The sequence below is a fragment of the Juglans regia genome, chromosome 15 (assembly GCF_001411555.2).
Source record: "Juglans regia cultivar Chandler chromosome 15, Walnut 2.0, whole genome shotgun sequence".
NCBI classification, from domain to species: Eukaryota; Viridiplantae; Streptophyta; class Magnoliopsida; order Fagales; family Juglandaceae; genus Juglans; species Juglans regia.
The window spans coordinates 18,912,762-18,984,283 of record NC_049915.1 but is presented as its reverse complement, the minus strand read 5'-3'; the positions used below and the strand labels follow the sequence as shown (position 1 = coordinate 18,984,283).

The 71,522-nt window shown below is 33.7% G+C and overlaps 6 protein-coding genes and 1 pseudogene across 10 annotated transcripts; 4 read left to right on the top strand and 3 right to left on the bottom strand.

Moving 5' to 3' along the window:
• The first annotated feature begins 18,327 nt into the window (after positions 1-18,327).
• Positions 18,328-21,707, top strand: LOC108993078 (annotated as a pseudogene).
• Positions 21,708-24,370: 2,663 nt separating this feature from the next.
• LOC108993205 lies at positions 24,371-28,960 on the top strand. Of its 3 annotated transcripts, XR_004798424.1 has the most exons (4): positions 24,371-24,976; positions 26,230-27,669; positions 27,813-28,783; positions 28,851-28,960. XR_004798424.1 is itself a non-coding variant. In XM_018968033.2 (3 exons), the coding sequence occupies exons 2-3, from the start codon at positions 26,296-26,298 to the stop codon at positions 27,834-27,836; spliced, it is 1,398 nt and encodes a 465-aa protein (XP_018823578.1). In that variant the 5' UTR covers positions 24,371-24,976; positions 26,230-26,295; the 3' UTR covers positions 27,837-28,960. The 3 variants fall into 3 exon arrangements, 2 of the variants coding, with proteins under 2 accessions (XP_018823578.1, XP_035541547.1); XM_018968033.2 differs by having other exon boundaries at positions 27,813-28,960; XM_035685654.1 differs by lacking the exons at positions 27,813-28,783; positions 28,851-28,960 and having other exon boundaries at positions 26,230-27,805.
• Positions 28,961-29,110: 150 nt separating this feature from the next.
• Positions 29,111-33,325, bottom strand: LOC108993204 (pentatricopeptide repeat-containing protein At4g30825, chloroplastic). The gene is made up of 2 exons (XM_018968031.2): positions 30,211-33,325; positions 29,111-29,543 (listed from the first exon to the last, which is right to left on the bottom strand). Exon 1 carries the CDS (start codon positions 33,085-33,087, stop codon positions 30,325-30,327), a length of 2,763 nt encoding a protein of 920 aa, XP_018823576.1. The 5' UTR covers positions 33,088-33,325; the 3' UTR covers positions 29,111-29,543; positions 30,211-30,324.
• A 919-nt stretch (positions 33,326-34,244) lies between these two features.
• LOC108993247 lies at positions 34,245-39,148 on the bottom strand. 2 transcript variants are annotated; one of them, XM_018968097.2, is made up of 6 exons: positions 39,054-39,148; positions 38,702-38,809; positions 36,762-36,835; positions 36,580-36,683; positions 36,300-36,365; positions 34,245-34,639 (listed from the first exon to the last, which is right to left on the bottom strand). In XM_018968097.2, exons 2-6 carry the CDS (start codon positions 38,764-38,766, stop codon positions 34,370-34,372), a joined length of 579 nt encoding a protein of 192 aa, XP_018823642.1. In that variant the 5' UTR covers positions 38,767-38,809; positions 39,054-39,148; the 3' UTR covers positions 34,245-34,369. The 2 variants fall into 2 exon arrangements, with proteins under 2 accessions (XP_018823642.1, XP_018823644.1); XM_018968099.2 differs by lacking the exon at positions 36,762-36,835 and having other exon boundaries at positions 36,580-36,703.
• A 13,889-nt stretch (positions 39,149-53,037) lies between these two features.
• Positions 53,038-61,069, top strand: LOC108993181 (autophagy-related protein 11-like). Its single transcript, XM_018967984.2, has 5 exons — positions 53,038-54,978; positions 57,149-58,823; positions 59,338-59,558; positions 59,969-60,182; positions 60,440-61,069. Exons 1-5 carry the CDS (start codon positions 54,035-54,037, stop codon positions 60,854-60,856), a joined length of 3,471 nt encoding a protein of 1,156 aa, XP_018823529.1. The 5' UTR covers positions 53,038-54,034; the 3' UTR covers positions 60,857-61,069.
• A 1,145-nt stretch (positions 61,070-62,214) lies between these two features.
• On the top strand, positions 62,215-64,341 carry LOC108993119. The gene is made up of 2 exons (XM_018967884.2): positions 62,215-63,697; positions 64,116-64,341. The coding sequence occupies exons 1-2, from the start codon at positions 62,308-62,310 to the stop codon at positions 64,160-64,162; spliced, it is 1,437 nt and encodes a 478-aa protein (XP_018823429.1). The 5' UTR covers positions 62,215-62,307; the 3' UTR covers positions 64,163-64,341.
• A 737-nt stretch (positions 64,342-65,078) lies between these two features.
• On the bottom strand, positions 65,079-70,061 carry LOC108993219. Of its 2 annotated transcripts, none has more exons than XM_018968054.2 (6): positions 69,604-70,061; positions 68,280-68,564; positions 67,972-68,145; positions 67,729-67,835; positions 66,542-66,876; positions 65,079-65,719 (listed from the first exon to the last, which is right to left on the bottom strand). In XM_018968054.2, exons 1-6 carry the CDS (start codon positions 69,769-69,771, stop codon positions 65,130-65,132), a joined length of 1,659 nt encoding a protein of 552 aa, XP_018823599.1. In that variant the 5' UTR covers positions 69,772-70,061; the 3' UTR covers positions 65,079-65,129. The 2 variants fall into 2 exon arrangements, with proteins under 2 accessions (XP_018823599.1, XP_018823598.1); XM_018968053.2 differs by having other exon boundaries at positions 65,079-65,743; positions 69,604-69,951.
• Positions 70,062-71,522: the final 1,461 nt, after the last annotated feature.

Sequence of the window (71,522 nt, the reverse complement as noted above, 5' to 3'; positions counted from 1 at the left end):
ATTATACAATTTTTTTTTTAAAAAGTTAATAAATATAAATCTACATAAAAAAAATTAAATTCTATTCTTTTTATTATTAGAAAAATTATTTTCTCATTTGGGATTTAGATTTAACCAATTTTTTTAAAAAAGAATGCACAAAATTTACACGTGACAAGACTGTAAATATTATTTCTCTAATAAAAAATATACACCATATAATATATACACAGTCCCACAATTATATGCATTCATCACTCTCATATATTCCTAACTTCCTTAAACAACCCCAACCCCCTAACAGCCGGAGAGAAGGGATTTGCCATAAAAACTGCCAAAAATTTATCTAGTCTTTTATTTTATTTTATTTTTTGAAACATATCTAGTGATCTTTTATGAAGTTAAGAATTAAAAAGGAATTATAATTTTAGTTAGAGATGCAAATTGGCCTTTACAACAATCTTTTGAATCAAACCATTGGCTTACACAACCGTTAGTTATGTTAGTTATGTTAGTTATGTATGTATGTATATAACATCCCATGTTTATTTATGTTCATGATTAGGATGATCTTTCTTCTCCAGTCTCACAAAACTGTTCTTTCTCACGTTTGATTGAGTAATGCTAAAGACAATATTGAGTCGTAGAAATATCGCACACTCATTTTAAAAAAAGTGAGATCTATTATTTTCTCCAAATTATGTTAGTTTTTTTTTTTTTAAAGTCACTAAGAAAATAGATCTATTAAGAAAGTCATGTTTTTTCATCTTAATTATAACATGAGTAATGTTACATATAGTCGTAAAATATACAAGTATTATACAGTCACTTTGAAAAAGAGTAGATTTCACTATTAAAAAATTAATTTTTTTTATATAAATATCTTATTTATTTATTTTTTTAAAAATAATTAAGTGACAATTTATACATTCGCAACTGAAATTTTCATTTCTCTATAACATTTTGCCGATACCTGCCAGCTTGTGAATGACATAGTACTTCAGAATATTCGGTAAGAGACTCCATAACTTATCTTTATGAACTTTGGCATTACCATCTGTCACCATCATTACATGAAAATTCTCTTCTCTAGCTAGCTAGCACCAATGATCTCTTTGTCTTGTCTAGCTGGCACTTTTTACGCTTTCAACTAATTTGAACAACTTCATTTTAATCCTCAATAGTTTTTCTTTTTATTTTTTGGATTTAACCATTAATATATAGTTACCTACCACTTCACGTATCTATAGACAAAAGGAAGATATAAAAAAATGGGATGAAAAAAAATGGCATCATTGTACAAACTCTTAAACACAAGAGAGTAAAGTTTACAAATAAGAAATATTGAGATAAAATGTCCATTGACTTCATGATCTCTCTCTCAATTCATTGAAAGAACATGTAAATTAGAATAAGGTACCGTTTGAATAATGAGTTAATATGAGATGAAATTTTAAAATTGAATAAAATATTATTAGAATATTAATTTTTAATATTATTATTGTTTTAGATTTAAAAAATTAAAGTTGAATTGTTTATTATATTTTGTGTAGAAATTTAAAAAAATTAAAATAATGAGATGAGATTAAATGAGATTAAATACTTTCACTATCCATACGGAGCCTAAGTCTAGCTATTTGCAAATTTCTTTTGTATAGCAACAACAATATTACTGATGTAGAAGCTTGCCACATTAGTTTATTTAAAAAGAATATTGGTATTTAGATTTTTTTTTTCTAAATATAATAGATTTCACAGTGTTTAGTGTGTTCTACACCAATTTTTTATAATTAGCATAACTCACAATTATACGTGGCATTCAGAATTTGGAATCTTACCATAATTGCATGTTTTGAGGAATGGTAGGTGAATTTGAGGAGAGACCCATAGGTAGAGGTTTGGGGTCTAATAGATCAATCGATGTCATCTACATAGGTTCGCCAAATAGATAGATATCAAACTTCTATATCTCAAATGATATTGTGAAATCATCACTTGTCTCAAAAGTTTAAACTAATGGGAAGATATAGATTTTATTATTTATTTTATATCTTAATACTTTTCCTCACGTGTGAGCTAGACTCTTCCTCAATGTGTGACCCAACACGTGAAATATTTAATTAAATGGGATAGAGTGATGATTTCACATGATATCAGAGTCAGTTTAACCTATGACTGATGATGGATTCCTGTGACCTACCCACGATGAATGTATTGGAAATACCAGCCCACACATAAGGGGACGTATCGAGAAGTCTCACATGGCTTAGGAATAAACTCATCATGGACTTTATAAGGAATTATCACACTCTTCATATTAGGTCTTTTATGGGGAGAAATGTGTCTTTATAAGGTATCAGAGCAGATTAACCTATGATCGATGATGAGCTCCTGCGACCTACCCACGATGATGGTACCGGAAATACCAACCCACACGTGAGGGGACGTGTTGAGAAGTCTCACACGGCGAACAAACTCATTCTGGTCTTTATAAGGAGTTATCACACTCCTCCTATTAGGCCTTTTATGGGGAGAAATGAGTAATTCTACAGATATATATCTGTCTATCTCTCTTATTTATATCAACTACATCTCAATATATAAGACATGTAGTACTAATATTCATTACAAGAAAAATAAGTATTTATGATAAGTTAATTGCGACGAGAATGACTATTTTTTATGATAATTGATTCATTTTGATAGGAAATAGTCATTTTGACAGGAAATAATTAATGACAACTAAACAATTTTCTTGTAGTGGACTATCATATTTCAAAACTTTGATCAACAAACCTTTAATGATATTATAAATACCAATATTCATACTTCCCCTATGCCTTGGCATGTTCTTTTTTCTATAGATCATAATAATGGGAAGTATCCCTCAATTATATAATATGAATAATTTTTCTTATTAGTCACTATTTACTATCTCACATCTGCATTTTATAAAAAAAAAAAAAAATTGTTAAGTGTGGGATGTAAGGATGAATAGTGACTACTGTATAGCAAAACCTATATAATATATATATAACTATAGTTGACCCCAAAGAAAAAAAAAATATTTTGTGGTGTGCTCATGAAGTTGAATTGGCCACTTCGTTCTAATCCAATATTATTATTCTAAATAATAAAATTATAAAACTTGATAGCTATAGGACGAATAGAAAATAGATCGAGGAAAATAAAATATTTATAATAATGTTTCCATTAATTATTTTGCAAGCTAAAGTGGTATCGACTTGTTGAACATTCATCATGTACTATTGGCATATATGGAACATTCTGAACCACATTTTTTTCTTATTTATTTTAAATAGAATTTCCTCAATCCAATTCATACGCAATGCCCCTAGGTTGACCCGATTAATTATGACAGCCAATAGCAGTTAGGCTAGCTTTATCCTTGTGCTTTTGAAATTGTCAAAGCTAGCTAGCTAGTTTTATGTTTTGTTTTGAGCCTCTTCAGATTTAATATGTCACACACGCATCCGGAATATTAATTAACATTAATAATATAAATAAGGTATTTAGACTTTGACTTATATTAATATATTTGATGGATTTAAATAGAAAATTACTTTTAACTCTGTAGCTTATACTATGCAATTTTGATTTGTTAAGATATATAAATTAAATAATAAAATTCACTTCTTTTCGTCACATTAATTATATGGAACGAGTAGTGGTTTCACAATACAGTATCAAAACAGAAGTTTGGTCTGAATTCAAATTCTGATTCTACATTTTACGTCATTTACGATCCGATTATGTTATTTGAAATATCAATCAAATATATAATTTCTTATTAATCAACATGCATATAATGGTTTTTCCACTTGATCAGTACTGCATGATGAAAATCTCCAACACTTTCGATTCAACCGATAAAGAACGAGCTGTCAATTAAGAGTTGGATGCTTTTTTATCATTTTCGATTCTTACCAAAACTAGGAAAAAAGAAGTTGTACGTGTTAATTGAGCTGGCCTTTGCTAATACCTCCAATATTATTAAACATTTCCAATCACCAAATTAAAGTCATGACTATTTTTTTTAACTGGCCGGGTTTAAACTTTTTAACCTAATTTATGGTAATTATTATAGCTAGCTAGCTCATCATCAAAAGAGGCAAATGATCAACAACTCATACACCCTTTTTTTTACACAAATATATATAAGTACTTATTTCGGAAAGGATAATGATATCTTTACATTTCATTTATTACTATTTTATTATCAATTTTTTTTTCTTTTGCTCTTGAATCTGGATTAATTGAGTCAATTTTTATAAAATTGAATTTATTTTGAATTAATTTACATGAATACGTTGGTTGATTGAATTTATTTTCTTCTAGATTATACAAGAACGTCATATTATGAGATTTTTAATCTAAATTCAAATAGCAAAATAAAAAAAAACAACTGAATAGTAAAACAATAGTAAATGAAGTAATGTAAGGTAATAGGTATCGTTACCTTTCGGAAGAACTGGTCCAATGAGAGGAGAAGATCATTTAGGGTTTGAGCTGCCGATCGAAGATCGAGGTTTGAGAAAAGAAAATATATTCATAATTGCTTTTAAGTACCCTTTTAGCCGAAAGGTGGAAGCTAGTCCCATTTTACAGCTACTGAATGATCAACATAATAAGCGATGGAAAGTGAAGTTTTGGGTCCACAAGAGATTATAACAGAAGCGCGAAGTTTGAAACCTAGCGCAGGCAAAATGCAAAGGGATCACCAACCCAGGAAACATGTTTATAATTATATGTACATGAGGATATTCAGTTTCCTAGTGGCAATTAGCAACTGTTTTGATGAGTATATACTGATGTAACTGAAAGAAGATCATGTGATGATCAGTTGGAAGCTTGGACATGTCTCCCTGATCTGCAGGTTTGTTGCCATATTTAGCAAAATAAATAACTAATTAAACATGCATGCATGAGTTCTCTTTCTATATACGAATTAGTATGTGAAAAAAATTAAATTAATTAATTATTTAATTTATATGCTAACACCATTTTTTAGTAGTCAATATATATATATATGATGCGAGAAATTTGTTTATATGTGGCAAGTTTCTGCTAAAACGAGTCTATTCTAATCACAAACAGTCATTTTTATCGAAAATAATTCGTATTAAATACTCATTTTTCTTGTATAATGAGCTAGCTGATATTGTTTAAGCTAGCATTACAGTCGGCCGCCTTGTGCTGATCTTGCTCATGTGAAGCATCCATCATAGCTACCCAAATTTGAACATATTAATTTCTTCTTGATTGGTAATTTTCACCAACTAAATAACCCACATGAGTATCAAAGATCATGACTTATAAAAATGCTCCTAGCTGTTTTTGTCCAAGTAGTACTATTGTTTTCCTTTCATTTTTATCATAATAACATATATACGAAAGGTAGAGATCAAACAATAGAACATATTTGTGATCTATCGATCTCTAGTAAAACCTGTAAGATCATGAGGTAAAACCCCACATCATGAGCTAGCTGGCTGGGAGCTGGTTTTGTTCATTTAATTCTTCACATAAATTAACCAGTACCCCCCCAGCTTTCTAGAACTGACATTTGGATAAGATCAAACTGACCTAGAATAATAAATCCATCTAGAATCACTACAAGAAAACTGTTTATTTGTCGCCGATTAATTCTAGCGAAATGACTATTTACAGCTAAAATGAATCTATTTTGATCACAAATAGTCTTTTCATCGCAATTAAATGGTCACAAAAGTCCATTTTTCTTGTAGTGAATATTCAAGAGTTTATATATCCAATTATAACTTTCTAATTAATATATAAAACATGTAAATATCCCGATCGAGTATGTAAAAGTAATGGTGAATAGGATTAGACACTGCTTGGAATGGCCGGGAGAAGTTCTTGCCACCTTTATAATAATGTCAAGCAACTGATCTAATTATCATATCGGTTTTTCCATTAGTTAGAATATATATAGATCCAAATGTGCTTTGAGTCTTCCTTAAATCGCTACGTACGTAGTAACAACTGATTGAAACACTAGCCGGATAAGTTTCTAGTATTAAAAAAAAAAACATGATATATATATATATACATATATATATAAGTTCATGAAAAGTTTAGCTTAGAGCTATATATGAGAAAGGGCCAACAATAATATTGGTGCGATGTATTCAAATTAAGAAGATGTTTCCAATATTGGTCGACGGAGTTGTCTTAGCTGCTTGCCGCCACATGCAATGATTCGGACGTATCACGTATGGTATGTCATGTAACTCTCATCGATCACAAGTACAAACGTTGTGGGCCTTTTTTCCTGTCTTATACGATCAGTGTGTTCAATTTCCCTTTCCCTTCTCTCACGCCAAGCATTTCTAGCTAGTTGCATTGGATAGTATCTCGGCCTCCAACTAGATTCAATTTATTCTTTGAAAAATGTCAAGCAAACGGCCTAACTTCGCGCATATGGAATTACAGAGTTTTTCTATTTATATATAAGTCAGTATACCAACATGATCTTTTAGTTTATTTTTTTAGTTTTATGTCAAGTGATATAACATACTTTCAATATTAGCGTGTTGATAAATATGCTTGTAAACGAAATTTTTCATTACAAAAGCTATGTCTCATTGGAATGAGTAGTGGAGAGAAACTCATTATAATTGATAAGCTAGAATTGAAAAAAGCATTATTAGTAGTTGCAGATGCAAGAGTTTGGCTAGAACTAGGTGATTAAGTTGATAAGTTTGGATAGGATTATGTAATTAAGATGATAAAGTTTATCCTATCATTAATTTTGTATTTTGGATGAATGTAAATTATCTTGACTTTATCTATAACAATATTGAGTTTATCTAGGTAGTATTAGAGGTTATTTAGATAAGTCATAAATGTGAAAATCGAGTCCCGAGGAATCTGCTCTTATCCAGAAAAAAAGTTGAACTAGTTTCAGTTTCTATAGAGAATTTATCGCGAGTATCAGCATTCCGTCAGGAGAATTCTTCATGACAGTTTCGCTCCGTCAGCAAAGTCTTACTAAAACTAAAACTTTTTTCATATTAGTTATTTAAATTAAGGATCCTATTGGTTATGATTGGTAGAAATTTAGTTCTGGATATTTTTTAGAGCACTTTCCAATGCATATTTTGATGAGAAAATTTCTTAGAGAATTTTCATATTGTTTCTCTCAAAAAGTGTGATCATACTCCATGTTGGAGATTGAGTGATTGTGATTCAACCACTGGAGTTCCAAGAGGGAAGTCAATAGTTTGAAAATCGCCAGAGGTTCTGGTTGCAACTGCGCTAGAAGACAAATGAGTCATTTGTCTTGTTAAATAAGAGAGTCAAGTTATAAATGTTTTGTAATTGATTTTCAAATAATAAGATTGACTTTCTTAAGTTTGGCTGTCTCATAGGGTTTTACCTTTGAGGAGTTCTTCAAAGGGTTACCATTCGTAACCAAAATTAGTGTTACACACTTTATTTATTATATGTTATTGCTTAATTATTAAACTAATTGCATGTTTGAAAACTAACCAATTTGTTGAGTGAATTGGTAGACATTTTCGTTACGATACAGGGGTATATGGATAATTTCAATTTGTTACGTGGTTCACTCATTCAAGTGTGATCCGTATCTCCCTGTAGATCATGTTATTGTTATATGTCCCACCGCATTTTGATGCGGAAAACTATGCATATTAGAAAGTTCGTATGAGGGCTCTCTTCAAGTCGTTGGATGAGTGTGTGTGGTATGCAATTGAGCAATGATGGACTAAACCCGAGACAACTATTGATGCTTGGACAAAAGATGAGATCACCAATTGCAATTGGAATAGCAAAGGACTTAACGCTATTTTCATGGCTGTATCTCCCGTTGAATTTAAAAGAATCTCAATGTGTGAGATTGCTAAAGAAGTGTGAGATATCTTGGAGGTTACACAAGAAGGGATAATGATTGTAAAAAATTCAAAATTGCAGTTACTAACCTCAAAATTTGAAAAGATTAAGATGCTAGAAGGTGAAAGTTTTAAGGATTTCTATGCTAAACTTAACGATGTTGTGAATTCCAGTTTAATCTCGGCGAGAAGGTGAAGGATTCAAGAGTCGTGAGAAAGATTTTTAGGTCGTTGCCTAAAAGATTTCGCCCAAAAGTTACATCCATTGAAGAAAACAAGGATTTGAATGCTACTAAAGTTGAAGAATTGGTCGGCTCCTTACAAACATATGAGTCATCTCTTCCTCAAACAAGAAAAGGTAAGTCCATTGCTTTAAAAATTGTGAAAGAAGATCGAAATGATTTTTCTGATGAAGAAAATCTGAACGATGAGGATATAGATCTCATTGCAAGGAAATTCAGAAAATTCTTGTTTAACAACAAGAGAACAAATTGAAATCAAAAGAGAGGTAAGGAATTTCCTGCTAAAAATAGTGATTCTGAAAAATAGAACAAAAATAAATCTGAGCGAAAATATAAAATTAAGTGCAATGAATGCTCTGGTTATGGTCACATAAGAATTGAGTGTCCAAACTTTAAAAGAACTAAAGGAAAAGCTCTTAACGTTACACTAGTGATTGTTCTAATTCTGAAAATTTCAGTTCATCATTTGAGGATAAAACTTCATTTATGTCCTTTTCTGTTGTTGTTAGTGAATTTTCTGATGTTAATCTAACCAAATCTGAAAGTGATGATGATAGTGATTCGGAGGTTGCTCTAGTTGTGGTTGATCATGAGCTAAGTTTATAAGAAGCCTACAATGATCTATGTGAGGAAGTAGCCAAATTGAAGAAATTAAATAAAAAGTTATATAAAAAGCTCACAGCTATGGAAAATGAGAAGAGTAACCTGTCCGAGGCACTAAAGATATATGAAATTGAAGTATCAAGGTTACATGCTCAACGAGGAGTACTTGAGAAGGAGTTGAAAAAGATTCAAGAATGCAAAGAAAAAAATGCTACTAAAAAACTTGACAAAATTTTGAGTTTTCAAAAATCTAGTTGTGATTGCACAGGTTTTGGGTACAAGACTTCTCAAGATATGGAACTTAAAGCCACATAATTCGCTGCCACTTCATCAAAAGATATCATTTTTGTTAAAGGAAGTCAAGATGAGGAAACTCCAAAGAAGGTCGTGCCTAAAACTCATGTTCCAAGAGCCTCACACGATAGATCAATGACAAAGAAGCCCAATCAAGGTAAGTCTGAAGGTAAGTTTACTTCTACTTGTCATTTTTGTGGTATGCTAGGTCATATAAGACCACACTGCTTTAATTTAAGAAAAGTAAAGGAAAACGAAGGAAAAAGAAAATATGCAAAGAAGAAAAAGAATTTAGGAAATAAGATTGAAGAGTTAAGTCATCAAATAACCTCCATAAGCCTTAAGCTTGGTGAATTAGCAGAATTTTGTCTTCTCAACAAAGGAAAAAGTGTGCAAAGTGATATGGATAAGTCAAAACTTAAAGCAAAATAGGTGGTAAAAAAAAAATAGTGAGTGGACCTTGCCAAGAAAGAAAGTCATTGGTGTGTGTGATATCAAGTGAGAGGCACCTTATATTATTGCATTAGTTTAGGACATGCATTTTTGTTTTATGTTTTTGTTTTTCAGTTTAAAATACATTATTTTTTTCTGGTTTGTTTTAAGGTTATTTTTTAAGGAAAGTGCATAGTTAGTGTGTCAAGGTTAGAGCACTTGAGCTCTCACATAGTAAATTTTTGAACTTATGCATCTCTCTATTTTGTGCAGTCAACTTTGAGCTTACTAACCTTATGGGTCATCTTGACAAAGTTCATTTTCAAGCATTGTGAGGAACTTGTAGTTATGTTTATTATAATTATGTTCCGTATTTATTATTGAGATGCTCATCATAGAAGGAGTCCATGCCTTGAATTGACTAATACTAGTTGAACCTAGTACAACAATAAAGAGATCTCTCATTGCCAAACACAAATGGTTGATCCATATAGAAAAATTCGGTGTTGAATCATTGCAAAAAAAGACAAACACCTTGCACGAATCTATCCCTTAAGTCCTTATAGAAAAAATCGTTGCTCTAATCATTGTGGAAAAAGATGAGCAATAAAAATGGACATATCAAAGGGTTGTGCAAACTTGTGTTTGGAGGAGATAGCCTTTCAAGTATATAGGCCATAATATTAAATTTGACTTTTAAGGTGAGAGACAATCTTATGGGAGTATCTATGGAAAGAAAGAAAAAAAAAACAAAAAAGAGAAATGGAAAATATATATAGATGATTCCTTAAAGTAAATATTCTCACTCACACACTCATATAGGAGTGGGCAGCGGGGCCCCGCCCCGCATAGATGGGCCCTAGGGGGGCGGGATGACCCCAGCGGGGCCCCGCCCCTGCTCCACATATAAAAAATAATTTTATTTATATATATATATAAATAAATATATTGTATATAGATATATACAATTTATTAAAGACTTAAAATTATATTCAAGTCATTGGATTGCCTTGACCTCCTAAGCCAACCTTTATATAGGAGGTCAAGACAATACAATAGTCATCCTTAAGCAATGTGAGACTTAGTAATGGGACTTACTACTAAGTCTCACATTGCTTAAGGATGACTATTGTATTGCATTGACCTCCTATATAAAGGTTGGTCTAGGAGGCCAAATCAATTCAAAATCTAACTCTAATGAGTTTAAGTTTTTTTTTATATTTATAAATTTTAATTTATTATTTAAATTATATTATAATTTGGGTCTAAAAAAATATTTTTAGACCAAATTTTTATTTTTAAACACAATGTGGTGGGCTAGGCGGGGGGCGGGGCGGATGGAATTTTTTCCCCCGCCCCCCGGCACCTGGGCGGGGGAGAAATCCTCAACCCCCGCATGGTGCGGGATGGGGTGCAGGGGAGGGTACCCCCACCCCGCATCATGCGGGTATCACCCCTACACTCATATGAACTTTGATATTGATGATCTAATGAAGTGTGAACAACCATTGTTATTGTTACAAATATGAGAGTGTATTTTATTTTATTTTTCTGTGTGAGTGGCACTATGCTTGAACTGAGATGCATTTAAGTATGTTCATTGCCTAATTTAAAAAAAATGGAAAAGGTTTTTTTTTTTAAAAAAAAAGAAAGGAAAAATATAAAATATAAAATATATTCTTTTTATGGTTTTATTTTTGCTGGTCTTACACATTTTTGAATAGTTTAGTATTTGGTGCATGAGTCTAGGAGTAATTGTTTCTGTCTAAGTCCATGTGAGTCAACCCGTTCAAGGCACTAGTCACTTAAGTGACTTAAGTCCCCCACTAGGTTTCACGCCCAGACCCCCCTTTCCCAATATACTCTCTCACCCACACATGACACTCACATTTCAAGAGTCCTAGCCGCAGCGCCATTTCGTCTTACCTCTTTCGATTTTTTTTGTGATAAAACAATAGTTTTGATTATCTTGATCCACTGGCCTATATCACTTTAAGATTACTTCATTCAAATCCATCTCTTTCTCAAGTTCTAGAGTTTGGCGCACATATAAATAGAGATTGCGATTTTGGTTTTTGATGTGTGAAGATGGGGCTTGGATATTTGTTTATTTGAGCATGCATTTATACATTTGTTCCCATGGATTTATATTATTGATGTATAAAGGCTCGATGTTGGTGAGGTATGTGATTACTCATTTATGTTTTAATCTAGTGCCCACTAATTGTTTGTGTTTATACCTCAACCAAACCATGATACTTATTTACTCATAATTTTTGGCGGTTCTCTTATCTATACATTTAGAACATAAGAGTGGTTGGTTTTTATGGAGAGTTGAGACACTTCCTACTTCCGAGTGGTTCATCTTGTCATGTACTTCATCGTCCCTGGATTCCTCTAATTCTAATCATTTTTATTTTCATTCTGACCTTGTTGGTGTGGTCATCCAGATGAGGTTCAAAGAGAGAGCAAAGAAGAATAAATATACTGCTACAATCACTGACCTTTCACATATTAGATTTACATATGACAACTATAATTGGAAATACAGAAAGTGTTGGATATTATGATTGAAAATATAGTGATTCTTGTCAGATTAGTGACAAAAAGGGGGAGTGGAGAGAAGAGCTTTTATTTTTTTGTATTGGAAAATTTAGTGGGAGTTGGAGTAAGTGTGTTGCTGAGAGAGAGTTTAATTTTTTTTTTCCTATTTAAGATAGTTTAATATTGAGGGGGAGAACTAAATTCTGGTTTGAAAAAAGAACTTTAGAAACTTTTACTTGATGGTTGATTTCATTTAAATTTATTTTTCTGGACATAATTTTGGACTAGAACATGCTTAGATTTTGAATTAGATTTTAAATCTTATGAATTTTGATAGTACTAATGTGATACCCCATATGATATAGATAAGGACATGTGGTGTATGAGATCCCACATTGCTTGGGAAGGAGAAGCTCTTGCTCTTTATAAGGTCCCAATGGGGCTCCAATTGTATCATTGACTAGTCCTTTTGGAGTATAGGCCATGTGGTTTGAGCCTTCTATTAGGGCGTTACAAATGGTATCAGAGCCTATCTCAACAAAAAATGTGAGACTTGAGTCATGCCACCTATAATGGACAGGCCTGACGAGGACGTCGGAAATTTAAGAGGGGTAGATTGTGATACCCCATATGATATGGATAATGGTAGGTGGTGTATGAGATCCCACATTGCTTGGGAATGAGAAGTTCTTGCTCTTTATAAGATTCCAATGGGGCTCCAATTGTATCATTGACTAGTCTTTTTGGAGTATAGGCCATGTGGTTTAGGCTTTCCATTGGGGCGTTACAACTAATCTTAGTCACTGTTCTCTATCATTATTTTTTATTATTGATTATTGTTTTGGAATTTCTACTCGGTTTATTCGTCTGATGTTTGTGTTTTGATAGATCTATATTACATTCAACAAAGTTGATTTTGTCACCAATCTGCCAAATGGGGAGATTTTAGATGCAAGAGTTTGTCACCGATCCGCTAAAGGAGGAGATTGTAGATGTAAGAGTTTGTTTAGGACTAGGTGACTAAGTTGATAAGTTTGGATATGACTAGGTAACTAAGATGATAGAGTTTATCTTATCATCATTAATTTTATATTTTAGATGAATGTAAATTATCTTGATTTTATCTATAACAATATTGAGTTTATCTAGGTAGTATTAGATGTTGTTTAGATAAATCATAAGTGTGAAAATCGAGTCCAAAGAAATATATATGCTCTTATCCAGAAAAGAAGTTGAATTGGGTTCAGTTTCTGTAAAAAGAACTTATCGGGGGTGTCAGCATTATGTCAGGAGAATTCTTCATGATAGATTCGCTCCGTTAGCAGAGTCCGACTAAAACTAAAACTTCTTTCAGATTGTTTATTTAAAGGATCTTGTTGGTTAGGATCAGTAGAGATTCAGTTCTTAATATTTTTTAGAGCACTTTCCAGTGCATATTTTGGTGAGAAAATTCATTGGACAATTTTCATATTGTTTTTCTAAAAAAGTGTGATCGTGCTCCATGTTAGAGATTGAATGACCGTGATTCAGCCACTGGAGTTCCAAGAGGGAAGTCAATAGTTTAAATATCACCAGAGGTTCTGGCTGCTATTGCGGTAGAAGACAAACAAGTCGTTTGTCTGGTCAAGTAAGAGAGTTAAGTTACAAAAGTTTTATAATTGAGAATTACTTGTAATTGATTTTTAAATAATAAGATTGATTTTCCTGGATTTAGCTGTCTCGTAAGGTTTAACCTTTGAAAAGTTCTTCAAAGGGTTTCCATTCGTAAGCAAAATTGGTGTTTTATGCACTTTATTTATTCTATTTATTGCTTAATTATTAAATTAATTATATGCTTGACGACTAACTAATTTGTTGGGTGAATTGGTTATTTCCGTTACAATATAGATGTACGAGGGTAATTTCAGTAGTTTTCACTTAGAGAAAATGACAGATTTTTTTTTTTTTTTTTACATGTATATTTTAAATGAGAGATATTTTTATTAAAAACTTATAAAAAACACCATCATTTTATTTAAATGTTCTCATATTAAAACGTGATTGTATAATGAATTATAAAAGAAGAGTTAGAAGTTTGCTTTTGCGTACGTTAATTCACATTGTGAAATTTTCTAGCTAGCTAGCTTAAGAGACAAAAGAAAAAGAGAATTAATGATCAAAACATGAAAAAATAAAAAATTAAATGGTAACCGAGAAGGCAACTCCACGACCAGATGATGGACAGTCATGTGCCGAAAGATACAACACAATTATGGTGATCGAAGCCCATGCAGTATGCATATGCCATGAACTTTGCATGTTCCCATTTCTTCTCCAACATGTCCTTTTTCATTAGCTAATTTCAAGCCTTTTTGCCCCCATTTTTTTAAGAGTAATGATAGGAATAAATTTTACATGCACAAACTTTTGTAAAAAGTGAATTCTATTAAGAAAAAAATAAAATTTTTACACTTTTTTATACTGAAATTCCCTTTTTTTTTTAAATAAAATAAATAAAATATTTGCATGAGATTTATACTTATGCATTTCACGACCACAACTCGATAGCCATCCAAAAATTGGTTAAATCAATCAATTTGACACTCAATTATTAGACAGTACTGCTGATACAACATCATGTCACATGTAAAAATAATTAAAAAAAATTATATAAAGTTCAAAAACAATATGAAAAGATAAAACAATAATAATGCTCGCATTCTTAAACCAAAAAAAAAAATGTTAGATATATTTTTAAGATGTACAAATTCTACACATTTCCTTTAAAACAAATAAGGTTTAAAAACCAATTTTTTAAGACTGTAACAGGCCCAAAGAGCCATATTGATTAGGTGTAACTGTTCTTTATCAATTTGTCTCCCGCTTAGCACATTCGGCAATATTAAGGATCCAATCCCATATTTAGGACATATTTAATTTGTTTTTTATTTTCAAATATGGGAATGAAATCCATCGGGTCTGACCAAATAGTCTTATCGATCATCATGGCATCGATGATTCAACTTCAAGAGTGGGATTGATCATTTGGTGCAAGATCATAGACACTTTCTCAGTCAGACTGCTCGTGACTCCAAACCCACCTAGCCATATTTAATGTGGTTTGGTTCGCATTCGTATTTTGACGCTCTCGCTTCTCCAATACATCCCAGGTGACACTCTTCTTCTCTCTAACTATGTTGGCTTGTTACCTTGATTGTGGGTTTTAGTAGTTGTCGTGATTGTTGATACTGGAGGTGCGGGATGGTTGGGGATGGAGGTGCCTGAGCTCGAGCTCGCCAATGAAACCCCTAATCACTCTGTTGTCCAATTTTTTCCTTTGTGAACCCCCCAAAACACCTATATAAAAAAGTTAAGGTTTTTAAGGCTGTTGTGCCATGGCAACCAAAGTGTTTTGGTGTTGAAAATATATTGAAAAGGGGGAATGTTTGAGTTCGGTTCTGTGAGTTTACCATCGCATTAGATTATGGGCAATGAGACAACAGTATTGCCAATTGCGCAGAGATGATATCTGGCAGGGTGCGTATAAGGAAAAGGCGTTTTTTTTTAAGATTTCAAACATCTTAGAACAACCGAGAAAGAAGTCGTAAATTAGGATTTTGAGGACTATTTATGTCAGATTATGACAGTCAGTTGGTAATTAAGAAGAAGGCTAAGAGCAAACTTCTAAATAAAATGTGTGAACAAACTTAACGCATTTTGACATATATAAAATCTACGTAACGAATTCATATATTTGGGATTTCTTATATGTTCATTGCGAAGAATGGGATCCCTTATGCATAGCTAATTTTGTTATATAATTAGCATCAAGACCTTGGCCTAGATGGCGTAGAAAACCAATATACTTACACATACATATATATATATATGCATAAACATGCGCGCGCACAAGCATCTTGACGTTGAGAATCATTTGATCCATGAATCGCATGACCCTTTTGCGATGTGATCTTTATGATAACCTATAAAGTTCTTGTTTTTATAAAGCACAAAGAGGTGCGATCCGAGTACACTAGAAGTATACAAGATAAGGCACCCAATTGGGTTGAGAGGAGAAACAAGAACGTGAAAATTTCTAATTAAGAATGAAGAAAAACGATAGACAGTGTGAGCCATTGATCAGTACACTGGAGTGATTTGGGCAAATTAGTTTCTAACTCTCCCAAACTTTTCTTCACACCATTATTGTATTTTCATGAATTGGCGGTAACTTTATTTTAACTTGACTCAAATTATTTTTGTTGAATTATAGAGTATCTTACTATCTTATTTGTTATAAAGAAAGTATACTCCTAAAAAGAAATCATTACAGAGAAAGTCTATTACGGTGAGACAATTATTCAAAAATTATTTTTTAGCATTTTCAAAGTTTTAGTTTATTATTTTTTGAAAAGAAATCAATGTAGACTTTTTCTGACTTGCACCAGACGCGTTCTACAGGTGTGCCTCATCATCAGAAAGAAGCAATGAAAGTGGGATTTAGAGCTTTATTTAGAGCACAGTCAATATGATTAATTGACTGTCCTGTAATGGTTATGGTCAGAGCTAACTACTGATCCATACATATTAGCGGTAATTCGAATGTATGGAGCAGGCAATTGCTTGATGTAATTTTTCCATTTATCATATTTTTCTACGACTGTTACTCTTATGTTACATTAATTCATTCTTTTATCAGTAAAAAAAGGATTTTATTGATGATATAATTAGACATGTTACATTGATTGAATCCCATTGTTCAAGAAATAATTATCATAAATCTATTTTATATTTAACATTGTAGTTGTCTGAAACCCTCCCTCTTACTTTGCTCTATCTCTCATTTTTATGCATCTCTTGTGTGCTACCGATTGGACCTGAGTTAAGCTGTATGTGTTTTGACTTTCCTTCCCTGGTTGGCTTCCAAATGATAATGAGTTTGAGGAGGTGAACATTGTACAGTCAAACGGCGTCTACCAAACTCATGATGGAGATGGTGGCAATTAGTAACAAGAATTTGATGGATTTTGATAAGAGTTTGTAGGAAAATGCATGGAGTGAGGGCCTGTACTGTAGCCAAGAACACATTCTAGGTCTAATTTTGTTGTTAATATCTACTAGCCATTCAATATATTTGCCAAACCTATGGGGCTCCCTTGTTGATTACAATAAGCTAGGTCATGTTGGACAACAGAATTAAACATATACAACAACAAGCCCTGTTTGAAAAAGGGAAAATTACACTACTTCTAATGATTATCACTCATTTTGCAATACGTTAAGCAAACTAAGAAGTTACACATCAATACCTCATAAAAAAAGGCCTCATCTTTTAATCAAGAGATGACCATAGCTATTGAATTCGACGAAAGATTGACATAGAATCCACGAGAATATTTGTAGTCATAGATTGAAATAATCTAATTTTGCCCGATCGGCCACCTCTTCTCTTCTGCTAGAGGTGGCCGATCATTGGCTCAAGTCATCACAATGTTGACTTGATGACCAGAGGTCTCCTTTGTTTGTAATTTATTTTTTTACTTTTTTTAAAAACTTTTAATTTTAATAATTTATTACTTATAAAAAAAATTTAATAAATTATTATAAATTCATACCATTTATAAATCAATTTTACTACAGGTAATCGGGGGTGAGAACCCCCGGGGAATCACACGTCAACCGAGATATTAAAAAAATAAAAAAATGAAAGAAATCCACTTAAAAAATGGCAAAAAATTTTGTGGAAGGCGTCTTCGTCCATTGATTTCTTTCTTTTTGCATCTTGTACAGGGTTTGGATAATATATGTGTTTAGTACTTGTGGGAGCTCAGGATGTTGCAAGTTTTTGTTCGGGGTCATTGTCGGAGTATTGTCTCATGTGTAAGAGCTTGCATGTTAGATCAGTGTGGGTTATTCTTGGACAGGTACTTCCTTTTTCTACCCCTTCTTTTCTCTTTGGGAAATGTAAATTTATTTGAGATAGAATGGAAACAACACCTCTTCTTCACAAATTTGTAGTCTTGAGGGTTTTACTCCTGATCTGAAGTCTGGTTTTGCGAAAAACTCAAAAATCAGGTCATAAAGAAATCATCAAGGTGCCTGAAATTTTACCCTAACCAGAGTTTGGTGCCGAGAAAGCTTAGAAGGAACAACTAAGGCACGTGGGGGGCTGAGATTGTGTTTCTTTCTCAGTTTAAAATAAAAGCGATGATGAGATTTAATTCTCACCCGTCTATTATTGTTTGTAACATATGTATTTAACAACTTCAAGGACAGGGAGGGAAAGTTTGGTAAGAACTGGGTCTACATATTAACGGATTGATGAGTTTTATTTGAAGCCTCACAACTAAGTGTAGATGGAGAAGACATACTCGATGAAGCTGGAAACTTTTGTAAGCAACTTCTGAATGCGTGGCTAAGACATCTTGGCGTGAAGACGACGGTAGGGAGACAGAGTGCTAAAGGGGTAGAATAGAAATGGAGGCTGGAGTGCAGGGGTTGGAGATGAATGGAGGGTGACGAGGTTTGAGACCAAAACGCCGCATTTTATTTTTCACGAGGGCAACGATTCCCCACGGTTCCTCCTCCTGATTGTATATGATATTTTTCTTTATAAATTATATTTTTAATATATCCCACCACTTTTTTCTTAGAAAAAATCTACACAACCTTCCAATCTCCACACATCACATATTTTTTAACTTTTATTATTTTTTTCTTTCATCAAATTTTTAATATATGAATAATAAATAGAAAAATAAAATTATTTTAAAAAGAATAAACTCAAAAAAAAATTTAAAACAATATTAAAAAATATAAAAATTTTAAAATAAATAATATGTGTAGGTTAAAAAAGTTGTGTAGCATTACTCTTTTTTTTATAATCCTTCTAAAACAAATTTCACTCGAACAGAATTTGAAAACTCCCCACCTAAAAACGTCACTCAAGCTTAGGCTTACGCCAACACAAGAACCAACTACGCGCTTTTTACACACGCTCCAACGACCAACGGCTTCACCGAGGTAGTTTCAGAGACGTGGTCACGTTGTATCTCCCAATTTCGTCATCTTTTTCTAACGTCATCGGGCTTTCCACAGCTCCGATTAGACCCCTCATAAACACCGGATCTGCTTACTGTCCGGAATCTTCACTTTGAACACCCTGGGCAACACATCGTCAATGCTCACGCAGTACGACATCGAGGAGGTCCAGGAACACTGCAGCCACACGCATATGTTTTACGCATTGATTTGCAGTCTTTTTTATGGGGGTGCGGCTACTCTGCCGCCCCATCTTGACCGCTGGGCTTACCGCCCAGCGTAAAGTAATTTTTTTTTTTTTCTCCTTTCCTTTCATATTTTTTTAATATATTTAAATATATTTAAAAAATAAAAAAATACATCAATATATTTAAAATTACTTTCTTAATCATTAAGTAAAAAAAATAATAAAAAAAAAAATAAAAGAAGACAAACGGTCAAATAGAAGTATCAAATAGAGTGGACATAATAGTATTTTCTTTTTGGAAAATGTTATTTCTACAGAAGTTTTCCACCGAAAACTTCTACCGAAATTGTATTTTATTTTTTTTTATTTTTTTATTTTTACTTAGTGATTAAGGAATGTTTTTAAATGAATTTATGATTTTTTTATATTTTTTAAAAATATTTAAAGTGTTTAAAAAAATGATTGAAAAAAAAGAAAAAAAAAAAATAACTTTTACCTTTCGGTAGAAGTTTTCGGTGTAGGAATAGCAGTGACTTGCATGTTTTATTGATGGCGAAGTTGGAAAATGATCGAGACATCAATTTTCACAACATATTACATAATTATCTTTTAAAGTGAATGATAATTTAGTAAAATATTTTATAAAACTAACATCACTTTATAAAAATATCCTCACTTTAAAATATGTATTGTGAAATATATTGAAATGTGTTGTGTGGATATCATTGTTCGGCGAAGTTTAGATTTTTTTTTTTTTTTTAATGTCAGGAACCTTTTCAAGGTAAGGTTCTTCAGACCCACTCTACAGAATAAACTTCGATTCCGTGTATAACACCCTCGAAAATTTTTTTACACAAAATTGGTTAAATTGTTATTTTTTAACTAGGAGCGTGACTTTAGAGATTATTTACGCCGAAGAGAATTTGTAGTTGGGATTCTAATCCGTTGATTTGGTTTTGATGCATAGTTTCGCAGCAGGAAATAGTGTCACTGTACCAAAGGTTCTGTCAGCTCGATCGAAGTAGCGGTGGTTTCATATCTTCCGAGGAGTTCATGTCCATTCCTGAATTCGCCGTCAACCCTCTCTCCCAGGTCCTACTTTTTTCTCTATGCTTGTTTACATTTATATCCATAAATATATTTTACGCTTATAAACATGTATGAAACTATTTATTTGGGTTCAATTCGTTTACGCATGTATGCGTGTCTTCTTTTGTGCAACATGTATCTTCCTGAGATTGTTGAGGATGTATTGAACTTTAAGGAATTCGTGGCATTCTTGTCCGCATTCAATACCCTTGCGACTTTACAACAGAAAATTGAGTGTAATGACTCTTTTGTTTTTGTGATGTCATGTTTCTAGAAATTGTATCTTCTCTGAAATTTCACCAATTGGGGTGGTGAAGTCTCTTTGTTTCCTAGTTATTTGTCTCGTTTAGATGGAGAAATTATTTCATCTTATCATTATAATTTTCTTAAATTTTTACATAAAATATAATAAATAATTCAATTTTTTAAAATCTCAAAATAAAAATAAAATTTAAAAAATAAAATTCTAATAATATTTTATTTAACTTTTAATTTTTATCTAAAATTATTTCATCTCGTCTCATCTCATTGTTAAAAAATATATATATGAGTTGCAATGAATGACATGCTCGAAGTTTTGCGGGACTTGACAGGACAATATATATATCTGAAGAACAGAGAGAGGTTAGTTATTAATTACAAAATGCTTGAAGAATGAATCTTATGATTAGTGGCCTTATTTGAAGGTTTGGGGCTATGCAATTCATATGCGTTTAAAAAAATACAAAAAAAAAAAAATTCATATGCGTTTTCTTTTTAATTAGTAATACAGTTTAAAGGTCTTTTTCCCTTTACAAGTAAGAAATCTTTATTAATAATAAGCAAAAGGTGCAACGCAAACAGTTTAAAAGGCTACATACATGAAACTTAATTGTGTTGGTTATCGTTAGTGGCTTCTTTTAATGAGAAAATATATTTGCAATCGTGAATTATGCAATCGTCGCGTAATCGTTTTGAAAAAAATGAATAAAATAAGAGATTCACACGAAAAAAAATTAATTTTTTAATAATGTATTCCAGTCTTTTTCAAAGCGATTACGCTGCGTTTACGCACTTCACAGTTATATATATATTTTTTTTTGTTAAGGGGAGGAAGTTCCCATTTGAGCTAGATCTCATTAGACTAATAAAATATCACTTGATCTGTAAATCTATTAGGGTGAGAAATAAGGTTTAAAATTTCTTATGGAAATTGAATAAAATCAACTTTATTTACATATGGTTGATTTGCTCAAATGTACTCAGAACTTGAAAGAGAGCATATTGATTACTGCTTAGATATGCGTGGTTATTATATATGCTGCTGAATATCTTGTTTTGCATGTGTGGTTTTGTTGATGTCTGGTACAACAAGTTCTGACCCAAGTCCTTGAGGAAGCAGGCTACACAATGAATGGATTCTTTGTTAGTTTTTTCTGACTTCATGAAGGTATTGTGTAGCTTTATTTTGAATAAAATCCTTTCTATGTGAACATTCATCATTATCTTTCTCCAAATACTTTGCTTTAATTTGAAGAAATACCATCCACGTGATTAGACTCTGAAAAAACAAATACATATAGTTGTCTTTCTGCTCCATTATTTATGCATGTTAAATAAGGTTAAATCGAATTATCTCAAGGAGTGAAATTTTTATAAAGTCGGATCTTTACTCGTCTTACAGTCTACGTCACTTTATTATTTGCACTTCTGCATCATCGCTTAGGAAGCTACTAGAGCCTCCTAGAAAATTTCACGTTTCACGTTTTAAAATCAAGAAATCTAGATGGTTTATCTAAGAAAATGAAGAGAGAGGAGAATTTTTATCTTTTTACGAGACTTTTTTACACCCCACATTTAATGTAACAAAAATAAGTGCTTTTCAACAACTCTGTAGTTTGCTCTCATGTTCTCCCTTTGGTGGTCCATAGGCATTTGTCACAGTTCAATTTCCACCATTCTGCTAATGGAGCCATGGTAAGGTGATGGTTGTAATGTGTTTAATTAAATCTTTTTTTATAAGAAATAAAACTGAGTTAAACAATGCAAAAGTTGCATATGTATTTAATTAATAAACTTTCAACCTCTGAGTTGTATTGTCCTCAGCAGTGCATTAGGCATTCCTTTTCTTTTTTTATTTTATTTTATTGATGGCTGTATTTATGGTGGCAGCCACTCTGCGGATGCTGTCCCTTACAAAGTTGCTCATTAGTGTTTGTTTTTCTCGAAATTGGGATTAGAGGTATAATAAATCCAATTTTAGATCGAATTGGTATGTACCGATTTTATATTATCAAAAATCGATTACGTATTAATTAACCTCTTAAATATATACCTCCGATTTTATCAGTTTCGATCCGGTTCGGTCCGATTTTTCGATTTTAATAAAATGTAAATTTGTTTGGCCATAAAATGTTATTAATATATATATATTATGTTTAAAATATATAATCAAATAAATTTTCATGTTTAAAATTAAAATTTTATGTTATAAATTATAATTATATATAATATTAAAAATATTATATATAATATTAAAAAAATTAATTTAAAATATATAAAATAGTGAATCGGTCCGGTCCAGTCTAGTCCTAAAATACATAGAATCAAAACTGGACCGGTATCAGTCGATTTCGAAACTAAAGGAACGGATCCAGGGACCGACCCAAAACCGAACCGATTTCATCGATTTGGGCCGGTCCGGTCCGATTTTCTAGTTAAATTTTACACCCATAATTGGAAACAATACAACTCTTCATTCTAAATCCTATCATCCCCAGATATACATGGTAATGAGTCATATTTCAAGTAACTTCTTCTATCAATTATTTAAATGACGTCCCTTTGAAATCTACCACATCACCAAGTATGATTGAGGATAACAAAGATTAGCATGAATTAAGAGTATTACTCATTGGAGTAAAAACACCGTTGTTCCTCAGCCGATCATCACAAAGAGGGATATGACAAACTTGACAGCATTGGAAAGGAAAGACGAAGGGGATGGACCAGGATTGTCTCCATTGGCAAAATCTCCTCTACTTTAGAATTTTAGTCGACTTAATTCTATTTCTGAGAATTTCTTAATAAAAAATAAAGTAACGTTATATATCACACTTTCGTCTCACTACTCAAGAAGTAAGACATTTTATCATTATTAGATAATAAATAATCATCTAATAAAAAATTATATAATAATAATAAATATGTCACATCTTACATAATGAGATAGTAGTGTGATATATAGAGCTTTTTTAAAAATATATATTCAAATTTGTGAAAATTTACCACGCATAAAAAAATGTGTTTTAATAAGCATATGAATGTAAAGATATTACCACAATAACCAACTGTTTTCACCTAGATATCTCGTCATTTACAAATATATATATATATAAATATATATATATATGTATATAAATAATTCTATTTAAAAACTTTTACATCCTGTAATAAAAACATCTGATATATGTGAGCTTGATGCCAAGGATAAACGTAAAAAAATAAAATGAAAGTAAAAGGACATTCAGAGAAGTGAAAATCGTAAAAAAATAAAAAAAAACTTAAAAGTAAAGCAGTTGAAATAATTTTTATAATAAAATATTATTTTTAAAGATAAACAATACATCTTTAAATTTAAAAATATACTTAAAATTATTATAATTCATAGTTCAAACTTTTACTTTTTGAAAAAGTCAATATAGACTATTTTACCTATATTTTTTCAAATTTTAAATATACATTTAGTTTTGAAGAAAGCAATACCTGTGCTTACTAGATGATGGAAGTTGACCAAAGGCAATGAATAATATATTCAGAGAAAATGGTCGGCAAAGGCTGGGCCCCACGGCCACGGCCACGGCCCCACACATAAGCCCGCGGGGCCTCGTTTCTAGCCGTTGTATTCTCCACTACCTACCCTTTTAAAAAGAAAAAACACCTCATTCGCCATTGGACCCACAAAGCGATGATAATGAAAATATCAAAGCAGTCTTGGATTATCACAGCAGAGAATTATATGGAAGTGACAGGATTAGAGCCATTTTACCTGCTAAACACATTCAAACGACCTCGTTTTGATTCTTTTTACCAACAACACAAGAGCCTTTGGAAGCATATTTGTCTTATTTTTCACTTCTTGGTTGGTAATTAAAATCTGATGAGCATTTTCTGACTTTGTGATCAGTTACTTCCTTCTCCCGATATCTACTAAACCGAAACTTCTTTTGCAAGGGAAAAAAAGAAAGCAAAGCCGTTGTGTTGGAGAAGCCAAAGCAATTCTAATTTGCAGCGTTTGGTGTAATTTCTTGCAAATCTGTAGCCTTTTGTTGCATCCCCAAAGGACCCTCTAAGGCAAGAGTCTGAAATCTTCGGTGGGAGAGAGAATTTGCATTTATGGGCATGCTATTTTCTATCAACTTGGCACTTGGGTCTGATTTGGATGTTGGATTTTATTACTCTCTTTCCATATTAGAATTTGCGTGAAATAAGTTTCACGTGTCTTCCTCGAGACCACAGCATTTGAGTTAATGCTTTTCTGGGTTGTGAAGCTTATATATATGGTTGGTGTTTGGGTTCTGACTTGTTCGTGAATACGTTGGTTGTCTTGTTTGACTGTGGACAGTTCTCAAGAAAGAGTCAGAGAGGATTCTTCTTATCTATCGGGTCTTGCTCTGAGGATTAAATTTTGATCGGCCTGTAACAACCAGGTAAAGTCACCTTCCTTTCTCCGTTTCCTGCTCTCTTTTATCTGTTTGTTTTTTTTTTTTTTTTTTTAATTTTTGTTGGATGATGTTTGGATAGCTATTGCGATTTATCCAATTTATGGGAAAACTGGCCCTGTTTGATGAAACACTTTGAAATAATTACCGGTTGTTTCGTTTTTCCATATAAGAAACATAGAACTGGAGCAGAAAGCACCATTTTCAAGTTATCAAAGGACAGCCTGCTTTTCAAATTCCCTTTCGATTAACCTTTTTCTGGAATATATTTGATCGTGCCAATCTTTGGAAAAAGAATTTCTGGAAGTATTTTTGGTTCAACATAGTCTGGAAACTTAAGGTGCCCCTTCTGTTTCTCACCAACGATGTGTATGTGCATGCATGGCCAAACAAGAAATCCAAGAACCTTACATTGTATACAAGTTTGGAGGAAGAGGTTAGAAGAGTATTATGTTGGATTTCAAAGAAATCCCTTCAACTGAGATCCCATGTCAAACCATTGAACAAAATAATGATGGAAGTGTATCTGCAGTCGTGGATGATGTAGAGAACGGTTGCTTGTCTTTCACGTCCAAAACCCTATACTTGTTTGTTTCTTATCTTACACAGTGATGTTATTTGTGTGAGTAAACTACTTAGGGATGGAGTGGAGACCTCAGCCATGCATATACTTGTAACCCAAAGTTCCATCTCATCATAACAATTGGAGTTGAAACAGGTCTTTAATGCCATGTTTGGATAGTGAAAGTGTTTCATCTTATCTCATCTTATCATTACAATTTTCCTAAATTCACACATAAAATATAATAAACAATTCAATTTTTTTAAATTCTAAAACAAATATAATATTAAAAAATAATATTCTAACAATATTTTATTCAACTTTCAACTTTTATTATCAACTCATCTCATCTCATCTCAACTCACTATCCAAACCGCACCAACTAGTCTAATGCATAAGTTATGATTAAAATTATTTGCTTATAGAGATGTGTCAATAGCCTGGTCATATTACTGCATTGGTCACACTTAATGGGTCTTACTGCATCTAAAGGATAATAATATAAAATTTGTAGTCCCAGTAACAGAAATTTCTAACTGATTAATGCTTAAAACTATTGTGTGTTCACCAGCAGACATCATATGTGCTATGTTGAAAATTGATCTCATTTTTTGTTAAGAGTGATAATGGTTAATATGCCACCGATGCTGATAGGAAACTACTATCCTTTTGTGCTCAGAACTAAATTTGTTCACTTCTACAAACAATCAAGTGTGCCATTGCTGAAAGTGGCAAGTGTTCTGCAATGTCTGAAACTGATATTACAGCCATAAAAGATACTCTTCAAGCTCAACAACAACTCCTGCAAAAACTGTACATTGATTTGGATGAGGAAAGAGAAGCCTCATCTACTGCAGCTAGTGAAGCTCTATCCATGATACTACGTTTGCAAGGGGAGAAGGCTGCTGTACAGATGGAAGCAAGTCAATATAAGAGACTCGCGGAGGAAAGGATGTCTTACGTCGAGAACACTCTTTCAGTATTTGAAGATGTTATCAATCAGAAAGAAATGGAAATTGCATCTCTTGAGTTTCAAGTTCAGGCTCACAGGTGGAAACTTCTTAGCATGGGTTGTGGTGAATCGGGTGCCTATGAAAGTAGATTTCCAGAGCATCCATTTTTGCAAAGAAATGATTTATGCAAGTTGGAAATAGGTGCTAATACCATTGTACGAAGACTGAACTCTCTGCCTTCAATTCAACTCAAAGATTCCTACCAGAAACAAAGTAATTTGGAAAGAGAAATATCTGGAATCCCCCTGTCAGATTTGATTCCAAAGATAGTGAAACTAAAAGCAGACCAGGAATTTAATGTTCAAAACTTGGATTTAGAGAAGAAAGCAGGAAACTATGCTAGTGGAACCTTTGATTCATACTGGGAGCAGATCAGAAAGTTAGATGAACGAGTAAAAGAGGTATCTGATTGTAAAGGTTCTGGTAGAGATAATTCTGCAAGCTTGAAGAGTGAGTTCATACCTTGTTCTTTACTTCCACAACTAAGCATTGACAAATTATGTGACCAAACAAGTGTAGAAAGTATTACTAATCTGGACCAAGTTAAACTTCACGAACATAGACAGGAAAGGGAGGCACTTGTTAATTATCCTTGCTCCTCAAGTGTCCAGGATATTCTTGAAGTCCCCCAAAATAATGAGAAACGTAAAGTGCATGACTACCAGGAAGAACGGAGTAAGTTGATATTGGAAGGTGAGAACAGGCTAGGAAAGCCAGATTTGGTCTCTGAGGATCCCTGTGCATTGAATATTAAAGATGAAATAGAATGGACAGAGAAAATGTTGCATTGCGAAAACCATGATAATAAATTAATTAAAGCAAGAAATAGAGCAAGTGATGACTGCAATGTGTCTTGTTTTCCCCCAAGAATGGGTGTTTCTGAATCTCAAGCCAATTTTCAACAGTTGTGTCAGAGAATTGAGCGACTTGAGGGAGATAGACATTATTTCAGGAACGAAATTAGTGAGGCTGGAGAAGAAGAAGAAGGATTGAAGTTGTTGAAGGAGATACATGAGCAACTTAATATGATACAGACCGAGGTGAGAAGTTGGAGAACTAAGAAATCCCCTCCACAAGATGAGCAGCCTCTACTTTCTCTTACTGAGGTATGGCTCTCTTTCTTGTTTCTTTTTTCATTTTTGTTATTTATTTTACTCATCTATTGTGTTTGCTATTCTCATCTTGGATATCCGAGGACCTATGCTCGTGCATATAAAAGTTTGATAACATGAACAATTTTAATGTACAGGCAATGTTACACTTTTGGATTTAAGAATTCATTTGGCCACATCTCAGATGAAAACCATGAACTTTCGCGCATCATTGCAGATATGCTCGGCGTGAAGTTTAAGTAAAGAGTATCTTTGATCTTTCCAATGAATGGTGTGAACAAACAGTTATAGGTTTTTGGATTGGATTTCAATGTCTTGCATACAAAAAGTAGATGATAAGAGATTTGCATACTGTACATTACAATTACATTAGGCAATAAGTGGCTATCACAGCATGCTTTTGTGGACATGTTTTGCTTCTAAACTTGAGATAGGGGTTGTGAGTAACATACAAAGCGTGTTTTCTTGGAGAGTGCTTTGTTTTTCAATAAGGATACTGTGTTTTCCTTTTCATATCAATGCAAATAGGGCATGTTGTGCATCACCAAATGAAATCTTTCCTCAATTTTATGTTTAGTACCTCTTTGTTCATAAATCCTGAATAGAAAGAAGTCACAGAAATGCATTGCAGTCCTTGATATATCAACCTATGCATCGAAAACTTGTTTTGTGTTCTAATCCAATATTTTTAAGAATGTGCAAATCACCCCTTGCTTAGCAATGGAGATGAGATACTCTGTAATCATCCGATGAAGCTAATACGTGCACGACAACAATGATATTCTCTCAAATTAAATCAGTCCCTTAATTATTTGATCAGTTCATAAAAATTATTTTCTCGAACTATCACACTACTACATCTTCCTTACATTCACAATATCATGTGATTCTGGGTCCTGTGGATGGCAAGTGTCAAGGGGAATTAATTAAGGATTGTAGCAAGGATTAAATATTAGAAATATATTTTGATTGTGGATCTGAGCGGGAAGGAACACAAAATTCTCAAAATCCAGAGGCGAGGCGATGTACTGCAGGCTGGCTGATAAAAAGATAGATGGAGATGCAAATACTTGAAGCAAAGCATTTCTACGAGCTCATTAAGATGCAGGTCATTTCTTTTGTTCCCAAGAATTTCATGTAAACACATCTTTGCTCACTATGTTTGATTTCAACAGGAACAGTTTCTATAACCTAGGCATCGCACAGTCCATTGCAAATGATTGGACCCCCTTTGGATATTAAAAGTGTTTTATCTCATCTTATTTCATCATTACAATTTTTTCAAATTCTCACACAAAATATAATAAACAATTCAACTTTTTCAATTCCCAAAACAAAAATAATATTCTTATAATATTTTATTCAACTTTCATCTTAATTCACTATCCAAACGGCATCTAATTCTTTCCCACTGAAAATATTGGACACAAGCACATGACATCGCTCAAAGCTAAGTGCTGAAGATTTCTACATGTTCCAAATCCATTTTGATTTATGAGGTAAAATAATCAACTTTCAATTACATACACCAATCCTAGAGTGAATTGCAATACATTTACAGGATAAAGAGGCAGCACCCTGGTGTTCCCAAAAGTTATCACTGTTGGCACAACCAGAGAAAGGCGGGAGGGACTCCCAGCTATTCTTAAGAAAGAGATCACATCTGCGGCCATATTTCTTGAGACCTTTGGTGACATTTACCTCTCGTTTATTCTTCTTTTACAGCAAATGCCAACCAACTTCCAGTACTTCCGGTTGGCTTGGGAATCAAGAACAGTTCAGTTCAGCTACAGAAACTATATTATCAGCAGAAATGCTTCCTGAACATTAAGAATTGCTTCATGCAAGAATCAGCAAGATCATTCAGCCTGCACAGAAATAAAAGAGCACACTATTTACATCAACAGGGTTATAAAAGACGATTTTGAGAAAGAGATCTAATGCCAACTACATTCATATGCATTGATCAGAAAGCATACAGTTGTACCCTGTTTCAAATGAGGGTTACTAAATTAAATAAACTAGTTGGGTACCCGCACTATGTGTGGGAGAAAATTATTAATTATTTCAATTCATTTTTTTTAATTTCTGTATAACTTGATTGTAAAGTTGTTTGAATATGATTTTTTTATTACTAATTTGAATAAAATGCATATAAACAAAAGAAGAGGAAATGTTATTGACGAAAAAAGATACCGAGCTTTTTACCTTTAAAATTCCATGACTATCAGAATATATTAAATTTATGTTCATTTAGCACATGAATGGATGACAAAACTTAACATGAGCAAAATCGTTGTTATAGAGAAAAGAAGATCAAGCGTAATAGACAAAAGAAGATGAAATGTTTTCGAACTTTAAAATTCAATGAATTTGAAATGAGTTTTAGTTTATGAACATTTAATATATGAATAAATGATGTGGCTTAATCGAAAAATGAAGGGTTAAACCACTGAAAACAATAAATAAGTTATTGAAATCAGGGGCTTTCTTGATCAAATAATAGCACTCAATGCACAGCCATATAACTATTACCATAGGCAGCAAAATTCTGAATTCTGTTTAAGAAGTAACTGGAAAGCACTGGACTCAGGCTGTTTTCAGGTATAAATAGGCTTAAAAAACAAGAGACCCAATCAATCAACTTTGTCACCAACCCAACTGCTTCATCCACAAGGACCACTTAACAGCCTCCAAAAACTTATCATTCTTCTGCAGTGCAGTTATCAGATTGATGTATGTTATCTTATCTGGTTCTATCCCATTTTCTCTCATTTCCTTGACCAAACATACAGCGTCTTCAACCATTCCTGCAATTCCATATGCCTTGATCAATGTGTTGTAGCTGCACAAATCAGGTCCAAGTCCATGCTCTTTCAATTCCGTGAGTACGCCAGCAACTTCATCAATCCATCCTTGCTCTCCATAAATATTGATCATTATATTATATGTGTAGTGGTCAGAAGCACAATTTGATTCCTTCATTAACTGCAAGATGCTTCTAAACGTCTCCATCTGCTTATCTTTCCCATAAGCATCTAACAGGCAATTGTAGGCCTCAAGGGAAACTGAAAAGCCATTAAATTGCATCTTTCGAACCATTGATGACATGTTTTTGAATTTTTTATTTTGGCCATATGCAGCTATAACAGTATTGTACGAGATCACATCTATCAATCCTTGTTTTTGGGCCACCCAGAACAACCTTTTAGCTTTCGTGAAAAGCTTGGATTTTCCATAAACATCAAGCATGACATTGACGGTAATCGTATTAGGAGAAAACCCACGCTGAAGCATTTCATCAAAAAGCCTGGAAAGCTCATCAACTGGGAGAGCACGAGAGCAGCAGTTTATCACACAATTGTACATTTCCTGATCCCAAGTCATTCCAATCTTCATGATTTTATGGTATAGATCAGCTAATTTATCCAGCATGCCACATCTCTGATATATGCGGAGCATATCACGCAGCAGGTAAACGTCTGGGACAATGTCCCTCTGCTTGTCCAAAATGTCTAAAACAGCGCACGCATTTCTCAAAGATCCAGCTTTAATATACATTCTTACAACAATGCTGAAAGCAATCATGTCCAGGGCAATTCCTGAAGATTTCAACTTAAGATAAATTTTCTCAGCTTCTGGGAATAGACCCATGACACTGTAAATGTCAATCATTGTGCATGAAATGTGCAAGTTCGGCTTGTCATCATGTTTAGGCATTTGAGTGTATATCTTAACAGCCTGCTCAAGCTGACCCAACTCTTTGCATGAGCAAATCAACAAATGATACAAGTTATTCTCAAAAGGTAAATCCTTCCAGACTTTATCCTCCAACACTCTTATAGCATCATCCACCAAGCAGTGTTTCACATATGCAGCAACCAAAATGGAGCATGATGTCTGGTTAACAAGAATGTGTTGATACAAAGGACCGTTCAAAATCTGTGCCACTTTATCAATCCTTCCTGCCCTCTCATATGCCTGCAAAAGAGTTCCAAGGATGGACGAACATTGGCATCCCATCTTCAACATATCATCGAGAGTTCTAACAGCTCCCTCTTCATCCTCATGTCTGGCTTGCAAGTTTATTAGTGTGTACAAGTTAGATGAGTTTGGCTTGTATCCCAATCGCTTGAGCTCCTTATAGTACCAGTATGCCTCCTTATAATTGTCTACACGACCCCAACCTTCAATCATGGATCGGTAGGTGGTTTCATCAGGATCTAATCCAATTTCCACGATGCTCAGAAAAATGCGTTTAGCAGCATCCATATTGTTTATCTTCCCATACCCCGTTATCAATGTATTGTATGCTACAATATTTGGGGGAAACCCTGCTCCATGCATCGAAAATAAGGCTAGTTCAGCTTTCTCTAGTTTACCTTGCTGACTAAACGTATTCAGTATCACCAACCAATTTTCCAAGTTTAAAACCACTTTATCTTCTGTCATCAAGCCAATAACCTGTTCTGCTTTGTCATACAAATTCAAACGGGTAAAAATTGTGATCATCGCTGAGTATGCTGACTCGCATACAATTCCAAAATTCCTCATTTGGCGAAAAGTAAACTCTGCCTCTTCAACATTCCAACCCTTCTGGTAAAGTCCCATGAGCATCCCAAAAGTAGCAACATTAGGCCGAACCCCATTCTCTAGCATCATACGAAACCACTTAGCACCCAACTCTGCTCGCCCTAGTTTACAAAATGAATATATAACCGTATTAAAAACCCGGCAGTCCAATTCACCAGCCAATTTAATACTTAAACCCCGAACCATGGCCTCTGCTGCATCCCAATCTTCTTTTCTACCCAGCACCCGAAGAACTATATTATGAGCACTCATATTCTGCTCTAACTTTCCATTGCTTCTCATCCACTCAAAGAAAACCATAGTTTTGGTATCACAACACTTCTCGAGCCGTTTCAAAATGGCATTACAATGCTCCAAGCTCAAGTCAGACCCAATAGCAGAGTAGTCAACATCTAATTCACCATCACCCACAAATAAGTTCTCTATTTCTCTGTCTGTATCATTCCTTCCGAACCTAAACTCCAAGCCCACCTCCCTTTTAATCCCCTTCTTTGAACCCAGAAACCTTTTTCCAACTTTGTGTTTAAAATCCGGCTTTTGCTCAATCACGCTCTCATTTACCAAACTTTTAGTTGAAGACAAAACAATGTCCTTGTTAGCTTGATTAGAATCGGAAATCTCGGGCAATTCAATGTTGAATCGAGAGACATTAATCTGCTTCCTATTCAATGGATTGATTGAACTCGCACAAGCTCTACTTACATGAATGTAACTAAAGATAGAATACTCCGAGCACCAATTCGACGGTTGAGCGGCACTTACATTGAACTTCTTTGAATCAAATGTATCCAAGGAAATGGAAAGCTTAAGCAAGGCCATGATTCACAGCGAGCTACTCACTAAAAAGTTCCGTGCATCAATCAGTTTGTTCTGGAATTGTAAAATTCAGGGACCGCAAATGAAAGTGCAAGTCACAGTTTGAGAATGTTTGTCAAAGAGAGAGAGAAAACGTTTGTGTGATGTTCAGGCATACCTTCGAGGTTAGAGATAATGGAGGTTGAAGCAGTGGAGGAAAGCAACCGCTACAAGATTTGATTTTTATTTTTTTCTCCTTTTCATGCTCTTAAATACCCTGCGAACTGAGTGGAAGAGCACAAAGCAAATACGGAAGCTGCTCGCCAAGGGACCAAAATATCTTCTTTTATTTTTTATTTTTTAACTTTTCTTTTCGCATATCCTCAAAATATCTAATTATGAATATTACATGTAGCTATTTTTTTCATTATATATATATATATATATTTTAGTTATATATGGTAAAAAGTTCTGGTTTTATATTTTCTCCGCTGCATTTGTTTTTCTAATAAAGTTAAAATACAAGTTTAAGGTGTGCAAATTTCTCGTAACTTTTTTCTTTTGTAAAAAAAAAAGAATTTCGAAAGAAAAATGTAACTTTCTTTTTGCATCTTTTTAAGTTGAAATCCACTTTTATATCCTTGAGACATGTATAATCATTTGTGTAGTTTTTAACATATTATTAATTTACCAACACCATGAAATTAAGTTTATGAAGGCACGTAATTTCAGATTGTCATGCACAAGAAATTGAAAATTCTTGACCTACATTACTTTAAACTTCTTCCATTGAGCTCTGTTTTTAGGGTTTTTTTTTTTAATGATCTTACTCTACCCCTTCATTTCAAATCTCTCCAACCATCAGTCTCCTAGAGAGTAGAATTTCAATCTCAAAAATGGTAAGTAAAACGTATGAATTTGGTTTAATCATGAGATTGAAGATGTCAAACACACAAGACTATAGAAGTAATGGGTGATAGATAATGTTTTGGATTCAAGCTTTTATCACCAAGAGGTAGTTTTTGGAGGTGATAGGCATTCCTTGACATGAGCATCTGTAAGGAAGGGTCCAAAATTTAGTAGGAACTCACTTATTGGAAGAAGGTGAAGTACCTTGGGAGAAACTTTGGTGGTATCAATTGCAGAACATACAATGGAAAAGGGAATGTAAAGGGATTAAATAGAAAAAAAGGAAAAGTATTTTTTATAGCTAAGATTGATGTGTCATGATCTGACAGAAAATTGTGCATCCCTACATGGAGGACCTTGTGTGATTTAGAAGTACAAAAAAAAAAAAAAAATGGTCCTACGAAATCCAGATGCTTCCAAATGCTTCTTCAAGGGCCCTCCTCTTGCTCAGCTCTGCACTCCACCCTCCAGCCCTTCCACCTCTCTCTGCTCGGAGCTTCATCATTTCCTCATCATCAGTAGCATAACCTAGCATGTCAGGTCCCCCTCCAAGAGGAATTGGTTGTGGGGCCATTCCTGTAGGCCGTGGCTGCCCTCCGGCTAATGTGGGTGCATATTGTCCCTGAGTACCTATACTGTATCCCATTTGAGAGCTTTGGTTTTGAGCCTGTCTCAAAAAAATAGAGAAACTTGTTTAAATATTGTTCTTCTCTGTTAGGCTGGAAAAATTAGTTTGATTCAAAGGAATAAACTCAAACTATCATGAAACTTTAATACCTCAAATATATTACTGGTCAGGGAAATAACAAGATTCCACAAAGATGTTCACCAAATTTGATTGTGATTTTTAAAAAAAAAAAGAAAAAGAGAGAGAATAAAAGAGGAGTTCAATAAGCCAAAAGACATCAGCCAAACTATACATCATCACAGGTCTAACTGCTTAAGCTAGACATAATAGTTAAGCATGATTTCACAGGTTGTAGGGATAGCACATGATCACAGGTTCAAAGTATGATAAAGACCATAAAATAGAAAGCCACCAACATTACGGTTTACAGATTCTAAAGCTCCAGTTCCACACTCTATGAAACCCTCATCCTTCCCCCCACCCCCCCCCCAAAAAAAAAAAAGAAAAGAAAAGATAAACAGCACTTGCCCTTTGACCAATATATATATATTTTTTTATAAAGCTTTACAACCATCAGAGTAACAAAGTAACTCAAGTTGGTAACTCTGGTTTTCTCGAGGCAAGAGCAAGCAACCAATTACTAGTTAAAACCAAAGACTTATCCTAGTTAATTACATGCAATTATAATGTCCATCCATCATACCAATGGGTGTAAGTACACTGAAACGAATTAGCACATAGTGAGCATCGTGGAATGTTCGAATGTAATTATCCTAATGTATTGATGCTTTATACAAGCTCATGTTTTCACACTTGATGCTTGCCACAATTATTTATAATATATTTTCCCTCTCCAATCATTCACCTAAGATGAACTGCTAAAGGCTCCAAAATAGCATGACAACTGTAAATTAAGTATCAACTTTAAATTTATTTAGAAACAGTAAGTATGCATGGTCTAAATCGTATCTCTGAACTTGGAGTAACACATATACAAGGACCTCATAACATGATTTAATTCAAGCCAAAGTTTTGTAAACTGTATATGCGGCACTTATGAATTGCTCCACAAATGGACTCATTCTAAAGAGAGCTATACAGTTGCAACTGTTGACAGGGCCTAACATTCATTAAGAAGTGTCATCTCTCCTTATTGGTCCAAATTAAGTGTGGTCCTAGAACTCACAAGAGATGGATTAGATATGTTACGTTTAAGTATTTTTGCATGAAGTAGGCCCCCCACCCCTCAGGTCTCAAAAAAGTGATCATATAAATTTGTCAAACATTTACAAAAGGCTCCCAAGTTTGTCTACTGATTTTCCCTTTTTTTCCCATTTTCTTGTCTTCCCTGTCAATTGAGAAGCGAGTTGCCTGGTTCACTACCGATAGAGTGGTGAATGTTACATTATATTTCTTATATCTGGAATACTGGAAGTGTCATCATAAAAATTAAATATCAGTCATGTATTAGTCATTTGAGCATAGCATCACAGAAATCAATTAATCTACTAACAACAACCTAAACTCCAAAATTTGCCAAAAAGAAACGAATTGAAGTACAAAAAAGGGCTCTTGCAGGAAAAATTACCTTAAGTCTTTCTAAGACTAATGAAAAAAATGCACAATAATCATCTATTCGACACAAGTTTGATACTTATCAAAAAAAAGTTTGATATTTATAAAATAATCTCATTCTCACCCCATCGGCATCATTCTGAGCAGGATGTGCCTTACTTGCAGCCAATGCTGCAGCCAATTCTTCAGCCTATTTGATTGATATAAAAAAATTAGTAACCTTTATATAAACATGAAGGAAATTATCTCAAAATTCACCAATGCTAGCATGAGGAACTCATATGGTATAAAATTTTTCTTCTCTAAGGCATTAATTAAACACACGAATGGAAATATCATCCGCTTGTGAGGGACAAAAGTGGCAGATGTTAGGAGCAGGAAACAGAATATTTTTACAAGTGTACCTTCCGAGCTCTATTTATCATTATTTGTTCAGCATTTTCTTCCTGGTACCTTGCAATTTTTTCTTCAATAGCAGGGACATCAAATCCTTCAATCAAGTTAAATGCTGAAAGAATGGTTTTCCTTCTGTCAAAATATATACTCTTAAGTATAGAATTTCAGGAATGAAACCTAACTAACTTACTCATGTCTTCAACTTCCTCCAAATAATCATTGTATTCTCTCAAAGATGGAAAATCCTCTTCTCGTTTATTGAATCTATGAAATTGTAAGAGAGTGAACTGTAGTAGGGATAATAGACAATGATACATATATTGGCAAAGAACACAAAAATTGGAATCCACTGCAAAAGAGCACAAAACGATGAAATGTTTCTGTAATTCCTATAATTTCTATCAACTAGAAGTTAATAAAAAAAATATTTTCATCCATCCTATAGAAAAAGCTTTGAACCCTAATTTGAATCAACTCCAAGACAGGCACTTTTCCACTCTAAAAGGGGTGGCCCTTACATTCGCCACAGACCCCTTTCAGAAAAAGAATTGATGCTCTAGATTATAATTCAGATAAAACTTAAATGGCATCCTGAAGTACAGAATCCAAAATATTGGACCTTCTTTTGACATGTTCATTACAGCACAATTGATCAACTGTTGCAGTAACCATAAAGAGATATCATTGCTTCAACTGGTACAGCTTTAGCCAACATCGGCTATGGATCCACCCTTGTCTATTACATCAATGTTTGAATACAAAGCAGCAAACCTCTTCTACACATAATAATCAGTAAGAACACCTTCGGAAACAAACTATCCAAATATCTGCAAGATCCAATGCCTTAACTCCATTATATTTCAGAAGACCCCAAGTTCAATTTACATTGCAGTTCAACAAAGCATTATTAGGGAAATGGCTATGGAGGTATCATTTGGTAAGTCATTGTGGAAGGAAGTTGTTGACTCTAGGCATGGAGGTACTTGGGGTGGATGGTGCACTAATTTAGTGAGGGGGCGGTATGGCGTGGGTTTGTGGAGATATATTAGGGGAGGTTGGCAGTGTTTCGAAAACAACATCCGTTATGTGGTTGGACAGGGTACCAGAATCAAGTTTTGGCAGGATGTTTGTTGTGGAGAGCGATCTTTGGAGAGGGCCTTCCCAACTCTCTATAGTATTGCAGCTAATAGGGAGGCTGCGGTGGCAAATGTGCTAGTGTTGCTCATGGTTCCTATCAGTGGAACATTTTATTCACTCAGGATAACCATGACTGGGAGTTGTCTACCTTTGCAGAATTTTTCAGCTTGCTACACTCCTCAGGAGAGACAATGGCACATGTTGATAGAATACAATGGAGAACCAGTAGCAGCAAGAAGTTCGCAGTGAAGGCATATTATAAAATGCTGGCTTCACAAGGTAATGTACATTTCCTATGGAAGAGCATTTGGAGGTCTCGCGTACCCTCCAAAGTGACCTTCTTTGTGTGGACTGCAGTCTTGGGGAATATTCTAACCATGGACAACTTACGAAAGAGGGGCCTCATTGTGATGTATTGGTGTTATATGTGCAAAAAACACGGGGAATCAGTAGACCATCCTTTATTGCATTGTGAGGTGACAAGAGATCTATGGGATGGGATATTTAGTAGAGTGAATGTTGCTTGGGTTATGCCATCAAAGGTGGTTGATATGCTTGCCTGCTAGAAGGGTATTCAAGGCTGTCCCCAGGTGGCAGCAGTTTGAAAGATGATACATTTATGTATTATGTGGTGTATTTGGATGGAGAGGAACGCGAGGTGCTTTGAAGATAGAGAGAGAACAATGGCGGAGCTTTAGAATTTTTTTCTACACACTTCACTCCTATGAATGTATTTAAGTGTTTTTCTTTTGTATACTCCCTGTGTACATGGGCTATGCCTATTTTTCATTCATATCAATGAAGCTTACTTCTTACTTATAAAAAAAAAAAAAGTTATTCGACGGAAAGGAATTCCACATAAGCGTGGTAAAAGCAAGTGTTAAATGCATACGCGCTAACTTTGCACAGGGCTCAATTGCATTCACATGACACTTATCGGGTTTTCAATTTTACATATTAAAACAAACAGACACACGGAGAGAGAGCTATTACATGCTGGCTATCCTCTTCCTGATGGCAATCTCCTTGTTGTGGGAATTAGAACTGGAGATTACCATTTCTGTTGCCCCTCAGCCTGTTTTGCTTAATTTCCTTCTGCTCCTACATATTTCAAGCATTCAAAAGGTCCGTCAGTGCACATATGACTACAGCAAAGGCAATTACCATACGTATAGAATCAAACTGCTTGACTCATACATCTAGAGTAACAACTTTTGCAGGCAGCTCTAAGATTTTAAGCCCTCAAAGCACGCTAATTTGCCTTAGGGTAAATGTAAAGGTGCTAGATTTTATCAGAACATTGAAAAAAAAAAAAGTTGGTTCAGACAATTAAACAAACACATACCGAGTATGTCTGATCAGGCTGGAGAACCCAGACTCCAGAGAGAGAGAGAGAGAGGTAACAACAGGCCGCTTTCAGAGTCCGATACCAATTTTGGAACCGTCGGCAAACGGGACGGGTTTGTAATTTAGATGAAGAGGAAGAATGGGCCGGGTGGGGGCCCATGTTCGGTCAGAGGTTTGTTATTATTCACATCTCATTTTAATTTTTTTGGTGCACAATTTTTTTATAAGACGATTTTAAAGTTTCTAAATGCACTACAAACCAAAGTAAACTAAACATTGGGGAAAAGAAAAAAATATTATAGAGGAAATTATTTTTAATTTTCTAGAATTTTAAAATTTCATATTTTTAATATTTATTAACATAATCTTTCAAATTATTTTAAACTATGATCATTTAAATTTTAATGCAAGAATGGATGACTTGACTCTAACATTTATTGGAACAAAGCTCTTGCTAAAAAGATTATATATTTAGATGACTACACACGAAAAGAAGTGTTACATCTATAAAAAGATCAGATAAAAATAAATTCATAAACTGATATAATATGAATTTATTTTTATGGGATATTTTTATAATTAAAACATTTTTGTTACCGTAATATGAAGTAGCATAATTTCATTGTTATTTAGAAAACTAGATTTAGTTTCTTCCAAAATTGAAAGTAACTAGAGAGAATAAAATAAGGAATAATACAGATTTGACCAAAATTCTCGATAATATTCATTTATATGTATACTCTCTGTGTAATTGAACTTGCCTATTTCTATGAATAAAACTTCTTAATTACTAATAATAATAAAAAAATCCTTTACTACTCTTCTCCTACTATTATAAAAGAGTTTTGTTACTCATTATCCCACAAATTACACTTATTTTTATTTTTTAAAATTTTTAAAATTTTTCTTAGTTTTATTTTTTCTAAATTAATTGAGTTCTTCTACTCATCATCCATACGTCACACATTTGGTCAAAAACAAAATTAAAAAATTAAGCATGATATGTAATATAAGAATGATGAATAAAAATTTTCGCTGTAAAAACACCTCTTATATATCCCCTACATAGACATAGGAAATGATTGGGCAGGCTATTTCAAAACATCTAAACAAAGATAGCTTATTTCTAATTCATTCCATTCACTCTATAACTCCATTCATTTCCTTTATACCTTTTGCAAACTTTTACCTCAAAATCTCAGATGATAATTTTCCTTTGGGAAAAGTTTGGTGTCATAAAAGTTATTGGTTGATCTTGAGTTTGAGTTTGAGTTTGAGTTTGAGCTTCTTGTCGTACTTCATATCTCTCACTTTGAACTTCATGTGCTACAAAAATAAGTCCATTATGTTCTTTGGCTCCATTAATTCCTTGTGGTTACTGCCATAAGTTGGTGATGAAACAAGTGTGATATACTTGAAAATAAATAAAGGAAAATGCTATTCTTCTCGCTGGGCTACTACTAGATTTTTTTTTTCTTTAATGATTAAGTAATTATTTTTTAATAATATTATAAATTTTTTTAAACAAATTAAAAATGTTAAAAAAAAATAAAATGAATTAGGGGAACTCCTGCTGTCGTTGTAAAGCCACATATAAATAAATAGAGTAATGCTACATATAGTCGTGGAATGCGCAAACGTCGTGCAATCGCTTTAAAAAAGAGTGAAGTCCACTTATAAAAAATTAATTTCTTTTCATGTGGGTTCCATATTTATTTACTTTTTCAAAGCGACTGCACGGTTCTTGCACACTCATGACTGCAAGTATCATTTTTCAAATAGATAACGGTTTTATCTTAAGAGAATAAATTTAATAGAAAATCTTCACTATTAATTAATTTATTTCTCTCCTATAAAAAAAAAATATTTATTTCTCGAACCGAGTTTACCTTGTTTGTACCAACTCTGGATGTCCAAGTTACCTTTGTCTATATCCTTTATCTCCAGCAGCCTTTGAAGTTTAATCTGAAGGCATACATATTATATGCCTCGATAAAATGGGTTTAGTTTTGCAAACGCAAATCACGTGGAAATATATATGTGGCCACCCTTTTTTTAGCCATAAATATATTAAAATGGACAAAATACACCTAACGTGACACAATCTTAGCATGTGAGATCAATTCAGGTATCGTTTAGATTCGAAAATGAGTTTAAATGAATTGAAATAAATTATAAATAGTAATGAAATGAATTATAAATAGTAATGAAATTTGTGAGTTAAAATTGATAAATAGTAATAAATAGTAGTGAGATGAGTTGAGATGAATTGAGATGAACAGTAAATACAAACGAGGCCTGAAGACTACTTTATTATTATATACAAACGGTTTATTATTATTTACAAACAATTTATTATTATTATTTTATTATTATTTATAAATTATTTCACTGCTATTCATAAATAATATGAGATATTTTTAACATACAAAAGTACCCCAAGTCGTAACAATAAAAACTAATTACAACTTATATTTCAAATTATAAGATGAAGTCAAAACGTTAATAATATAGAGATATGATCAAACAAGTTATATGAATCATATTTTTTTCTAATTCTTTGGGTTAGTTCATTAACCCAAGGAAACGTGGAAAAAAAAAAAAAAATGAAAGACCACGGATGACTAGTTGATAATGACCCATAGAAAGAAAAATGAGAACATGCAATAAAAGTGCATGTGTACTTCTTGGTACACGAGCAACTTAAGTTCATTGAATTTCTAATGAAAGTGATCCTTTAATTAATCATACCCACTTTATTTTTAATTGTTTTTATGAATAATTAATCATAGCTAGTTGCTTCACAATAACATGTTCTTAGAATTATGTGAATTGTAGCTGTAAGTGTTGACCAAGAAATTTCAAAACAATGAATCAAGTATTCTCATACAGTATATATGAAAGGAACAATGACGACTTGAAATAGGTTTTGTTATATATTAGTCACTATTTATCTTCACACTCCACGTCTGATAATTTTTTTTCATAAAGTATGGATGTGGAGTAGTGAATAGTAGCTGATGAGAATAATTATTCTATTATAAATCTTATTAATTATCACAAAAAATGTAAACTCACAAACTGATATAACTCATCAGTTTGTACATTTACTTTTATGAGATATTTTTATAGCTAAAACATTTTTGTTATCATAATATGAAGTAGCATAATTTCATTGTTATTTAGAAAGCTAGATTTAGTTTCTTCCAAATTTGAAAGTAACTAGAGAGAATAAAATAATGAATAATACAGATTCGACCAAAATTCTCAATAATACTCGTTTATATGTATACTCCATGTGTAATTGAACTTGCCTATTTCTATGAATAAAATTTTTTAATTACTAATAAAAAGAAGGAACCATTTACTACCACTCTCCTACCACCGTAAAAGAGTTTTGTTACTTATCATCCTTAAAAATCATATTTATTTTTTTAAATTTATTTATTTTTTAAATTTCTCTTAATTTTATTCTTCTTTAACTAATTGAGTTCTTCTACTCATTATCCATACATTATATATTTGGTAAGAGAAAAAAAAAATTATGTGTAGTATGTGGTGTGAGGATGATGAATAGAATTTTTCATTGTAAAAACACCTCTTATCCCCTACATATAGACATAGGAAATTATTGGGCTGGCTTTTTAAAAACATCTAAACAAAGATAGCTTATTTCTAATTCATTCCATTCACCCTGTCTCTCAATTCATTTCCTTTATACATTTTTCAAACTTTTACCTCAAAATCTCAAATGATAATTTTCCTTGGGAAAAGTTTGGTGTCATAAAAGTTATTAGTTGATCTTGAGTTTGAGCTTCTTGTCGTACTTCATATCTCTCACCTTGAACTTCATGTTCTACAAAAATAAGTCCATGATATTTTTTGGCTCCATCACCCAAGCTGTTCAAAATATTGTGTTAATTCCTTGTGGTTACTGTCAAAAGTTGGTGATAAAACAAGTGTGATATAATTGTAAATAAATAAAGGAAAACGCTACTCTTCTTGTTGTGGGCTATTACTGGATTTTTTTTATTTATTTAATGATTGAATAAGTATTTTTTAATAATATTATAATTTTTTTAAAAAAATATATATTTAAAAGTGTAAAAAAAAAATCAAAATGAACTAACAGAAACTCCCTACTGTGGCTCTAGAACCACCCATAAATAAATAAATAAATAACGGTTTTATCTTAAGAGAGTAAATTTAATAGAAAATCTTCACTATTAATGAATTTATTTCTCTCCTGTAAAAAATATATATATATTTATTTCTCGAACCGAGTTTACCTTGTTTGTACCGTCCGAAGACAACTTGGATGTATAAATTACCTTGTCTATATCCTTTATCTCCAGCAGCCTTTGAAGTTTAATTTGAAAGCATATAATATAGAGTTCCAATACAGAGCGGTCCGGCTGTTAAGATGAGAAAAACAGCCCTCCGTTTACACGATAATAAGTAGATAAAAATACAATAAACTCTTTAGATCTCACCACACAGAATCACAAACAATTCTATTCTCAGAATCGGGTTACAACTTTCACATTTCTTTTTGTCTTCGTGCACTTCCGGCCCACCTCCTTGTTGCACTAGCTGCCCACCAACCAAGACTCACCCTCCACCGTCGACCACCAACCAAGGTTGGAGGCAGCCCACTTTGCAAGACCATGAGCGAGGGAGAAACTCGATTAAGGGGAGCTCAAGCTTTTGACACAAGAGAGATGGGTTGAGCGGGGCGAAGCTCTAGATTTTCTTCTTCTTCCCATCTTTGTGAGTCTCCATTTGCTGGATTCTCACCTTCTTTCTCATTGTTTCTAATTATTTTCTAGATTTTCGTGATTTATCAATTGGATTAAAGCTATAATGAGTTGCGATTCAAGTTATTTTTTGTTTTCTCTTGAGGGCTTTTGTGTTCTTGAGAATTTTGGCTTGGTTTCTATCCAAAAGTTGTAGAAGATGGAACCGGGTTCCTTTGTTCTAGAGAATCTGCCATGAGCAAGGTGAGTCAAGTAAGCTGGTTCCTCTCTTTCTCTCTCTTGCACTCCTTCTTTGTTCCTCTTAGTCTCAGCCCATCCTTTGGATCTTCTGGGTCGAGCTCTACCACCATTTGGATCGAGCATTGTGTAGGATGGCAGCGTTGAGATCTTGAGCCCATCGGAGTTCCTCAAAAAGAAGTAGAAGGGGCAGTATACGAAATACGAGTGAGGAAGAATGTGTAACGGATTCAATGATCGGCTCCATGTAGATATAAAATAAACACAATAAATCATCTACATGTCGCACTGTGAATAGATGGATGTTATTTTTAACTTAACAATCGGACCGTTTCCCAAATGTTCTCTATAATATATATGCCTCGATAAAATGGGTTTAGTTTTACAAACGCAAAGCATGTGAAAATATATATGTGGCCACCTTTCTTTTAGCAATAAATATATTAAAATGGACAAAATTCAGACAAAGTGACACAATCTTAGCATGTGTTTGGAAGTTTAGATCAACTCATACTACTTCATTATTATTTACAAACCGTTTATTACTACTTACAAACAATTTATTATTATTTCATTATTATTTATCAACTATTTTATTATTATTTACAAATGATCTGAGATATTTTTAATATACAAACGTATTCCGGTTGTAACAATGAAAACTAATTACAACTTATATTTCAAATTATAAGATGAAATCAAAACGTTAATAATATAGAGATATGATCAAACAAGTTATATGAATCATATTTGTTTCTAATTCTTTGGGTTAGTACATTCATTAACCCAAGAAAACGTGGAAAAAAAAATGAAAGACGACGGATGACTAGTTGATAATGACCCAAAGGAAGAAAAATGAGAACATGCAATAAAAGTGCATGTGTACTTCTTGGTACACGAGGAACTTAAGTTCATTGAATTTATAATGAAAGTGATCCCTCAATTAACCATAATTATTTTTATGAATAATTAATCATAGCTAGTTGCTTGATAATAACATGTTCTTAGAATTATGTGAATTGTAACAGTACGTGTTGACCAAGAAATTTCAAAACAATGAATCAAGTATTCTCATACAGTATATATAAAAGGAACAATGAGGACTTGAAATATGTTTGTTATACATTAATTACTATTCACTCCACACCTTACGCTTAATAATTATTTTTTTTCATAAAATGTGAGATAGTGAATAGTAACTGATAAGAAGAATTATTCTATTATAAATCTTATTAATTATCACAAAAAACATGAACAAAGGTTCGTGTGTAGATCTAATAACTATAATGCTTGAAATTAATTCTACAATTAAACAAATAAAAGTGGAATTAAAACTTTTTTTAGGAGGATAAATGCTACAAAGGAAGTTTACATCACACATGTCACATAATCAACATGTGATTGATCATTTTTTACATTTAATTTAAATACACATATTTAGACATTAAGATAGAAGCGTAAAAATGATCAATCACATGTTGATTAGGTAGATATATATGGTGTAAAGTTTTCATGTAGAATTTTTCATTTAAAAATATTTTAGTTACGAATAGATTCTATAAAAATAAATTTATAAACTAATATTATATGTTAAATTATAAAATTATTTTTATTATAAAATAAATATAACTTATAATATAAATTATGTCAATTTATATATTTAGTTTTATGAGATATTTTTGTGACAGTAGGATATTTTTTACTTTAAGAATTATGCACCTCCATTATTTATTATTTATTTATTAATAAATAAATAAACTTTTGTTTTTGGTGGGAATCCCTGCCTGATTCCACGGTCAGAACGGTAGAAAAAAAAATGGGCTTATTACGTTGTTTCCCATGCTCATAAGTCTCTGAGCACAATAAAAAAATGAAAGGGTTATTACCTCCTACAATCAATTTATTATTTTTTGTATTTAACTTTTTTAATATTTTATTTTATTTTATGGTTAAGAAAATAATTATTGATAAAATTATATATATTTTAACTTTTCTTAATGATTAAGAATGTTAAAAAATATTTGAAAGAAAATAATAAAAATATAAAAAACTTTAAATACACTATAAGTAATAAATGGGTAGTAAATAGGTAGTAACCCTATCACTGCCTGAGCACAATACCCCGCTCTCCCAATAACAAAACCAGATTTTTTTTTTTTTTTGAAAAACACTATAGAGATAAAAGAATTTCACATACTGATGTGGAGTGTGCCACGTCTCATTTTTTATTTTTATTATTTTCCTGTCTCTGGCGCCTCTGCTCCTCCCCCTTTTCCTTTCTTTTTTTCTCTTTCTTGTGTCCACTATGCTGGTTGGGGAACACCTCAAAGTGGGCAGAAGCTGCCGACTGGGACATGGGAGCTCACGGAAGTGCTGTGAGATTGTCGTGCACGTTTTGTGCATTGTGTCGTGGCCGAGGTGGTCGCAACTTTCATGGCCGACGGCAGGGTAGACATCAACATGAGGGAAAGGGGAGGAGGGAGAGGTATGGGGAGAGAGAAAAAAAATGAGACGTGGCACACTGGCAGTATCTACATCAGTGTGTGTAATTCATTTGTGAGATTCTTTTGTACCTCTAGCAGCCTTTTTTTTTTTTTTTTTTTACTTATTGCTATGTTTATTATTTGTTTAATAGAATTAGACGACCTTTTAGGATATATATCCAAATACTTTAATCATAAGAGATTATATAAAAATATAGTTTGATGTGGTTGGTCAGATTGTAAAGTTATTTTTATTATAATAAAAATTTTATGTATAATTATTTTTATGTATTATTTATACATTTTACTAATATGATCGACTGTATTATTTTATTTTAATATAAAATAATTGTTCATATTAGTGGAGTCCATAGAATATGTAAAAGTGTAACATTTCTCTTTTTTGAGAAAGCCATTATCAGATGATGGCCGATAGGTCGGCGACCTTTGAAGAAGCATTTTTGAGATAAAAAAGTTGGACGATTTGACGGGGAATATATAGCCTACAATTGCATGAAATGTGGCTTTAAAGAAGTTATGGGGAGTAATCGTACGGCTGAGTGATAATAGTACATTACAATTCTTTTTACAAATTTTTATATAATTAAAATTTAAAATATAGGTATTTATGTAAAGGAATAATGAAAAAGTTATCGATTGTTTTTTTCTCATGGTTAGAAAGTATTTTTTAATGACTTTTTAATTTTTTTTAAAATTTTATTTAGGGGCTTAAAAAATGTTTGGAAAAAAAAATTTATATTAGTATAAATTTTCGATAGTCTTTCTTGATGGGTGTAGCGTTACCCTTATGTAAAGTAATATTACTTTTATAAGTTACTTTATAAAAATTTATCTCATTTAAAATATAATTATATAAAAAGTTGTAAAAATAATTATATATCTATCTCTTTTTTTTTTTTTTTTTGGGATATGGATTTAATTATAGTAATATCCTGCTAAATGGGAATCAAACAAGGAGTTTAGACAGTTGAAAGTTACAGACACTTCTTTAGATTAAGTTTGAGCCATAACTTAAACTCGAAATCTAATAAATTTTTAAATATTTAATGCTAATAGTTTAAAGTAAATTCATATTCATTCAAAAACATAATCTAGTTTATGCCAAATCATTTGAGTAACCCAAAGATCTTTAAACAACGCTATGTTAGTGATATCCGGCCGAAGCAAGTGTACCAAACCATTTAGCTCTTGCCTTTTACTTTTGTTTTCATCGATGCGATTGAACCTTCACCCTCTCTAGATAAGGTTGTTTTTAGGGAATGGTTAGGTACAAGTAATTTAGTGTTTAAAATCATGTATCAACACTCACACAGTTTTTTTTATTATAAAAAAATAAAAGAAATTTTTTTTGAAAGAAAAATAAGATTTTATATCTCACAAAAATCATTTTCGTCTTCAATTCGCATTATTTCATTAAATGAATGTCTTACATTTAACATTAGTGTGCAGTTTGGTTAGCAAAATCGCTTACAAAAAGATTTTTCCTTATTTTTATCCTATAGATTATAGTCTCAATTATATAATTCATTATATATATCAATCGAGTAAATAATATATTAATTATTACAGTGATACATTTCGATAATACGAGATTTTCTTTTTAATTCTAATTAATTACTCTTGAATGTAACTATCATTTTTTTTAAATTTTTTTTCAAAAAATAAAGCATATTTTTGTAATTTTAAAACAGTTATTAAATTAATATACGTCCTCGAATGCGGGACTGACCCTTCTCATCATTCTCAGTTATGCGCGCAGCTAATCACGTTGCTTTGTTAGCCATTAACCCTCGATCTTCGGTGGAATGATTAACCTCACAAGTTTTTTAAACAACACCAAAAGGAAAAAAGAAAAAGAAAAACATGTTTTAGGAGAGAATATATATGAAATTATTTATAGATAGCAAAAATGTTGGTTATCTGTAGCTTGGCAATTTGTTGATATCATGTTCACTTTTGTCAAAAAGCCAGCAAGTTTAAATTTAAGTTCTGTTTGGATCTCAAGAGTATTCGAAATATTCTGAAAATATATGTGAATAATAACGAGTTAAATGTCATGTTTAAATGAATTTTGTATAAGAGCACGGGTCTTATTGAAAAAATAAATAATAATAAGTTTGGATGTATGAAATAAGCTGAGACGTATTTAACTTTTTACGAGAAGTTGAAAAAATAATAAGTTCTATCAATTGAGATGAAATAAATTGTATGTATTTAAGATTTGAGTGTTCTAATTGATACGAAATTATTGAGATGATCTTAGATATTCTTTACACCCAATGGCAATCTCAATCTTTCTTATTCCAAGATGTGGCGATCTTCGTCGGTTAATTACCTCAATCACCCTAGAAATATTGATCAGATTAATACATCCTGTCTCATAAAAACAATACTATACATATTAATGTTGATATCTCAGTTGTCCCTTTAACTGTATAATTTGTCACAACATAACCTTTTTGGTCTATTTTCAACTTTGTTTCTCCCGTAACATCATGGAAATTGGTTCGAAAACAAGTGTTATCGTTTTGATTTTAAATACTATAAAGTTTACAAATTGACTTCGTTTGGTACGACACGACACGCTGAATCTATATTTATAATAAAAATAATTTTATAAATTAATGTATAATGTAAATAAATCTTATAAATTTATGAATTTTATTTTATAATATATATATCTCTTTATAAATCTAACCATTCTCTTATTTAATAATTGCATCTTAATTGTACAAATAAAAAGGAAAAGAAAAACAAAGACATGGACAGACATGATTACTTGAGATGGACAGAAATCTAGGCATACTTTCATATTACTTTTAACATATTCATGCACAGACAGACAGACAGTTGCAGGAAGGAAAGGCATCCCGGAAAGCTTGCGAAGTTGCCAAGAACTTACCCTTTTATATATAATTTGTAACAAAAAATAAATATTTTGGCCCTTCGGTTTCGCTACTCCTCATTTAAATTTTAATAATGTTTCTATCATTTTATAATGTGATATTAGATAATTAAAAATGATTTATTATATATTATTTGTGAACTTATTATCTAATATCACATATAGGATAATGTGAAGATAATAAAAAAAATAACGATAAATAGATTTTTGTTTCTTTCAGATGAGTTTCTCTCCAACGTGGAATACCAAAAATAAAAAAAATAAAAAAATGAATTGAGTGTGCAAGTACCGTCTCCTTATCTCGACAAAATATCTATAATTTATATAAAAAAAAATAACTTTTTGTGAAAGTCCTATTTTTAAAAAAGATCTATACTTGCACATCTAACATTATTTAACATAAAATTATAAGGGCTTGTTAGGATAGAGAAATTATTTTATTTTATTTCATATTATTATTACATAAAATATAATAAATAATTCAATTTTTTTAAATCTCAAAATAATAATAGAAAATTTAACTTTTTCAAATCTTAAAATAATATTATTTTATTTAATTAATCTAAAATTATCTCATCTCACTATCAAAACCAGCCTTGTAATATTAAATACAGTTTTAGAATATACAAGTCTTATACATTCACATTAAAAAAAATAAAGCATATTATTAAAAAACATATATATATTTTTTTTAATCTCAGATTTATCTTTTTTTATTTTTAAGATATTAAAAAAATTTGTCCTTCTAAATTATAAATATCATTTTCCAAAACTTAAATATTTCCTTGCCTTACTAATTAAAGGGACCCAGCTTCCTTTCTACGTACAGACACTCGCAAGTTGCATGCACGAATGCTGGGTCTCTCTCTCTCTCTCTCTCTCTCTGTTCACTTGACTCTACCATGAAATTTCTTCGCACTTTTCACACTTGTTCCGCCTTTTTTCCTGCAAAGAAAGAGGCAAAATATTCTCAACGGTCGGCATCTTTATCATCTGCCCGTAATTGTTGACTTTTAAAATTCTTACAATTTTTTTGTCCTCTGCACCATCTCGATCGATCATTATACTATACGAGCATCTTTGATTGTTTTCCCACTTCATACTTGCTTGATGTGCAATCTGAACCAATTAAGTAGGCAATAATAAATAAGTAATATCAAGTCCCAAGCTCTATTAGATGATAAGAGTATTTCAGATGATTTGAATTTATCTATAAATAACAATGAATTAAGACATTTGAGTAAATTTTATAGATCCCATTGATACGTGCATATTTTGATGTATAAAATAGGTTGAAATATGTTTAATTTTTTTTTTTTATATAGAAAGTTAAAAAAGTAGTGCGTCTGATCAATGATTAATTTGTTATTGTAGTAATGGAATAATAATCAAAATCCTATCAATAAATAGTTCTGAGTTTAGATTAAAAAAAATGTAAGATAATTTTAGATGAAATAAGTTGTTTATATTTCATATGATATGATATCACTTTATCGCTCAAAGCCCTCAACTTTTACTTAGGGTAGGTTTGGAGTAGGATGAAAAACAAAATTTTTATCTCATCATTAGATTCATTATACATTTTTTAAATTTTCATATAAAATATAATAAATAATTTAACTTTTTCAAATCTCAATTCAATTTTTTAAATTCTAACATAATAATAATACTAAAACATAATATTTTAAATATTAAAATAAAATATAAAATTCTCATTTCATTCCCTAGACCTACCGTCCTTTATTTTTCCAGTTGTTTATTTTTCCAGTTGTTTCCCTGTCAGCATGTGTGCTGAGAGTACATCATTGTACTTGAATTTTGGTTGGAATTGCATAGACATTAATGCATGATCATGTGCCACATCTTTTTTTTTTTTTTTTTTTTTATGTATCATCACTTTTGTAAGCTTGGTCTTGTTGGTTTATCAATGTAACACTATATATATGTCAAGAGTCCTACATCTTTGTGAAAAAAAAAAAAAAATCCTACTTCTTATAAAATTTTTACATAAAATAAAATAAATAATTTAATTTTTTCAAATTTTAAAATAAAAATAATATTAAAAAATATATATTATAATAATATTTTATTTTATTTTTAATTTTTATCTCAATTCATTCATGTAAAAATAAATGAGACAAAATGTTAGCATTCATGAAAAACTAAAATTAAACATATATAAAATATATATATATATATATATAAATATAATATGAAACCGTGGCTGGTGTTAAGAAAGTCATTAACATATAAAAACACGTGATGCACACACTTAATAGCTTCAACAACGGTCAACGTGTATGGAAAATTGAAAGTTGTGAATCACGATAGAGATGACTGATGAGCCCAAAATATATCAAAATTGAAAACATGTCAAAATCCAATGGATGCAAAACAGATGTTATAGGAACTCTAGGTCAGTTTCTGATATAAAAAATGGAGAATGATAGACTAACAATTATTAGCAATTTGTTTACCATTATGGATTAAAATAATATATTTTTTAAAATTTTAATTTGACTTTTATTTTAATTTGATGCATTTAAATCTTTTAAAAATATTATTTATTAAAAATTATAAATAAAATGTGATTGAGTTGTAAGCCCATCTTTATTCTAAAGATATGATTTCAGTGCAACAAATTTCAGTTTTTGTTTTTTAATTAAAATTTCCAATTACTGATCATATATATAAAAATAGTAATACAAAGGAGTAGACTATTGGAATTTAGGTATAGTTTGAATAGTGAATTGAAATGAGATGAATCGAGATGAAAGATGAAAATTGAAAATTGAATAAAATATTATTAGAATATTATTATTATTTTGTAATTTGAAAAAAGATAAATTATTTATTATATTTTACGTGAGAATTTAAAAAATTTATAATAATAAAATGAGATAATAAAATATTTTTACTGTCTAAACGGATCTTAATATTTAAATAATTTTATTAACTTGTGTGCAACATAATTTATTAAAAATAAAAGAAATTTAAATTAAAAGAGGTTCGAAAATAGAAAAAAAAATTAAAATTCTAAGTTTTCTGTTCTTTTAATATTTTAATTTTTAATTTTTTTAATAAATTGAGAATTACGAAGCATTCGGTTTCAGATAATTAAATAGCATTAGGTGAAATTATAGAAATAAACAGAGAATCTAAACTATGATTAAGGGTGAGTTTGGACGTTCAAGTGAGTTGAATTGAATTGAGTTAAGATGATAAAATATTATTAGAATATTATTTTTTAATATTATTATTATTTTAAAATTTGAAAAAGTTGAATTGTTTATTATATTTTATGTTGAGATTTAAAAAAATCATAATAATAAATTGAGATAAGTTGAGAGTAATTTATGTTTCAGACGCACTCTAAAGCTATACCACCGAATTCGGATCCAAATTTGGGTCCCGATAAGTATTTCATTTTTTAATTTTTTTTTATATGTATTTTTTTAAATCATAAAAAGATATTTTTTTAATCATTAAATAATAATAAAAAAAATTACCTCGGAACACACTTTCGAAACTCAATTTCGGTGGGTTTAGCATTTCTGTTCTTCAAAAGTTATTGTGGAGAGAGAGAGAAAGAGACAGAGCTCTTCTTACCTCTGTCACGCAGCGGTGGTTACTTCCCGCAGAAGGTTCTTTGTGTTTGTGTATTGAAAAGATAAAAAAGAAATAGAGAAACAGCACAGAAAAAATCCGGTGAAGAAGAGGAAGAGAAAGAGGAAGGGAATCTCGTAGTTTACAGTAAATAACAATCACCACAAAAAGAGAGAGAGAGAGGGAGAACTTTGAGTGGAGCAAAAAAAAAAAAAAACCAAAAAATGTAAAAGATCCTTATCTTTGCTTTCTTTGATTATCTTTTCGTATCTCAATCCAAGTGATTATCCTTAAAACTTTGCGTGTAATTCGCATTTGATTCGATTGGTCGTTTCGCGTTCTTGTGTGGTTTTGTTTGTGGGGTGGTCATTTTAGGGAAGTGTGGGGGGCTTGGAGGAAAGGAAATTTGGCATTTTACGGTGAAATTGGTGTTTCTGTAGGGATTTGGGTAAGTTTGTGCCATTTAATGGTGGGTCGGTGATTTTTTTTGGGTGAACTGGTTGCTTTGTTGGCAAGTGGTGGTTATTTTGAAGATTTTTGCAGTGCGTTGGGGTCGATTACTGTTTTGGGAACAATTTGCGATTAAAGTTGGGACTCCTTTTGTGGGAAAGTCTCCGGGGGATAACTTGTATCGGCCGGCTTCAATGCTGGGTCGATGAAAATTTTTCTTTTCCATAAAATCCTTGGTGGATTTGTTGGAAGTGGGGTTCTTTTGCTGAATTTGGTGGTGGGTTAGAGTTAATCCGGCGTTTTATTGACGCTTAAGGTATAAAAATTGGGAATTTTTCCATCGAGTGTGGATTATCTGTCAAAGGAATCGAATTGTATAGTTTTTGGGTGTTTCTGCTTTAACTGAGAGCTCGCTTCGACCATTTTTGCGGTTTGGGCTGAGGATTCCATTGCATAAACAAGGTGTTGTCACTGTGGTTTCTGATAATTTGTGGTGGAGGATAGTTGTTCTGAGGATAAAATGAGTTCATCTATAACTGACGGTTTGGTTCATGGAGGCAAGCTTCTGGTTCATATTGCTGAGAACGGGCACTCGTTTGAGCTCGACTGTGATGAAACCACACCAGTCGAGGCGGTCATGCGCTTCGTCGAGTCCGTGTCGATGATTAGTTTGAGTGACCAGCTTGTTCTCTGTCTGGATATGAAACTCGAGCCGCAGCGGCCGCTTTCAGCGTATAAACTTCCTTCGGATGACCGGGAAGTCTTCATATTCAATAAGGGAAGATTGCAAACCAATTCGCCGCTGCCTCCGCCTGAGCAAGTTGATATTCTGGATATTGCGGATCCTCCGTCACCGTCCTCTTCACATAATCCCCATCCTTTGGATGGTGCTTCTGATCCTGCCTTGAAGGCTTTACCTTCGTATGAGCGGCAATTCAGGTACCATTACCACCGTGGGCATGTTGTTTATAGTCGTAGCCAAGTGAAATATGAGAACTGTGAGAGACTTTTGAGGGAGAAAAAGGTTCAAGAGAGGGCATTGGAGGTTGCTAAGGGTAATCTGGATCAGTACTATAAGATGATTAGCCAAAACTACATGGATTTCATGAAGCGTTATTCACAACAGAACCGGATACATTCGGATCTCCTGATGAATTTTGGGAGGGACATGGAGAAATTGAGATCCATCAAACTTCCCCCTGCTTTACAGACTGCCACTCGCAAGTGCTTGCTGGATTTTGTGAAGGAAGAGAACTTGCGGAAATCAGCTGATAATTGTAGCAGCTCCCACAAGCAGTTTGAGAACAAGGTTTCACAGTTTAAGCAAATGTTCGGTGAAGTGAAACGCAAGGTCGAGGAATTGTTTGCTAGCAGGACTTCTTTTCCTACCAGAAATTTGGAGGTGATGATTAAGGAGCACCAGCAATACCTCAGCGAACAAAAGAGTATACTACAATCTTTGGGGTGGGTTATTTGTTTCCTTGTTGACATAGTTTCAGCTACTTCTTGTATTTTTCCTCTTTGCTTGTTTGTTCCGTCTCAAAATGCCGACTTTTTCTCCTCACTCCAGGCATGATTCGAATGCTTGCTGAATGGGTGGAATTGATCGTTTCAAAAATTTCAAGCTAGATAATTGCTAAGAATTGGTTCTAGAGTTTTTCCCTATTGCTGCAGTGTGAAATGCCGCATTTCTCATATGCGTACTTTTTTTTTTGGTCTGGTTCAAGATTTGATGCCCAAACTAACTAAAGGTTCATGCTTTCCAGTCATGTGCTATTTAGCTGTTCTGAGTATGTGTGAATTCTTCATGGGATGCCCATTCGTGCCTCATTTCTTGTCGCCAGCATATATGCCTCTTTGATGCGTACAAGATTGTCATTTGTATGCTATTCTTTGGTCTTGGGATTAATTATCTCAGTTTATCTCGTATGGAGAAAACATTTTAGGGATGTATTGTGACACCCCATACTGAGTAGTGAGTGTAGGTGGTGTATGATATCCTACATTATTTGAGAGGGAGAAGCTCCTAAACTTTACTCTCTATAATGATTCCAATGTGTTTCCAATTATACAATTGAATAAGCCTTTTGGAGTATAAGTCCATATGTGGCTTGGGCCCTCCCATCAGGGCATTACAAATGTTATTAGAGCCAATCCAATCAGAAATGTGGAACTTGAGTCAGGCCACCTATGATGGAATAGGCCAACGAGAATGTCGAGACTTTAAGGGGGGAGATTGTGATACCCCATACTGAGTGGTGCTTATAGGTGGTGTATGAGATCCTTCATTGCTTAGGAGGGGGTTCTTACTCTATACAATGGTTCCAATAGGCCTCCTATTGTACTATTGAGTAGTCCTTTTGGAGTATAGGTCCATATATGGTTTGGGCCTCTCTTGGGGCATTTCATGTATGGTTGAGGATTTTGAGGTTCAAATTAATTTACAAGTTCATGCTTGCCAAATGGGCATGTATCTATGTCTTATGTTAGTTGGTCTCTGTTTGAAATACTGGAATGATTCAGTTTACATATTACATCATCTGGCTGGTAAAGCACCTTTGTTTGAGGCTGTCTTTTTCTTTTCGTTTATGTTTGACCCATGCCATGGTCTCGAACATGTTGGGATCCCTGTCCTAGATGTATTTTTCTTTTACATGGACAGCAGGGCAGGGTACGGTGATTATATGCTGATCATGAAAAGTGAGGGATGGAGGGCCTAACAATTACTTTGGGAATTACTTATAAAAAAAATGATTACATTGGGAATTACTTATATATAAAAAAAAAATGATTACATTGGGAACAAGAATGGAGGAACCAAGGGTAAAGGCGGAGGGCATCTTTGAGGTTTGGCCAAAAGGAGAAATTGACTGTTAAATGCCCGTAATTGTTGAACTCTAAATCCGATGGTTCACTGAAAAAATGTTTTCGGATCATCTGGGCGTTTAGTGCAATTGCATGTGTGGCTTGAATGATGGATATTGTTGAGGGTTTTGTCTTAAGAGTCATGCTATATCATGTTCCCTGCGACTAGATGAATTTTGCCTTGAATTTGTACGTGAAGGCACTAAATATAAGCATCTGGATTTTCTCTAAAACATATATGTGATAAAACTGCATTAATGCGTGATTAGGGTATGCTGGGTTATGAAAATTTTTGAGAATTTTTTTGAGATGTATCGTTTATTGGGTTTTGGGAAGGAGAGAGAAATACTTGAATATTTTTTTTTTTGAAAATAAGTTTTGTATTGGGGTTTGTGAAAATGGATAGGTAAGAGTTGAAAAGGTTGTTTGAATATAATTTTTTAATAGTACTTTTTGTTTTGGTGTTTGTTATAGTCTTGATTTTTGTGTTTGGGTAATGAATGATTGGATGAAAAGTTGAAATAGATTTTTTTGGAGATTTGAAGATGTTTGGTTTGAAAATTTCAAGTTCTTTGAAGATCTTTTAAAATTTTTGAAAAAACTTGTAACCAAATTTGCCTTAAGCCACTGTTGTAACTCTGTGCAGTTTGTACTCACAGGTTGTATTCTGTGGTTTTTATGTTGATGATGCATTGTTCTGCTGTAATCATATGATTTCTAAATATGCTATCAATTTGACCAATAAATACTTGTGTACATATCCATGCAGCAAAGATGTCAATACAGTGAAGAAACTTGTGGACGACTGTCTGTCCTGCCAGTTATCTTCATCACTCCGTCCTCATGATGCAGTTTCAGCCTTGGGTCCCATGTATGATGTCCATGACAAGAATCACCTGCCTAGGATGCAGGCTTGTGATCGTGCGGTTTCTAAGCTGCAAGATTTTTGTAGGGATAAGAAGAATGAAATGAATATCTTTGTGCATAATTACATGCAAAAGATAGCCTATGTCTCTTATGTCATCAAAGATGCTAAGTTACAGTTTCCCGTTTTTAGAGAGGCAATGGTGCGTCAGGATGATCTGTTTATGGACTTGAAGTTAGTCCGTGGAATTGGCCCAGCCTATAGAGCCTGCCTTGCAGAAGTTGTGAGACGAAAGGCTTCTATGAAGCTTTACATGGGCATGGCAGGGCAATTGGCTGAAAGGCTTGCCTCAAAGAGAGAGGTTGAGGTGAGGAGACGTGAGGAGTTCTTGAAGCTTTATAGTTCTTACATACCTAGGGATGTATTAGCATCCATCGGCTTATATGATAGCCCCAATCAGTGTGATGTCAATATAGCTCCTTTTGACACTGGTTTGCTTGATATTGACATTTCAGACCTGGATCGATATGCTCCCGAATATTTGGCAGGACTTCCTTCGAAGAGTGATAAGCATGGAAGCTTAAAAGGTCCATTTCCTTTGTCTAATGATAGTTCTCATTCCTCTGAAGCTGAAGAGTTTTCTTTGGGGACAGCTGAGAAATATGACTCCGAGGAGCTTCTTGAAAGCTGTGAATTGGTTGAGATTGCTGGAACTAGCAAAATGGAAGTTGAGAATGCAAAACTAAAAGCTGAACTTGCTTCTGCAATTGCCTTGATTTGTTCCCACTGCCCTGATTTTGAATATGAATCACTCGATGATGATAAACTAGATAGTATATTGAAGAATGCTGCAGAAAAGACAGCTGAAGCCTTACATCTGAAAGATGAATATGGGAAACATCTTACATCTATGCTTAGGACGAAGGAGATGCAGTGCGAGTCGTATGAGAAACGCATTCAAGAATTGGAGCAGAGATTGTCTGATCAATATGCAAAAGGGCAGAAGCTCTCAAATCGGGAAGATACAGTTGACTTTTCCCTTTTGGCTGAGAAGGCTGATGATGGCAAGCCAGAAATTTTGGGCAGTGGAGGTCACATGCCTTGCATATCTACTTCTGAGCCCATGGATGAGGTTTCTTGTATCTCAAATCCTTTGGACGCAAAACTGGGGCAATCAGGCAAAGCTCGTGAGGGGGTGGATGAGAATATGATGGATTCCTCTGGAACACAAAACCCTCAGGTTGGTTCCTCAATGGTGGAGCCACACCGTGAAGAACTGCTACTTAGTGATAAAGAAGGGAAAGATAAAATGGTGGGACAGTTGGGCATGTCCTTTACAAACAGTTATACTGCTGAGAGCATGCCTGAACCTCTGACTGTTTCCCCCTCTGACACACCAATTGAGTCGGGTTTGGATTCCAAAGTCAGCAGTGATCTTTTGTTGGAATTACAAAGTTCACTTGCAGATAAGTCTGACCAATTGACTGAAACTGAAAATAAGCTTAACGCTACCATGGAGGAGGTTTCCTTGCTTAGGAGGGAGTTGGAAGCGAGTCGGAAGCTCCTCGATGAATCCCAGGTCCTAGCAAGTCGATAAATTACTTTCTTCCATTTATTACTGTTTTGTTTTGTGCGAATTAAGTGATTAATGCTTCTAAGAATTGTTTATTAATTCTTTAGCAGACTTAAATCTCTCTCTCTCTCTCTCACACACACACACACACACTTGTAACTAGATTTCAGATGGTTCCATTTCCCTCCTTTCTGCTCCACTGATTCAGCAGACAGTCTTCACCGCCTTTCAATTGTCATTGCTCTTATCATTATTTTGTCAATGGTAGTCTAAGAATTTTGCTACTTTATTGCTTACTCGGTGTCAGCACAAAATGCCAGGTATAATTGTTATATGACATTTAGATGTGCAAGGGAAATTGTTAATGATATATTTCATTCAATTTTTTCTTGTGAATTGTAGGCCTTTGTCTGGATGCATTATTGGGTGTCTTCTATAACTCATTTACACAACTTTAATTTGTTTGCCTTTTTTGTCCTGCTGGCTTCTGTTTTTTACTAGTTTTTTCCGTGCATGACAGATGAATTGTGCACACTTGGAGAATTGTTTGCATGAAGCAAGGGAGGAAGCCCAGACCCATCTTTGTGCGGCTGACCGGAGGGCCTCGGAGTATAGTGCTCTGCGTGCCTCCGCTTTGAAAATGCGTGGTGTTTTTGAACGACTTCGGAGCTCTGTTCATGCACCAGGTGGAGTGGCTGCCTTTGCAGAGTCCCTGCATACTTTGGCTCAATCTTTGGCCAAGTAAGTAACTTGCCTGAATACAAAGCATAATGTATGTGTAATATATCTTACATTGGCAGTCCTCCATCCCCTTGTCTCTATCCCTGCTGGATGGGATTGAGAGGTTTTGCATAGGATTAAATGACAATCAAAGTATTTGCATATAATAAGGTTTCCTGAGACAGTCACTATGCTTTCAAAACAATCAATGCATCAAATTTTCAGATTTCAACTTTCTGATGAAGTGAGAGGAGTTTAAACAATTGTCATGTGAAGCTTGGTGCAAGAGAGGTTCTATCAAATTCAACTAGAAAGTAGGTGCTCTAGATAGATATATTGTACTTATCAAAAAAAATATATATATATATATATATTGATGCATTGACACACTTCATGATCGTGTCTTTTTTCTCTGATATGAACTTTTTCAGTTCCATCAATGATAATGAAGATGAGGATACTGCCAATTTTAGAAAATGTGTCCGAGTCCTTGCAGAGAAAGTTAGTTTCTTGTTGAGGCACCGTCAAGAGCTACTCAGCAAATACCTAAAGGTTGAAGCTGCGAATGAACAGTTGAGGAAAGAATTGGAAGAGAAGAAAGAACTGGTTAAAACTTTATACACCAAGCATCAACTCGAGAAGCAGGTAACTTGTTAATTGACTTGATAATCATGGATGGTCTGCTAACTAAACTAAATGTGGTGGATTGACTTTTAAATGGCGTTCCAACCCTTAATCACTTTTTAACCACTTTGGCATGGAATGTCTTGGTGCAAAATGAGTGCTTTATTTGTGATTGTGGTTTAGAAGACACTTTTTTCTATTTAATAGTGGGCTGACGGCTGTTCTGCTTGAGCCACCATATAATGGGCAGCTTTGTTTTGCTTGTGATTTTGCTACAGGCAAACAAAGAGAGAATATCTTTTGGCCGCTTAGAGGTTCATGAGATAGCTGCATTTGTTCTTAACCCAAACGGGCACTATGAAGCTATCAGTCGGAATTGCTCAAACTACTACTTGTCTGCTGAATCTGTGGCCTTGTTTGCTGACCATCTCCCAAACCGTTCTAACTACATTGTTGGGCAGATTGTTCATATCGAATGTCAAACTGTGAAGCCGATGCCGCCTACTCCAACACGGCATGAGCATGGTAGAGTGGATCAAACGGATTACCTAACCTCTGATCTGGGAACTGATCGGTTGATCTTGAATTCAGGATCAACTCTGAATCCGTATGGTCTCCCCATTGGCTGTGAATACTTTGTAGTGACAATAGCCATGTTACCTGATACCACCATTCATTCAGCATCTCCTTCCTGATCCCTGTCTAGGCAGATTGATGTGATGGAAGAATCCAAGTGTACATATTTCATATGACATTCAAAGCTTGAACCCACTTGGTAGGATTTGAACTTGATTTCCTCTTTGTACAGCTGATTATCCAATTAAGTTTAGTCTCTCCTTTGTATATATGGCTACTACTATTGTTAAAATTAGAAATTATTGTGAATACTATCCAGCTCTTGATCTTGAGTTGGTCTCATCTATTAAAACTTTGATCATTCCAAAATTTTCAGCACTTTCGACTGAAGTAGAGGCAAAATACCCAGTCCCTGTCATAGAGTTGGAGCGGTACCTTTTGATAATTAATGTTATACTTATAATCACTAACTAAATCCAGGTGTCTGTATCACATTCCAAACCACAAAGAAAGATCATGTATTTTTGTACATCCTAAAGCATCGATCATTCGAAGCTGCTTTAGATGTTAGACGCCAATTAAAATATTGAAGAGAAGTGTTATAGTTATAAATAGATTTTATAAGATACGTTAGATTTACTTTACATTAAAAGTAAATTTATAATCTAATGTATTACATCAAACTACATCATTTGTGAGTTTATTTTTTTGAGATTAAAGTATTTCTAAATACTGAAATATGGTATCTAAGATATGCGTCTTTCGACTGAAGAGTTGTGTCTAGCAAGTTCAGCGGACTCACAGCAAAACTAGAATACAAAACTAAAATACTCGTATGAAAATTACCTATAAAGAAATTAGATATATTTTATTTGAATAAAATATATAATTTATTTAATTTTAATTCGACAAAACTGAAAGGTATTTTTTTGGATTGGCTATAATAGTGAGAGAAAGTCCTAATTTTATGTACTGGATTGATCAGAACCGAAGAGCCCCTTTTTAACGGCTAGATAATTGAATGGTCGTTTTCATCGGATTGGATAAACAAACTTGAAAGAATTTATTAACTAAAAATAAAATAAAATAAACAAATAATAAACTGTTGCAAACTTTTAAAACCAAAAAAAAAATCTAGTTTAAATAATAAAATCTGAAAAACTATACGTACTTGCTTTTGATATCACAAGATTTGATTGGTAAGAGATATTTAAAATTAAAATTTCTTATATAAAAATTTTATGTATAATCATTTTTACGTATTTTTTTTTATGCATTATATTAAAATAAATATTAAATAATTATTTTGAACAATCTGTTCGAATTTGGCGTACGAGTTTGATGAATCCTAAACTAGCTAGAGAACTAGTCTTTCACTGCAATAACACTTCTTCCACAGCCTGATCACTTAGAACTGATCAGCAATAATAACAATATCATCGACCTACTTCTGCAGATCTCTTCTCTCTGTAAATTTCTTAATATTCTTCAACATTCTGCATAACTTTTTTTCTAACAATAAAACTTCCCCACTTCTTCGTGATCCTATCTCAATCTCTGCTGAACATCAATGGAAGGCAAAAAAGTCGAAGTATATCATCACTGCGCGCACATAGAGAGGAAAGATAAAATCATAGAAACCTTACGTCGGCGGATGGAAACAGAGGCAGATGACAAAGAAAACGACGTGACACGGCCAATAGATTGTGAAGATATACTCGGAGAAATCTTTCTTCGATTGCCTCGAAAATCGTTTACTCAGTTTAAGGCTGTCTCGAAACAATGGCTTGAAATCATATCTTCTGATTCTTTCATTCGAGACTACGACACCAAGAATCTCCCATCCTTGTATTCCTTCCACGTGAAAGTGCAGCGTACAGCCCATCCAATAAAGCTACCATCACTCTCTGACGACGGCCGCGCTAGTTCTGTCGTCGTGGGGTTTCACAGCTTTCCTCGACGTTATAACTCCATTATTGATTCCTCCAATGGCTTGATACTCTACCACTCCACCGACAGTGACCCTTGCAAGCCAAAAGCAGAAAAGCTCAAAAGCTTCTTCTTTCTGCGAAACCCTGTCACGGATCAATACTTTCCAATCCCCGTGCAGCCTCACGGAGTACTCTGGCCCCCTTCGATCAGAGTTGGACCGACCGGCGAAGCGCTAGCCATGGGTTTCGCCTTTGATCATTCATCAAACCCACCCCATCTGATTGTAATGGAAATCCTTAGGATGCGCAGAAACATTTTACGAGTAATCTCCTACTCGTCTTATACTCGACGGTGGGATTTCAAAGATCATGAATTAGCTTTGCCAAACCAGCTCGACCCAGAAAAGGAGAGCGAATATTTCAGGTTATATGGTCCTTCTACGTTTCTCAATGGAAAGCTTCACTGGGTTTCGTTTTGGTCAATCATTCTTGCCTATGATGTAAAAGGAGCTAGCTTTTCTGTAATAGAAGGTCCTGTAAATGGATATATATTCAACGAAAGGAAAACTCCTGGAGGTGTGTACTTGGGAAAATCAAGAGAACGTCTAATCTTCATTCAATTCAGTTTCGCAGGTGTGTTTGATAGGATCGTATCTTTGTGGACTCTTGAGAATCACCATAGCTGCAGGTGGATTCCTGGGTATCAGATCAGGATGAACAATATGCCGGCACATCTCACAAACAAGTTTTGGCCGCTGATGGCAACGGATAGAATGGACAACAAAATACTTTACCTTTCTATGGAAAAAAAATTGTACTCGTATCATGTCGACAAGGAGCTGTTTCATTGTCACACCCCTGATGCCTCCGAGGAAAGACATTTTTATTTTTTGGAAATGCTTCATCTTCTTGAGTTGCCGCGGTGTCCCCCGCCGATCTTATACAATTTGTATGAGCTGCCCAAGTTTCCACCTTTTATACCCCCTCAGCATTACTTCTCTGCACTCTTTGGCGATGGTCCTTTTATGGGTAATCAATTCTTTCTCATCATCACTGATCTTAATCCCGTTTATTGTCTTTATATTCATGTACTTTTGGTTATCATGAATGCAGCTGATTCATGATTTTGAGAAATGTTTTAGGCATAAAAGATTTCACAAACAGTCATATAACTTGACGTGGTCCATTAGATTGTAAAGTAGATCTAACGTATCAGTTTGTCAGTCAGATGTTTTATGGGTTTGAATTAATCACTAATTATCTACGAATTATAATTCAGTAGTTCTTATAGCAATGGATCAAAGAAGTTAGTATATACAAAAATGGTAAAATTATCGTGTACATGGAGATAATATTAGTAATTATTTCCTGCATAATAAAGAAAACTAACTGAGAGCAACTCGATCATGATCTAATGCAATTAACTGGTATGGTTTTTGTTGGACAGGATGGCATGACTTCAACGATATGCTTCAATCAGCTGCAATTCCTTGATTCATGATCTACACACCAAAGTTAGTGGAGATAGTCTTCTTCTAGGGAGCATGCATGGTAATTAGTTCAAGCTAGCATCTTCTAAGAATGTAAATGATAAAAGTTGAATTATTTAAACTACTGATTTTTTTATGACATGCTAATTATTCGTTTAAAGCAGCATTCCTCCAGATAATTAATTGATCAAGAGTATATTCAAGGATATTCGAATGGAATGATAGAATTATGTCAACTCCAATGGCTAGAATATATATATATATATATATATTTATATATCATGAATGCAACTTTCATGTCATGTCTAATCGCAACTACCATGGTCTCTGGCTAGCTGTAGCGTTAATTCCTTGGTTCAATTTTTCTTAATTTATTTATCTGTTGTATTATGGTGGAATGAAAAGTCTCAATGAAAATCCAAAAACAAGAGAAAAGAGAGAAAAAATAACAATGGATCGATAGATTAGACTCATATTCATTGACCAAGTCGAGGAGAGAGTCAAATAAGGAAAAGTTTGCATGCAGTCCAACTGGTTTGAGTGTGGAAGTGCAGTTCCTTTCCCTGTTCTTATCTAGGAGTGCCAATCCATAGTGGGGGGGCTTACAGCTGGCATGTTGGAAGATTATAAGAAGAAATTGGCAGGTTAGAATAGAAGGCTCGGTTACTCTATAGTGGAGGAAAGTTGGTTTTAATCAAACGTGTTATCAAGAATGTCAATTCATCTTTAATCTGCCATTAATGTGCCTGAGAAAGTGCTCAAATCTGTTAATAACTTAATAGGGATGTTCTCAGATTCCTAATTTCTATTGGGGGATAGGGCATGGAAAGTGAGAGAAATTAAAATGGCTTTGAAGTAAACATGAAGAAAACACACCTGAGAGAGAGAGAGAGAGAGAGAGAGAGAGAGAGAGAGAGAGCTTTTGCAATTTAATTTCATTCATGAAATTTCTGGAATGTTAAATAAAAGAACTATCTAGATTTACTCCCACCATCATCTTCTGAAATGTTAAACAAGAACTTTGGGAGGGATGCAATTCTTGGGAGCTGGAGCAGCAGGTCCCCAAAGGAATCTTTCCTTGACATAGCTGGTACCTGCTTGCTGCCAGATACATCCCTTGTGTCCGCTTCATAAACCTTCAAATCAGCTCTATATTTAGCATCATGCATTTGTTCAGGCTTGTGCTTAACTTCAACGCCGGTTCCACCATCAAGTCCATCGGTGCAACTTTCCCCATTACCCTGGGAATTCTGGACTGAAGCAGAGTCCTTCTGCAGAAGGCAACAGAGGGAATTGACCCTTGACATGAGGGATTTCTCATCAGAAGTGCTAGTTAACTGATTGTCGTTGAGCAGGTACTGAGCAATGTCCGCCAGTATTTCATGAGATTCCGAGCCTTCATCAGCAGTTGGTAGAGTTCCAGAAGTCATCTGTTCTGAGATACATTGTCCAATATGGCTCATTAAATCACTCACTGACATGGACGGATGGAGCCCAGTCAGTTTTATCTGGTCCCGGTTTCCTGGACCCATGGAATCAACTGCTTCGGAAGTTCCATTACCTTCAATTGCACGAATGTCCATCACTAACATGAGAGGCAATCAATTAACCAATTGACGAACAAGGAAGAATACGTAACCAGTATTACTCAGCCCATAACAATACTAAATATCCCTTTGAAGATGATAAATGTTTGCACCCAAGACCTTGGGCTAGGCATAAGTTAGGGATCCAGAAACATTAAAAGGATTAAAATTGAGAACCAAAGGCCTTTGTGGTGCAATCATTTCTCAAATTTGAAACATTCTAAAATGATAAGCAAATCAACATGCGAATTTGAGTTTAAGTAGCCTTGATAGCTCAAGTTTTGCAGTATCGCACTATTTTACTCTATTAATAACAAAAAGTTCAATACCATATTTATAAATATTTTTTTTTCTAAGTAATACCACATTTATAAATATTAGATGCACAAAACACAAAAAAATAATTTAGAAGCAGTTGTTCAGATGGGCATCATGCAGAAAAGAAAATCACTAATATCAGATAAGATAAAGATATTAAATTGCCTTCAGAACATGCATGCAGGTCCTAATTGCCAAAGTTATGTCCAAGTATATATGGAAATTGACAGAATATGATCTGGCTTGCACATCATTCATTCATGCTTGATGTGCCTACAACAACAATGACGAAGAAGTTACATCAAACTAAAAATTCGTCAAATATTAAGCAGTCTTCAGTGCATATAGGCTCTTAACTATTAACTGAAGTGTGGGCAATCAGAGAAAAAACCTATTGCACTTATGAAATCATGTGACAATAAATAGTAAAACAGTATCAATCACCATGCTCAAAACAATGCTCAAGCTTGTCCTTGTACCTGAACTGGGGGAAGGAATTTCTCGTAACCGACTTTCCAATGTCAAACCAGAAGAATCCAGTTTCTGTTCGATCTTCCATGAAGAAGATTGTGTAGTAGTTGGTGATGCTACATCCTGGAAACCAGACATGGATCCTTGACCACTATCCACTTTATCAAAACTATGATCTTTAGATTCTTCTGGGTCTTCAAAAACAGAGGGCCGTGGTTCAAAGTATGGTGAATCCAAAACTCTCTCTGGCTGTTGGCTTAAGAAGTTAAGGCGCATGTCACACTGGATAAGCTTTTCAAAATGCTTGTTTAACGAGCCTTGCGGGCATTGCAGATAATGTTGCCTATAAAACAATAACATCAAAATTTTCTATCAATAAAGCCTCACAAAATAAATAGAATGTCTGGAGAGTAATGAATCTAGGTAACTTGTCACAAACGATGAAATGAAGCAGCTCACATGTTTAAAAGAGGGTCTTTCCAATGAGTGAGTAATGAAGAGCTCTAAAGGTACCATAATGAGAGAGAGAGAGAGAGAGAGAGAGAGAGAGAGAGAGAGGTTATTTACATATATGCTTAGAGGTACACACAAAGTTATGAAACTAGAGAAAAGGGCAAAATGTCATATTCAATGGGCTGAAGAAAAAAGAGATGATTATTATTATTATTATTTTGATGCCGGGGAACCTCTCCAAGGCAGGGCCCTTCAGACCCACCCCTGTAGAGTAAACTCCGGTCCTGTGCACTGCACCCTCAGAAGTTTCCCTACATAAAACTAGTTAAATTGCTGGCTTTTCACCAAGAGGTGTGACCCCAAATGATTGTTTACACCTATGAGATGTTGAACCTTGGACCTTGAAGGGAGTTATACCCCAAGACCAAGACTTTCATCACTTGGGCCGGAAAATATTGGATGGAAAAAAACATACAAGATTAATTAAAGTTGAAAACAATAAAAGCAAAATATTCACGTCTTGTTGAATGAAGTATGGGAAAAGAGACTGAAATATCATCCAGCAAACTATAAGCCACCAAGAACAACACAAGTCCTCACTTTTTTTTCCTTTTTACAACACAAGTCCTCGCAAAATGAACTTGCCAAGGCTTAATTAGGCAAGAGTAGCAAAAGAACACTTTTTGGTAGTCTTAATGTCCAATGTAAAGAGAAATAGAAAAGAAACCTGAACTACAATTACCTGTGCATGCTAGCCTGCCCATCTGTGAAATCTGCAGTAGCCTGCCATAAGGTGTGCTTTCTAGGCTGAGGGTTGGTCTCCCTGAAGAAAAGGGGCTGTCTAGCTAACTGCACAGGAGATCAGCAGTGTCTTATTGAACCGTTTATACGTGTGCTCATTGGTGTCTTAATGAAATTCATACCACTTAAAATACAGGTACAGACATGCACGAACAGAGAGAGAAGATCAGAAGGCTATACATACCACGACGTTTAATGTACCAGGTGCATTATCAGGACAACTGGCCTTCAGAGCCATAATATCTGACCATTGGATTTCTATTTTACTTTTCAGACCACCTTCAAGAACTTCCCAAACAAGCTTATGCTTGGCAAAGTAACACTTTGCTACTAAATCGCCTTCATATCTTGATTTATACTGCAAATGTTAAGAGTTACATGCAAAATCAGTCAGATTCTCTAAACTCTCAGAATGTGTGCGGCACAAAATCTTAGAAGATTTTTTCTTTTCCTTATTTATTGTTTAGGTAACAGAATAGGAAGTGAAGATACCTCCCAACTCCCAATCCTCAGAAGGGAAGCTGGAAAATTTGAAGCCTTTAGCTTGTCAGTACTACTTGATACAGCAGTTCCTTTACTTTCCTTTTTAGTTATTGCATTGAAACTTTCACTCGTCACAGCTCCTGTACTAGAACCACTCCCTTGAGAAAGCTTCATCTGAATTAAATCTAAGAGCGATGGGCTTTTCCTCAGCTGCAAACCCAACGGGCTAGGCTCATCAAGCGGGTTGTATTGTGAAGGAGGGATAGGGAATGCATTACTTCCATAACTACATTGCTGATTAGTCAACAAGGAAACCGTGTAAAACAAACCAATAGAAGAATCCCAATTACTACGGAAAGCAACAGGAACTTTTTAAGTTTTTCAGGCAACAAAAAACCCAATGCAGTATTGATCTAATCAACCAACACTAGCCCATAAACAAAAGCTCTTGAGCTCCTCACAAGTGTCATGATAAATTAGCAATCCCCAACTAAGTCGTGTAGAAACCACATAATTTAAGGAATTCTTGAAATTGGAGAAGACAAATCTTTCGGGGGGAGGGGGGATCCAAATTACAACAGAAAGTATTGGAAATGGCTTTGAGTCTTTACTCTTTATTGCAACAAATCCATAAAAGTCATCACAAGCAACAAATCTTAGCTAAACCAAATTCGAAAGAACGCTATTTTTTCCTCGCTACAACACAAGAAACCCAAAAAAACACTAAAACAATATTTTCACTAAGATCAACTCAAATAAAAATGCCCAATTTGGCTGGATGCAAACGTAAATCCTATCAAACTTTAACCAATATCAACTCATGCATAAACACCCCATTCAATTAGGAATGAACCATAAGATATTTAATGAATACAGAAAGTTCTAATCGCTTTCCCACAATCTCCCAGGGATCAAACTTACGATGAAATGATCGAAGAATCTACCTGACCATGTGCTCTCAGAAAGTTATGTTTGAGAAAGGTAAAAAACATAGGGAATTAGCAACCCTGTCAATAATCATATATAAAAGTAACACAAATCACTCTGAACGAACTTTTCTTATAGCAAGATAAAAAGCACCCAAATCACCAAACCCAAAGCCACCATTTGGTTTCCCAGGAAGCTGAGAATCAAACAAGGAGAAATTTTTTGATCCAGTTCCGAATTAAGATTTAAATTTGTCAGATGATCAAAACAAATAGAGATCATACTCATTTGGATATAATTCCCTGTTTTTCTCAGGTATATTATAATTATGTACATAAAGTTTCACAATTCCCCACTGTTTCCCCCGTGTTCTTCGGAACCAAACAAACCCAAATTCATTCTGTACCTCTTGAGAAGCCTGAGAACGCTTCGAGCGCTTAGTGAGTGGCCCGTGCTCTTCTTCCAACGGGTCCTCGATCTCCAACTTCACCGGCTTGTCACGACACGACGCCGTCGTCGGCGGTGTCGTTTCAGACTCTGGCCTGAGATTCACGGATTTCGTCGACTGCACCATCCAAATTCCCCGCAGCGAACCGAAACAGAATCCACAGGAAAAAGAGAATCAAATTCCCGAGAAACTAACAAAATTTAGTAATTTACAACGAAACCCGAAATAAAAGCTTGGAGATTCTGTAAACCCTAAGACTTAGCGTATTTTTTAACGGTGCCAGAGAGTGACGGCGAGCACGTGTTGTTTTGAACTGGGCGTAAGTCAAATACCGAAACAGCCTCGTAGTTTCAGGGAATATGATCAATATATCGCGAGAAAATGAAGGCTAGTTTCATCATTCGGGTTGAGGTTGTGCGGGCATGCGCTGGCAGACACGCCTGAATACAATAGATATTAACGTGGGGCCCAGTCTGTTCAAATGACGGCGGAGTTTGTCGAAACGACACGTGGCGATCGATCCGATGTTTACTTGTCACGAACGGTATCTCTCGCCGGCACGAGGACTGTTGAAGTATGGGCGGGGGTTGGAAATTACTGTGAGCTTTTGCCACTACTGCCAAAAGTATGGGCGGGTGCTGGTCGGGTGCTGGTATATGAAGAATGTTTGAGATTTAAATATTTATTATTATTTACACATGATTTGAAATATTCTTAATATTTAAATAAATAAAACTGTTATGTATAGTCATTCTACGTAAGCGGCGTGCAAACGGTTTTAAATAATAATAATAAATATAAAAAAAAAATCTAAATAAAAATAGAAGAGAAACGTAGAGAGTGAGAATAAAGGCATCAGTTCTTCGTTTGGGTCTTGGTCGTCGTTTGGATCTCTCAGAGTTCGTCTCATTTGGGTCTTCTTGCAGATGAAAAATGGCTCGCATGGGTCTTTTTCATGCTTGTGCATGATGGAAATTAGAACTCAACCCGTATAGGTCTTTTTCGTGCCTTTGCATGATGAAAAAGACAGTTCGTCTTGTTTGGGTATGGTAAGGTTGTTTGATTGATTAAGGGGAGATGGAAATTAAAACCCAACTTGTGAGAGAGAGAGATTAAGGAGATGGAATTCTTTGTTTTTCTTGCACACTTCTCATTTGTCTTTATCATGCTTTATCTTCTTGTTTTCAATGATAGTGTGAAGTTGTAGAGTATAATGTTAAAAGTGATTGCGAAATGGAGAGTCTTAGGTTAAGAAATAAAGAGGGAAAGGGAGAGCACCTTAGGGTTACAAAAATGGGAGAGGGATTTCATGAAACACACCATTTTATTCCTAAAAAAACACAAATGAAGCACAATCATTTTATTAAATGACATGGCCACCACGTCAGCATTTGCACGCCGGTTGTGTTTTGGCCGCTTGCATCCGGCGTTTTTCTTAAACAAAACCTTAAGTTACTTTTAAGTCGGATGTGCATAATATACAATTTATATCATTTAAATTGTAAGATTTTATTTATACAATTTAAATTTTAAAATTTTTCTTTCAAATTAAATTATAATACGTAAACATTTTATTATGTGTATTATCCACAACCGTTTATAAATAGAATTTTTCTAATATTAAATACAAATTAAGGCCAAGTTAATTCTTTTGAAATTTCTTGAAAATACTTGGATGTACCATAAAAAGTATGTTTTTATGTGAGATTTACCCTTTATTTTTTAAGAGGAAACTTACCCTATCTTAACGTTACACAAATAATTTTTCTTTAAATTTATGATAAATATACCGAAAAGGAATTCATTATTAAATTTTGAGACCATAAGATTTTCCAATAAATTGGAACACTCACCCACAAAATTGGGATTTCTAATAT

What these genes read in the sequence shown, in the direction of transcription:
- LOC108993205 (XM_035685654.1), top strand. Translation starts at nt 26,296, where the DNA reads ATGTCTGAAACTGATATTACAGCCATAAAAGATACTCTTCAAGCTCAA.
- LOC108993247 (XM_018968097.2), bottom strand. Translation starts at nt 38,766, where the DNA reads ATGGTAATCTCCAGTTCTAATTCCCACAACAAGGAGATTGCCATCAGG. An exon ending in TGATAAATAGAGCTCGGAAG is followed by an intron (nt 36,366 to 36,579) that starts GTACACTTGTAA and finishes TCAATCAAATAG; the next exon opens with GCTGAAGAATTGGCTGCAGC. An exon ending in CTCAGAATGATGCCGATGGG is followed by an intron (nt 34,640 to 36,299) that starts GTGAGAATGAGA and finishes TTTTTGAGACAG; the next exon opens with GCTCAAAACCAAAGCTCTCA.
- LOC108993181 (XM_018967984.2), top strand. Translation starts at nt 54,035, where the DNA reads ATGAGTTCATCTATAACTGACGGTTTGGTTCATGGAGGCAAGCTTCTG. An exon ending in AGTATACTACAATCTTTGGG is followed by an intron (nt 54,979 to 57,148) that starts GTGGGTTATTTG and finishes ATATCCATGCAG; the next exon opens with CAAAGATGTCAATACAGTGA. An exon ending in AGCTCCTCGATGAATCCCAG is followed by an intron (nt 58,824 to 59,337) that starts GTCCTAGCAAGT and finishes CGTGCATGACAG; the next exon opens with ATGAATTGTGCACACTTGGA.
- LOC108993204 (XM_018968031.2), bottom strand. Translation starts at nt 33,087, where the DNA reads ATGGCCTTGCTTAAGCTTTCCATTTCCTTGGATACATTTGATTCAAAG.
- LOC108993119 (XM_018967884.2), top strand. Translation starts at nt 62,308, where the DNA reads ATGGAAGGCAAAAAAGTCGAAGTATATCATCACTGCGCGCACATAGAG. An exon ending in TGGCGATGGTCCTTTTATGG is followed by an intron (nt 63,698 to 64,115) that starts GTAATCAATTCT and finishes TTTGTTGGACAG; the next exon opens with GATGGCATGACTTCAACGAT.
- LOC108993219 (XM_018968053.2), bottom strand. Translation starts at nt 69,771, where the DNA reads ATGGTGCAGTCGACGAAATCCGTGAATCTCAGGCCAGAGTCTGAAACG. An exon ending in GTTCTCAGGCTTCTCAAGAG is followed by an intron (nt 68,565 to 69,603) that starts GTACAGAATGAA and finishes TTGACTAATCAG; the next exon opens with CAATGTAGTTATGGAAGTAA. An exon ending in TGAGGATTGGGAGTTGGGAG is followed by an intron (nt 68,146 to 68,279) that starts GTATCTTCACTT and finishes TAACATTTGCAG; the next exon opens with TATAAATCAAGATATGAAGG.